This window comes from Lytechinus variegatus, chromosome 2 (assembly GCF_018143015.1).
Source record: "Lytechinus variegatus isolate NC3 chromosome 2, Lvar_3.0, whole genome shotgun sequence".
In the NCBI taxonomy this organism is placed as follows: domain Eukaryota; kingdom Metazoa; phylum Echinodermata; class Echinoidea; order Temnopleuroida; family Toxopneustidae; genus Lytechinus; species Lytechinus variegatus.
In genome coordinates this window covers 20,820,323-20,892,411 of record NC_054741.1, presented here as the reverse complement: position 1 = coordinate 20,892,411, position 72,089 = coordinate 20,820,323, and the positions used below count along the sequence as shown (strand labels likewise).

The 72,089-nt window shown below is 36.4% G+C and overlaps 1 protein-coding gene across 1 annotated transcript; it reads left to right on the top strand.

Moving 5' to 3' along the window:
• Positions 1-25,619: 25,619 nt before the first annotated feature.
• On the top strand, positions 25,620-59,044 carry LOC121407543 (coiled-coil domain-containing protein 102A-like). Its single transcript, XM_041598675.1, has 8 exons — positions 25,620-25,712; positions 43,354-44,862; positions 49,341-49,449; positions 52,467-52,583; positions 53,228-53,437; positions 55,910-56,080; positions 57,021-57,124; positions 58,278-59,044. Exons 2-8 carry the CDS (start codon positions 43,631-43,633, stop codon positions 58,375-58,377), a joined length of 2,043 nt encoding a protein of 680 aa, XP_041454609.1. The 5' UTR covers positions 25,620-25,712; positions 43,354-43,630; the 3' UTR covers positions 58,378-59,044.
• The last annotated feature ends 13,045 nt before the right edge of the window (positions 59,045-72,089 follow it).

Genomic DNA, 72,089 nt, shown 5'->3' with positions numbered 1-72,089 from the left:
CTACCTTGTAGGTAAAAATTAAAGTAAAATGTACATAAACTACCATATCACCCCCCCCCCAAAAAAAAAATTGTACCTCTTCCTCTTTGAGTGGCCGACCATGGATTTCATGAATGGCAATGTGTCCAACCAGCCTGTATCCCCGCCCCTTTAAAATTACTGGACCCGTCCTGTGTACGACGCATTCAATCATGCAGACAGACCTATGCACCACCAACTTTCTTCTCAAATTTGCACCCCCCCCCCCCCCCGCCCCGAAATCTCGGATCTGGGGGGACACATTAAATTCCTTAAAATGAAAAATCACAGAAAAGGAAATAGAATAATTCGTGCCTAAAAACAAATTATAAGAAACACATTAAGACACTTTTTCCGAAATTATTAAATCTTTTAATAAAAACGGGAAATCGGGGGGGGGGGGGGGGGGGCGAGGGTATTAGTCAGTAAATGAATACCGTGTAGGCGAAGAAAAAAATGCAATATTTGGATAGTGAATTATTAATGAAATGACGATCGATCAATTTTTTTTTTATTTGTTGATGCGGAATGCCGTACGTTATTTCAGCAAACAAAAATCCATTATCATTAAAACCATACAATCAAATACAGTTACAATCTTCAAGTGGCTTAATCAGTATTAAAGGGATGGTCCGGGCTGAAAATATTTATATCTCAATACATAGAGTAGTATTCAATGAGCAAAATGCCGAAAATTTAATCAATATCGGATAACAAATAATAAAGTTATTGAATTTTAAAGTTTAGCAATATTTTACGAAAACAGTCGTCATGAATTATTCACTAGGTGGGTTAATGATGTCACATCCCCACTTTCCGTTTTCTTATCTTACAACATAAAATCATGTTTTTTAAATTATTGCATACTTGTGTGAATATGTCTCCCTTATAATGAAATAAATTGCAGCTATGAATATCTAATGCACTAAATCAATGACATTCCAATTTTCTAGTTCTTGGAGGGAAAAATTGAATGAACCTAATTTCACTAATAAAATACAAAAGAACAAGTGGCGATGTGACATCATCAGCCCACCTAATGAATATTCATGGCGACTGTTTTCACACTATTGCTAAACTTTAAAATTCAATAACTCTATTTGTTATCTGATTTTGATGAAATTTTCGGCATTATGCTCAGTTAATTCTACTCTATTTATAAAGCTATAAATACTTTCATATCATACTGGCATACTGGCATATCAACGAACGGTATTGTAAGCTTTTTAAAAGACAAAAGTTTAATAAATGGATATCTTTTAGGTAAAAACAGAAATTGTACTTTGAAAGTAGGACCTACTTTATACGTAAAATAGATAATATGCATAATGATAGGCCTATCCCAATTGTTGGGGCGGGGGGGGGGGATAAGTCTCAGATTAAGTTGATTATATAGTGTAGATAAGCTGTATCCTCAAGCAATAATGAAATTGACCAAAAGAAAATTATTAAATCTTTCCCGAATAAATATGCCCATTCGTTTTCTTTTCTGAATGGATGAAAAGTGGGGAACGGGGGGGGGGGGGGGGGGGGGGGGGGCATTTATGAAAGGAAAAAAAATATAATAAATTGATAATACACAGGAAGCCAGATGAATGCTACAATATTGAATTTTGAATATATACATTTGTATATTAAATATTGACTACTTACATCCAGGTGATTATAAATATATATGATACATGAATGAATAAATGGAATTCTTTCGCAGCATTACGTCAAGTGAAAGATTCGGAGGAAATTATACAAGAACTATATAATTTGATTATTGATGACACCTCCCTCCCCACAAAAAATAATTACAATGAAATGCTGGGGGGGGGGGCTCCAATTTATTTTCCAAACACAAGGGGAATGATAATGAACTTCCACATATAAAAGAATTAAGACGAATGATGCCTCTGACTCTCTATATCACAAAAGAAAAAAATGAAAACAAATAAATCAAATGATTAATAGATAAATATAAATACAATAATTAATCAGTTAAAATGAATGAATGAAATTTCACACATAAAAATAATCAAAAACGAATACCTCTGACTCTCTACATCAAATGATTAAATGAATAATTATAAAATACAATAACTAATTAATTAAAATAGAAGTAAATGAACTTCCACACATAAAAAGAATTAAAAACGAATATAATACCTCTGACTCTCTATATCACAAAAGAAAACAAAACTGAAAATGAATAAATTAAATGATTAACCTGGATTATTTACTAAATTAAAAATACATTAATTATTAAATAGATTGACGAATAAATAAATTAAATTTCACACATAAAAATAATTAAAATAACGAATGATACCTCTGACTCTACATCACAAAGAAAATGAAAACAAATAATGAAATGATTAATGAATAAATATATATATACATTTATTAATCGACATAAATACATTAACTGATCATTTACAATAGATTGAAATAAATGAACTTCCGCACATAAAAACTAATTTAAAACGAGTGATACTTCTGACTCTTTATATCACAAAAGAAAAAACATTAAATACATTTAATTATATAATATATACAATCGATTGGTAAATAAAGTCAATAACTATATTAATACATGAATAAATCGACAAATAAATTTCTGAAGAATTAAGTAAACTAATGTCCTCTCTCCTTGTTTATTTAGAACATAAATTGTTGCCAAGCCCCCCCCCCCCGGCACCCTACAGTGCCGCCCATGATAATTCTCACCGGCGCGGGGGGAAACAAGCCCATGACCACGTTATTTTCCATGATATAACAGTGTAAGGGGCCTCGATAACGAGTATACTAATATAGCCGTCATCCGAGCCCCACACACGTGCGAATGCTGGGACAAGCGCATTGGACGGGGCCTGTTTCGCGACTATCTTAGAATGCAAGCTTAATATATACTCGTGATATAGGCCCCGCTCTTGTGTTGGAGTGACTGAAGTGCCGTAGTGCGGGGCCTATATAACGGTTATAGTACTATACTCGTGAAACAGGCCGCGAACGGGCATTCTAAGCCATTCAACACAGCAGCGGGGCCTATATCACGAGTATATATAGTGAGCTGAAGTTAGCAACCTAGATATTGAGGTATGATCGATTACAATTTTTTTCTCGAGCGGGGCCTATATCACGAGTATGCCCTAAATATATAAAAAAGAACTGGACAAAATAAAGATTATTCCATTTTGGCCTGAAAATGCACCAAAACAGGGAAAAATAAAGATAAGAGGAAAAAAAACTGACTAACATTAGTAACAATGACTTACTAATACTTCAAATTCGCACAACTCCCACTTCCTGTTTTATCCAAACTTTAAACATTATGGCCATTGGGTGATTTCAAGTACGGTGTTCGGTGTTGGTGTTGAGAGCGTGAAAAGGCTGCTGAACTGAGCCCCAATTTCGAGCTGAGTTCAGGGAGCAATACCGATCGCGTTATTGATTCCTATGACGTCACGCCTCTGCGCTGCACTGCTGATCATCTCGAGAAATCCTCGACGATGAAAGTGAAATCTTATCGTACAGAATGCACAGGTTAAAATCACTGCAATAATCAGAAAGCAATATAATTTTCATTAAAATGTGTAAAAGTCTAATGATTTGCGACAGTAAGGATGACACAACGATCACAATAATTACATTTGGGCCTACCATTTATTGAGGAAACATTGTCTTTACAACACGCGCCGAAAAGGGGCGAGCAATAATCTTTTGGCAATGAACTAGCAAGGGAGCATCATAAGGTGGCGCTATAACACATCATATAATGGCGTGACGCTTTCTTTCCTTCCCTTTATCTCTGTTTACGATACGTCCAAAACAAAACACTCAATTAAAAGTAAAAGAAATACAAAGCAACAGAACCATGCTTCATCATCGATTAACAAAGTCCCTGAAATGTGTTATGTTATGTACATTCAATGAAACAAGCAGGGGAACCTAAATCATATTATGAATAATAAAACAAAATCACTCAAATTTCTAACATGTTTGTACATCCAATAATCCATGCCAAAAGCTAGTTATAAAAGAAATAACACACGTACAGCGCTATTTATACATCTGCATACTGTTCTAGCTATTTATACTTGTACTCTGTTTTAGTTATGTATAGCTATCAAGGAATAACACAGGTACAGCGCTATTTATATATCTACAGACCGTTCTAGCTATTTATATTTGTACTCTGTTCTATAGCCATGTATACTTCTACACACTGATCTAGCTATTACAACACTACAACATTTTTCTCTTAGATGAAAAGAATACATAGCAAATACTTAAAACAATTAAAAGTAAACAACATTTTCCTAAAACTAAGGGTGGTCACGTGTACATAATAACACATACTAAAAAGTAAGAAGTGACGCATACAATTTCCAACCCAATCATTGCTTAAAAAAAAACATAAAAATGTCATACTGAAAACCTAGATTTGAGAACATAAGGTACACAAAAAGAAAAAGCTATAAAAAAAATCGTAATAAGCACAGTACGACGAATATTCCCTGGCTGTATGTAGTGACATAGCTAAAATACAAAATGAGGTCAATGAAATAACCAAAGTGAAAAACTACCTAACATAATAAGATGTATGAAACCCTGGACAAGGAAGCTAAATGTAATGACTTCAAACGTTAATATATGCAAGTTCTGGTAAATCTCCAACATAATAGTTCAATTTATTCTAAGCAAAGGTAAAAGTGACAAGTAAATAATAATAAAAATCTTGTCAATCTATAAGCAATAAAATGTGAGCTGAAACACAAGCATCTATAACACATCACTCAAAGCAATGCTATCAACATCTGAATATTAAAGCAATCAAACAGCAAGTATATCATCCAATCATCTTGAGAAAAATATACTTATACCACACTTTAAGACAGGATCGAGTAAGGATGCCCTTTGCATAGTAATAACTTACAAAATAACTGTCCTAATCACAACAACCAACATATGTGTGCCATCTTTTTTTATTGGGAAACAAACTCACTCATGCAAACTGCAAGTAGCTAAATTTACATTCACATCCAAATTGAATAAGAGATTGTGCACGAAAGAAAATTAACAGAGACTAAAAATTAACATTACTCTGTCCCAAACTGGAAGTAACTCATCAGAAAAAAACAAATCGCAAAGCGCAATCTTACACATCTCAAATATGCACTGACAAAAGGACAAGCATCAATACAATTTCAAATCATATAAAAAGGGCGTAATTATGGGAAATCTGTAAAAATCATACTATCATCAATCAACAACAAAGCAAAAGAATAACATTAAAGGGATAAAAAAAAACATATCGACAAAAATTACCAAAAACCTGAAAGCAATCCCTATGGGATTACAGAGTGTATACAAAGTCTATCTTGATATCATCAGAGAAAATAATCGCCGTCATCGAGGTTGGCGGATAAAGTTCTAAATAATACTAAATGCACCGTGGCGGACGACCAGGACGAGGCCACATTCTTGTGAAGCAGGTCTGGCATAACCCAGACACGCATGTGTGCGCAGCGATAGCATAGACGCATGATGAAATGGCATCTGGGGGGCGACCGGGTGGTGGTGTCGCTCGGCTGTTGCCATGGCGATGGGTATGCCTCACATGAACTGTAGAAGAGAGAACACCCGAAACAATCTGGGCACCTATAGGGCAGCTAAGAGGTATGTCCATTCCCTCAGATTTGGGGCGACAGTTCTGCTCATCATCAGCAGTCGGTACATGAAACAAAGTCCTTCCCAGCTGGTCCACAACTGTAGTGGGCATGGGGTCAGCAAGAGTCTGTTTGGAGGGACCCAGATGGCTGATATGGGCACAGTCGACTGAGAGAGAATCCGCATTCTGGGTCTGGTGAACCGAAGACCAGGAGTCAAGAACAGTGAGGCATGGCACCAAGTGATTGGACGATCCAGGTTGGTCATCAGATTCAGAGTAAAGGCAACTGTCATCACTGGAGAAGCTGGTACCCGGGTGAGCCGTGCCTTGTGTAGTTAGCATGTCAGTGTCGGTAGGGTTTGATTGAGCTATGACCTGGCCATCAACTTTGGCGTTGGTAGGGTTCGGTTGAGCTACGACTGGGCCATCAACTTCGGTGTTGGTAGGATTTGGTTGAGCTACGACCGGGCCATCAACTTTAAGGTGAACGTAAAATATAACTGACGAGGATGAGACAGTAGACTGGGTATCCACTTGGGACAATACGCCGTTGAGACAGCTTAACTGCTGTTCGGGTATAGATTGTACAGCAGTTGGCTCTGGAGAGGGAGACACCATGACATCATCTGAGGGTAGAGGGTCGGAATTCTTCTGTCCGGATCCTTCAAGAAGAAAATGGACTCCCAAGTCCACAGAGGCCATAGACTGATCAGGTGTCAGGGCCAACGAGTTTGGCTGAGATGGTTGGAGTCTTGTGTTGGATGCCATGGTTACGGAGCCGATCAAAAACTCGTCGCGCTCGTGTGCCGGCGCAATCTCACCGTCGGTATGAGATTGTAGCATACAATCCGACAGAGATGGACCATATGTTAGGACAGGTCCATTACCGAGGCAAATCAAACGTTTGGCAGGTCTTATCGTAACATCATGCATCTCTAAAAATGGTATGCCTGCTTGTACCTCTACACCAAGTGACTCAACCACAGTTCCAATGAAGAGAAACTGGCTACTACCAAAAGTGAAGACAAGGGAAGTTTCACCAATGATACCTAAAGAAGCACCATTAGTGTAGTCTTCGGTATCTATGATTCTGCCACCAAGCCTGCAGAAGGTGGAGTATCGGATCAGATTCCTTGTGGCACCACTGATAAAGGAAACCAGGATATTCTCATTTCCATAAGAAAATTCAACTTGAGGAGTCATGTTGGCCCGATTGGGCACCCAAGAGGAACTGGCCACGTTCGAAGAAAGTGGCATAGAATTGATCCCGTGGCGCTCACCTGACCCTGGCGAGTTACCACTGTAGCCTTGAGTGTCTCCCAAATAATTAGGTGACTCGTCTATCTCTGACGAGTCAGCAGAACGACCAAGAGTCCTAGGCCTATCAATGTCTGAAGACGACGCGGAGGAGTAGCATCCAGTAGTAGGAATATCGTCATCAATGACAGACAACTTATCATCTGAGAGGTCACGATCAGCATCACAATAACCATCTAGGTCCTGTAAGTCTATGTCAAGGATATCGTCATGCCCAAGGATTTTTGCAACACGACGGGCTTGTATAACACACAGTCTATCTTCTAAGGGCAAGAAGGGGCAAACACTGATATGGTGTTGGTACGAAACATTACCCTTTGCGCTAGAGCACAGGGGACACTTATCTGTGTTATCTATATCTGCATGTTTTGAATGGGCAGAACTAGTACTATTGGCATAAGTCTCTGTTTGGCATGTTGATTGTGTATGTTGTGATATATGCGAGAGAGAATTGGGTTGAACCCTATCCCACATGTACTCATCTCCTTCATCATAACATTCATGTGAGTCTATGTTATCTTTGCAATAACCGACACTCTCATCATATTGATTACTAATATCATAATCACTCATGTCATATCCTTCTTCATTAAATTCCTGCAAGTCTACATTATTACAGTAATCACAACTCTCATCACTATCCTCTTGATTACCGTTATCGAAATAACTAACAGATTCAACAGATTCATAATGATCATAATGTGAGTCTACATTATCATTGTAATAATCAACTGTACCTTCACCATGATTCTTGCAATCAAACTGAATACACAGATCACCTCCTTCATCATCACATTCTTGACTCATGTCATCAAAATGATAATCATCTGCATGATCATCGCTTCCTCTCTCAAACTCATTTTGATTGAAATTAGTGTCAGTTTTGCATTTGTCACTTTGATGATAACTAAATTCTATGTTAGATCCTGGACTAGGAGTCGGATCTATATCAAGTCCATTCTGATAGGGGAAATTATTGGGGGTTGTGCCTCTCTCTCGGGCGTAAAATGGGCGGCCATTCACTCGGGCCTGGGGACGAGGTTGACAATAGCGGTAATAGTACCGCGGGTAAGCCAACATAATGGGCTATGTGTGGGACTGTATTAGCCGTGAGAAAGAACAATTCACCAAAGCAATTACCTATCACGGGAAATGTCATACCCGACCGACCGTTTGCCAGTTTTAGCAGTGGCCATTTTACTGCACATATTATGTATGAATGACAGGGATTCAATCCAGCTGCCACCACGACAGTAAGGATGACACAACGATCACAATAATTACATTTGGGCCTACCATTTATTGAGGAAACATTGTCTTTACAACACGGCGCCGAAAAAGGGCGAGCAATAATCTTTTGGCAATGAACTAGCAAGCGAGCGTCATAAGGTGGCGCTATAACACATCATATAATGGCGTTGCAATCATCTTACTGTAATAGATAATTTTACAGGGGTGTTCCATCGTGTTCGCATCCTGTTCATGAACTACAGTTCATGAACACCAACACCAAACTTGAAATCACGATTTTCCCAATCCCTGGGGGTTGGTGTTGGTGAATAGGGAAATTGCACGTACACTGTACATCGTCAACACCAGCAGTAATGCTCAATTCAGCAGACAACATTCAACACCAGAGCTCAACACAAACTGCCGGAAATACGTCATATTTTCGAGGTCAACCCAGCACCAGCATGATTTCAAGTATGGTGTTGTAGCTGGTGTACTTGAAATCACCATTGAGTCCCTGTAAAGATCGAGTTAGAACTTCAGTCTCTGTAATTGGTGAGTGCATGGAGCCAACGGAGCCCAGCGGAGTCAGAGATCAAAGCTTTAGTTTTGGTCATATCATGGAGCTATATTAGCTCTATCAGTCTATGGTCATATGTTATGCAGTGGGCTGGCACTGCCATTTTGCCCGAAATCATCCCAAATTCTCAGTTTCACTGTTATTGCATCGATCTTCTTGCCGTTGTTTCGCTCATGTGAAAAGATGGTCGCAATGTGAAAACTTTAAAGAGAAATTCCAGTAGTTGCAGTAAACACTGATTTCATGAGAAAGTCCGTAAAACCAGGCTTAAATGTCAGTATATTATCGAGGATGAAGATCTGGTACAGTTACATAAACTGAACTTTGTTAAATCTTGAAATCTACACTGAAAAGCGTTCACACTGAAGATCACCAACACAGATAGGCACACATGGGACAGTGTATTATTATTGCTGGAATAAAGACCCGACGGAAGTGACCGAATCCGCGCTTATTTTGCTTATTTCTCAGCAATTACACAGTTTTTCCCAGAATCCTTTGGCACATATTCTTTATTCATACAAACAGACACTTGGGTGGTCATTATATTGGATTCTGTAAAAAGTCATTTTGAGATCGTTACCAAAACTGGAATTTATCTTTAATATCAATTTGGAAACATTTGATTGCATCTTTGAATTTATTTTCCATCTTTGATTTAGGATACCTTAAAGAGGAGAGAGTCTATTTTTTTGTTTCTGCTAATTTACATCCTTTTAGTAGATTTTTTTGCGCTACAATGGTGACGTGCCTCACTCCATTTCTTAATGGCAATAAAAGATTCAGAGCTGTTCATACGCTTGCGTTGGCATCCGCAGTTTGGGGGAAGTTGAGTTATTAACTCATTAATAAATGAGGTTTTCTGTCCCGCCAGAAAAGAATAAAATGCGATGGATAGTAGAAAGAAGGCACACTAGGTCTAGCCGTTATATCCCACCGTACCTATACAAGAATCAGTAGGTGGTTTCAGGCCGCCTCGAAGTTCGCCAGTTCCAGGTATTCTCTGATCGGGAAATTTACCCGATCAGAAAATACCAGGTATTTTGGTTTGTGAAAGCAAACTACGCGTAATCTCCCCGAAAGAAAATACCCGCTAAATAGTAGGTACTTGGCGAAATTACGAGAACTTTCGTGGGGATTTTTCCAAGGTCGCAGGTATTTTGGCGATGTGAAAGCAAATTACGGGAACTTTTATCCCAGCGTGTCGTTGGGCGCGGCGGCGTGGGTGGCTGCTGGGCTATAGATTTTGAATCTCCGCCTTGCCTGCTTATCAGACCACACTGCGCATGCTCGTAACTTTGGGAACTTATCCCGAAGGATGTGTTTCGGGGCGGTGTGAATGCAGGAATAATTAACGGGTATTTTTTAGCCTTAAAAAGTTCTCGTAATTTAACGGGGATTCTTGTGATCGAGGCGGTTTGAAACCGCCTTATGACACCTACATGTACATGTATAATCCAGTGTTGGGACACTTTTCACTCCTTTTCCATGCTTCAATCAGTCTCAAAATCAGTTATTTAAAGCCCACACCTAATATCTTCGGACATTATAAATTAACTGAGATCATATTTAGAGTGATTTATTCACTTTGATAAATGCAAATGCGCATGTTGGTAATGCACAAGTTTGACATTGTAATGTCATAAAAGGAAACCAAAACCCAAGATTAGAAGCAATCTTATTGGAAAGAGTAAAATGAGAAGAACAAATTAAAATAAGTTTCACCAAAATCAGTTGTAAAATAAGCAAGTTCTTGACCTTTAAAAAGTTTTGTGCTTTCTGTGGAGATCCTCAAATTGGCAAACATGCTTTAAAATGGCTGATTTTGTGGACAACTCTCCATTTGTTTTGTACATAATTTTCCCAATTATCTTGAAAATTGCCTAAATATTGCTTCATTCTGAGCATAACATATGTCATGGGAAAATTAGCCATTTTGAAGCATGTTTGCCAATTTGAGGATCCCCATAGAAAGTACAACAAGACTTTTCAAATTTCCATAACTTGCTTGTACTAGAACCGATTTTGATGAAACTTGTTTTAAATATTTCCTCTCATTTTATTCTATCCAATAAGATTGCTTCTCTTCTTGGGTTTTGGTCTCTTAAAAAGAACAACATGCTAATTTTGGTGATATTAGTGAATGTCTGGATATTATTTTGCTTAAAAAAAAGTCTCTTTGAAGATATTCAATCACTGAATTTTCAAGATAAGTGCCTAAATTGCCATTTTCGAAGAAAATTCAAAACATCTTTGAGTTGGAGAAAAGTCACAGGATGTGAAATATCATATTCATATTTTCACCAAGAATCAACAGTTAAACAGATTAAATGGCCATTACATGTACATGTATATGCGACTACACTTACAAAAGGTCTAGACCGAAATTTGATCATTTCCGATATTAATGTCAAGCAAAGTTCAAACAGACTAATTAGATCTTTACTCTTTACCATGGATTTCAACAGAATTTGGACAGGATAATGAATTCTAACAAATCTGAGTGGGTTTGGTGTACATATTTTCTTGCTATTGTTTCTTATATGTAAAATGTCCTGTTTGAATATTTTCTATTTTAAAGCAAATGCATTGTTTTCACACATTTGTTTGATTTACCAAATTTCAATATTTAAAAAATCTGTTTTAATTCAATAAAATTTTTTTGTACATGTAAGCAAGTTGTATGGCGTTCATTATGTACTTTTTACTTTGTTTCAATCTGAAGTTTTCCTTATAGCGATAATTCACTGAAAGTATGACTGGTGCAAGAAAATCCTCTCAATCCATCAAATCAGAAGGTGACTCTTTCAGATCAATATATTGTCCTCGCTCTGTTTATTTTCGTGTGAAGTGAAATCCATATGATGTCAGAGATGACATCATCCTTCATACTCTCTCAAAATTGGATTGACGAGCACCAATCAAGTGCCCTTGAGAATGGGTCTTCACTCTTTATTTGGCAATGCAACAAGATTTCACATAATTTCTAGTTTAACTATTTTAGTATTCTGCCATGTTTGAGCATGCTTTATTTTATGAGGGACTCTGTTTTTTTTACTTGCATTAGTGTCATGCTTGATGTCATGTGATACATTATTATATTTTTTGCTTTGTTTCCTGGCGGGTGTTTTAGAAACTGTTAATAATAAAAGGTTTGACTTTGAATGATTTTATTTTACATGTGGGTGGACTGAACTGCCAAAGTATGACCCTAATAGTATTCCCCGCTTTTTGTTTTTTTAACATGTGATCTATTAACCTCTTTCAAATTGTAGCAATAGCATTGAACTCACCAAACATGGGTCAGTAAATGCTAGTCGCATCCAGTGTAAGTACAGTTTTTCTATTTCCTATTTACATGTACATATTTTGGCTGATTGAGAACTGCAGTTGGCTTACAATATTCTGAAGACCAGTTAGGTCATTCATAACTTTATACTGTTAATTCCTTGATGTACAATGTAGTAGGAATCTTGCAGGGTTACTGTACCTACCCCCCCCCACCAAAAAAAAATGAAAACATCAGTAAGTAAATATCAATCCAAGTAAGTAAACTGTAAAAAAATAAACTAATAAATTAATTTATCAAATAGGTTGTAAATAAATTATCCAGTCATAAATATATACATGCACACAATATTTTGCACTTCTTCTTTACAGAGATACTAGGGAGCATTTCATGAAAAGACTTGTCGGATATTTTATCCAACAAGTCCCTTTTTATCTGACATTGATAACAGTGCTTCTTAGCCAATCAGAATGAAGGAAAGATGTCAGATCCGACAACTTGTCGGAAGAGAATATTAATGAAACTTCTCCCCAGAATACAGATCGAAATGAACAGTTTTCATGTTCATTCATTCCTACTCCATTGAAATAATCAAGATGGGCATTTATCGTAGATGAATTTCACGAGCATGTGGGTGAAGTTAATTACTCCATGAGTCACGGTCATGAAGTCGATGATAGAGCACCTACCGTTAGCTACCAAGTGTGTAGATGAAGGTGCATGCTGCTGAGTGACAATAATCAGAATGTAGGAGATCTACCTGTACAGTAGATTAGCACAAGACTTTAAAGCTGGGCTCTCTGAACTTAAAGATTACCAGCAGAGTGCAACAGTCTAAAATTTACCATACATGTACATGTATTTTTATTGAATTTGAAATACTAGTGGCAAGAAACAAATTACTAATAGTGCACTGCCAAAAAATTCATGATAATTTCTCATTTTATTAGCATGAAATATCTTTCCATACTTTGTCTATTTCTTACCCAGTTTTCATTAAACTTCTATTTTTGTGGTAATTCTGATTCCAGAGAATTTGAAAATCTTTTAATTAAATATCATTTAATGTAGGCCTATGATCTGCCAAATCTCATAAAGGGTGGTGTTAGCACCATGGACCTACATGTAGAAGGTCCATGGCACCAACCGTGTTCCACAGTGCAGAGGGCCCTGCTTTGAGCACGTCTATTTTCAGTGCATGTTAAAGGTACAGTGTGTCTGCCCCCACCTCTCCAAATTGTTACAAGAGTGTCAAGACCAACGAACGTAGAGGGTAGCAACACACAAGCGTGTTGCTCTAAACACACAAGCGTGTGTTGCTCTAAGGAAGGTCAACTCCGCTCGAATTTTGTGACCACTCTAAAAAATAAGGGGGACTTTTCGGAAATTTGTCGAGTTGATTTTTTTTCATTTGTTAATTTGTAATATTTTTAATGAACAAGGTCGGTTATTCTAGGTAGAAATATTACAAATATTACTTTAATTTTTAAAGAAATTATTTAGCTTAAATAATCATGATTTTGACATTTTTCTCATTTTGGAATATTAAGTCTATGACGAGGATACCTCTTATCTCTTATTTTCCTCTGCTGAATTTCGCTGCACCACTAATAAATGCATAGACAACTACCGTAATAATCGAGGTCAATTTTCTGGCCTGGGTGCGCCGCTTCTGGGCCGGTCGCGTAGCTACTAGTAACGTTGATGATGCGCTGGGGCTTCAGTCGACTCGTCTTAGATCTTCTAGCAACATACACAATGACGTCTAATTTGCCTGGTCTGATTTGATAGTGCGGTACGGTGTGTCATCCCGTAGGACTAGCGTGCCAAAATTGATTTTTTGGTTGTTTCGTCTTCAATAGGGTCCCCTTAGACCAAAAACGATGGGGTTCAAATTTTCAGACCCCTCCTTCCCTTTGTGGAGGGTCCTTTTTGGCGCCATATTGGCCTGTAAAAAGCCCAATAGGATAATCCATTGTTTTCAACCTTATTTCTCACTTTTCTTCGCCAATTTTATTTTTGAGTTGTCTGAGGTGTACAAAAATGAATATTTGATGATGTTGTGATGTCAATATTTTTCATTTTGCCATACGGGGGGCGGATTTTGCGAAAAATGCCCCCAAATTGTAAAATATTACCCCAAAAAATATAATTTCCCCCCTTTTTGGCACTAGAATTAGGAAAAAGATTACAAAATGAAGTGCATATGTCTTGTTGTACAGTCCAATAACAGAGGAATACATCACATGTTATTTATATGATATTCTTGGTAAATTAATGTAAAAGTCACCTCCATTTCGGGATTTTATGCAGTGAAAACCTAACTACAACACTAGAGGGCGCCATAACTTATCACGATGATATTAGTGTGGTACGGTATATCATGACACAGCTCCTCCAGGATTTTTGTGCCAAATTTTTTTTTTTTTTTTTTGATTCACTTGGGTCCAATCTATCAGGAAATGATAGGGTTCTAATTTTCCCCACCCTCACCCACTGCCTGGGGGGGGGGGTCACCTATACCAAGACCCACTAAAATCAGGAGTATTAGTAATTTTGCGCCCGGTTAAATAAAATGAAATTTTTATGGTATTTTATCATCCCTATACAGCTAGAATGCCTATATCTGAAGGCTTCAAGTTAGACGAGAATCCTATCAACCATATCCCCTAATCCCCCCCCCCCCCAACTGACTGGCATACAACTTTCATCATTCGGCCACTCGTTCTAGAGTACAATTTACGATTAAAGGACTTCAATTCGAATTGTCAATTATATACTTCTCGGCTAATTTCCAATTACTGATAGACAGAAAGAAACTCATAAAATATATTTGAGCCCCCCCACACACACACACACGCACACACACACACATGCACATATTCATTATTGAAATAACACGTGATGTTTTGAGAACTTTCGAACTTACATTGTTTTTCAACAGTTTTTAATACTAATTGACCTCAGGAATAATATACTAAAAATCTACCAAAATCTGCATCAGGGAAATTGGTTATTTTCAAGATAGTATATCCAAGATGGCCACCATTCACTTAAAATTAATGAATACGACTCACTCATTATCCACCCTAGAATCCTAATTAGTTTCATACTCCATGGTATAGGATTTAAAATAATTTGTTGACACAGGGTAGAGTGAATATAAGGACCCAAGGATACCTGGAAATTATAAGATGGCATAAAAAAGGATGCCGTGTACTAAAAATCCGCAATCTGATTGAATGATTTTAAGGGTGAAGTAGTAAATTGGAAAAAGTTACAAGGACAGTGAGTGGTCTGGTGGGTCCAAAAATCCATGATGGCTTCAAAAAAATTATTCTGAAATAGCTGCTAAACTTAAAGCAGACATAGCTGATTTCATATCGTCCATGGAAATGTGATTTCGATGTTTAATTTTAAACCACTGGTTTTGGGTCAAGTAATATATAAGGATAAGTTACAAGGACAGTCAGTGGTCTGGTATGTCCAAAAATCAAAGATGAATTCCAAAAAATTATCTTAAAATAGCTGCTGACATAGTTCATTTCATACCGGCCTGGGAGATATCAGGTGGTTGTTTCATAAAGCGGGGGGGGGGGGGGGGGGGGGGGGTAGAATCAAAACAAATTAGATGCCCATACTATGAATCGGCATTGGAAATAATTGCTCTTGAAATGTGTCAGCTTTCAAATTTATTGATAAAATTACAGTGCCTAGAATTTGATTTTTTTTAGGGAAGTGCTTATCATAAGTTATGGCGCCCTCTAGTGTTGTAGTTAGGTTTTCACTGCATAAAATCCTGAAATGGGGATGATTTTTACATCAATTGACCAAAAATAATGATAAACATTACATGTGATATATTCCTCTGTTGTTGGATTGTATAACAAGACATATTCATTTCATTTTGTAATCCTTTTGTCCTAATTTTAGTGCCAAAAAAGGGAAAAATAATATTTTGGGGCATTTTTCGTAAAGTCCGCCCCCATATGGTAAAAGTTAAAAAACATTGACATCACAACATCATCAAATATTCATTCTCATACACCTCAGACAACTTAAAAATATAATTGGCGAAGAAAAGTGAGAAATAAGGATGAAAACAATGGATTATCCTATTAGGCTTTGTACAGGCCAATATGGCGCCAAAAAGGACCCCCCACAAAGGGAAGGAGGGGTCTGAAAATTTGAACCCCATCGTTTTTGGTCTAAGGGGACCCTATTGAAGCCAAAACAACCAAAAAATCAATTTTGGCACGCTAGTCCTACGGGAGCTGTGTCAGTGACATACCGTACCACACTATGAAGTGCAATTGCTTCAGGGCTGATGTTTATCAACGATGATTGTTCAAGGTCAGATTTCAAATTTTAAATTGCATTTTACTTTTAAGTCTATAAATCTTCATACAAGGCGCCGAATCCCCGAAATCCGGGTCTAAATTTCAACTTCGAGTCCGAGACTATGGACGGCGAAAAAAAAACTCATGCATCGGATGCATTGCATTGGCTGCGCGCTGCGCTGCAGCTGAGCTGCACAGCCAGGCGCTGGCGTCGCGTCGAAGGTCGATAATCATTGAGCAACCAAACTTCCAAAGCCAAATTAAAGCTTGAATAAACGGCCACCTATTCACATTTTCCCTGGTTTTCTTCAATAATTTCTAAGAAAAATCAGCCAATTCTGGGAAATTGATTGCAATGTTACATCGTTTGCAGAGTGCCATCATCGTTTTGCGTTAGACCTTAGTTATACTTAGATCTAGGCCTAGACTAGAAGAAATGGGAGCTAGATAGATTTTACACCATCTTAATTTATGATTTTGGGCAGAAAGGAGATTTGATTGACAGCATCCATATCTTAATTTGACCATTGATTCTGTGCAATCAAAGACTTTTACATAATTTGTTTGCCATATTGCAAGAATTGGTAAATTTTCCTGGGCCTGCATGGCCTGGGCTTGGCTGGCAGAACACATACTTTTTTGGAGAAATTTCGAAAGTGAAAGAGCAAAGTGACTGAGCTCGTCGTGATTTTATTTTTATGCATTTTCTAACTGAATTTTAAAGATTTCATGCCTAACGGTAAGGCCTAACGGTAACTTTTCAACCATTAAATCGTCTAGTTCTAGATCTAGACTTTACCATGTAGGCATTTAACGGACTAAAAAAATCATAACTAGCGGCTAGCCCATGCAGGCTGGCCTTAATTGAACCAAACTTAGCTTGCATGGACCAACCCTCAAATGGTCTAGATTTAGGCGTCCTATACTATAAAGACAATGTGGAATTCATCTGTTTTGAGTTTATTATTATTTTAGTATTTTTTATTGTTGCATAGACTATCTCATACCAACAAGTCGTGCTAGATCTATATATATTCTAGATCTACTTAGATATCCAGTGTGGAACAACATCTTCAACAAACAGATCGAGACTGGTCAGAGCATTTGTCTAGTTAGACAAATAAAGTTAGATCTTTAGACTTGGGTCTATCGATCAACTAGACAGGAATAACCGTCGTTTCTGGGGATTTATTCAACAATTTCTGACATTTTACTATAATCTCCATCAGTGAGTGAGCCAGCGCAGTTCAGCAGAGCAACCAAAATACAGAGACTGAAGCTTTTGGTTTATCGATCAACATGATCAAGATCTAGGTTAGATGTAGACTTCACTTATTACTGATTGGAATGTATTTCTAAATTTATAAGTTTTGGGGAAAATGGTGAAAAGAAATAACATACTACTGATAGATACGTGAATTATTTTTTTAATACCCATTGGCATTGCTGCCCGGCTGCTCTAATAAATAAATAAATAAATAAATGAGTCACGGCCTATATGGACTGCAGATAAATGCTGATCGACGCCTAGCAGAACAAGTACCAGTGCTAGACTAGGGGGTTGAAATCTAAGCAGACGACGGAGCATAATGTAGCTTATGCATAGAATGATGATGGGTTCAGCGAAGAGCCCAGAGAAAATAAGGGGGACATATTCAATCCCGAAATGCTTTGCGAGTGGTCACAAAATCGTCTCGGCGCAAATCACCTAATTCAGCCGTCTGGTGAAATCGCTGATAACAACAATCACCGATTTGGTAATGATTTTAGTTTCCTGAAACTTGCATTTGTAAAGTTTTGAATATCAAAGTGTGTTTTCATATTTATGTATATCCTTCAACATATTTTTTAATGTTATCTTTGATATCGTTGTAGTCATATTCTTTCATATTCGTTTCTTGATCACTACTAATTTGTTGTTGTATTTGATCGGCATTTGATTTCGTTGTCATGAACAATAAAATATGCGCACAGCTCAGTTGCATGCGCGTATCGAGTTGACCTTCCTTAGAGCAACACGCTTGTGTGTTGCTGCCCTCTACGTTCGTTGGTCAAGACCTTATAATAATTTGCATTTAGTTTTTGTAGATTGTGTAAATTAATTTGTAGAGCTATGTAGATGTTATGCTACACTAAAGTCACAAATACCTTTACAAACACCACGCAACTGTACCAACGATTTCCAATTATTGCTATATAAATTGTTCATACAGCATTTGTAAAGGTACTTATGACTGTAGCAAATACCAGGCAAAGTTTTACCCCAGTCCTAATTCTCTTTTTGTCTAAAAAATAATAAAGCCACAATGCTAGACCAAATATTTTCATAGGATAAATAACAGAATGAGTTTGTGACATTCACCCCAGGAGCAATGTGTGCTTTCTGATTGTAGGTTTCGATGATATCCTGCATTCACTTTATACAAATTTATAATTTAATGATGAGATGCTGTTTGTTTTGTTTAGCAAGTCAAAAGTATTTCCAACCCATTTAATTTCTATATATTTTGGAGAAATAAAAGGATCTTTATTCAGAATGACAATTACGTGTCCAAGTACCAAGAAATTGTGATTTATCATCATAAGATGAGACTTTACTAAACCATGGATTATCAAGATTTTTTTGTATTATCACTCTTCCCCTTTATCGCCCTATGTCAAAAGCCTGCATTTAATTTTATTTTTCTTTAATAATGTATGCAGTGAACAAAAATATGCATAATACCTGGTTTTGTACCATTGTACAGTTAAAAATTCTTGAGAATATGGGCATCTAAGTCTAAATTTTATGTCCAAAAAATTTAAGAGAATACATTAAATGCAGATCTTGTTGATATTTCAGTTGAAATAAATGCAAGATCTTTTGCCTACATGTACTTTAACAAGTATGTCTGCATGTGGTTTTTATGTTCATTGTCTTGTTTTTCTAGGATGAGTCAAGGATTAATACTGATATTAAGCTGGAGTGTGTGCTTCGGACTGAGTTAATGTAAATTGATATAGATAGGATTACCCTCTAATATACAGAGAGCTTTATGCTTTACTTTTCACTATCATGTACATGTACGTGTGATAAACACCCCTTTCTGCTGTGATGAAGTTAAATGAGGGCTTCCAATCCGAAAAAGGCGGCTCTCTACAGACAATGTTTATTAACCCGCAATTCGTGACGGTAAATCAACCCCAAGTGATTGTCACGTTTACGGTCGGCTGGTCGAGGTCCAGCGATGGTCCTCGCCTAGGCGGCTCACTTTATCCCATTAATGATTTGGAGGCTTTCCCCCGACTTGGCAGCTTATATTTAAAGCTGACTCATCCCGTGGCTATTGGTGGGGAAAAAAAGAGGGAGGAAGGCATCACTTCCAATAATTTACCAGTCGACTGATTATTTCATTAGGTTGAATCCTGTCTTTCTGATACCAATGGGTGTGGGATGATAGGAGGGTCATTCAGACTAGAATCATGAAACCTGGCTTTATTAATTAATTCAAAGTCTTTTGAATGTTGCCCATCAGGTGCATATACAGATGATTTTGAAAACTCAACCAGTTGAAAAAACAATCAATTTTTGTGTATTACTGCTGACTCAAATTTCAGCATTTGGGCAGTTACACATACGATATATGCATGAAAAGTTTTGATAAAGTAAAGAATAATTTCAAAAGAGTTTTCATTTATTTTGGGCCCTAACTAGTATATCTGTAGTGTACTTAGAATTTCCAACAATTATATTAAAAAAATTCCTAGATGCCATTATTATTTGAAACAAAAATATTTATGTGTAGATTGATGGTGATAATGAACCTGTGAATCCCACCCATCTGATATCCGAGTGGGACTGGGATGATCCGGGAGGAGATGGGAAGAGTAAACAGTGAAACTGAATGAATAGAAAAGGTTCTGCAGGAGCAGTAGAGTTCACAGATCTGAGAATGCTGTGTGTCAGGTTCTGTACTTGTGTACTTTATCGTAGTCGTCATGAGTGGGTTTCTGATATAGAGAGTGACATTGGTACTGCAGCAGTATACACGTGATTGTCTGTCTGGATCAAGTCCAAGGTACAGTATTTGCTGGAGTGATAGCATATGAGTTTTATGGGTTAGTCTTGACTTTGCTCTATGCAGATGTACATGTAGATGTACAGCACATATGTAGCTACTGGTATGTATACAAGTGGGCAATCTTAAAGGAGATTGATATTAAGTGAGTTGCAAATTTGTTATTTCTATCTTCATGTCCTACTACCGAGTTACATATCGTATTCTACCATGGCCATCACTACATCGAAACCAGCCATTTCGAGGACATGGATGGGACAGGCATTGCGAATGTACCAAGAATCATTAGGCGGTTTCAAACCGCCTCGATCACAAGAATCCCCGTTAAATTACGAGAACTTTTTAAGGCTAAAAAATACCCGTTAATTATTCCTGCATTCACACCGCCCGAAACACATCCTTCGGGATAAGTTCCCGAAGTTACGAGCATGCGCAGTATGGTCTGATAAGCAGGCAAGGCGCGAAAGTCAAAATCACTAGCCCAGCAGCCACCCACGCCTCCGCGCCCAACGACACGCTGGGCTAAAAGTTCCCGTAATTTGCTTTCACATCGCCAAAATACCTGCGACCTTGGAAAAATCCCCACGAAAGTTCTCGTAATTTCGCCAAGTACCTACTATTTAGCGGGTATTTTCTTTCGGGGATATTACGCGTAGTTTGCTTTCACATTACCAAAATACCTGGTATTTTCTGATCGGGGTAAATTTCCCGATCAGAGAATACCTGGAACTGGCGAACTTCGAGGCGGTCTGAAACCACCTATTGAAGCTTCCTCACTCTTCGGACCATGTGTCAACTCCAATTATTGATCGATCGATGCTCAAAATAAGTGGAAAAGCTAAAGCTGTTTAGGCTGTGTGTTCAGCTTGGGACAGCTGCCAGTGTGCACTTCGCATCAGGTGTGGGGTGAAAATTAATTTGAGCTCCTGTAGTAAGGCTAGCGTTGATCTTGGATGCAGTGTATTTTAATCATTTCCCAATGATTCTTCCATACTGTTCTTATCTTTATTGTGGCTGTTCACTTCAAAATTGTTTGCTGGACGATGGCAATATAGAGAGAGGGGAACTGCAGACTGGGAGAGATGCAAGTGGCAAGGGGGGGTTGGAATGAAGAGAGATGAGGGTGAAAAAGAAGGAGAGTGGATGGAGAGGGGGAGAAGGAATGGAAAGGAGAAAAAAGAGGGAGGGGAGCGTAAAGGGAGTTGACAATCATAAAAATGGGAGAGAGAAGCCTGGAGAGATGTTGTCGAGATTGGAAATGAGGAAGGAAGCTACATGGACGCCTATACCATTTTGGCTTGGGTGCTGTGGGGGTTTCAAAACAAATTATTGTGCACTGGCATATCAATGTACCTGGCTCATTTTATAACATGTTGACTGTGCTTTTCTTATTTGTTGGAACTAGGAAGCCCCTAGTTTTGCTGTAATAAGTTGCAGCGATCTGAAGTTGGATTCATGTAGGGTGGGAAGACACTTCAAGACAGTCTGGGATGGGAGGAGGGGGAAGAGCCAGCTTAGGAAGCGGAGGGGCGAGAGACAATAGTGAAAGCCAGAAAGCTTTAAAGGAAGTAGAATGAAAAAGACAAGTTGAAAAAAAATACTGTCTTATAACAAAAGAATGAATGCTGCAGCCAAGCCACAATGGATGAAAACGTTGAAGACATATTCTAGTCCTGTTCATAATGTTGTTTATTGAAATTGGTCTACTTCATGCGTCACTTCCATGACCCGACCATGGTTTGATCAGGGAACTGTGGTTGGATGTTATGATTGACGCTTGGTTTCCTTGATGGATCATCTAGGATCTGGGGAACCAAGGGTTGAATGGAAAGGCGTTAACCATATCATAGGATTGCGAGGACCTGTTCAGGGTCGTAACCCATTGATTATGAAAATGCCTTTGTTCCAGTTAGATAAATGTTTTGATGGATCCTTTTTATATCGGGGTATTATTGACTTATGTGAATCAAAGGTATCACTGTCTCGGAAAGTTGTGCATACCTGTAGTCAAAACATTTTATAGGAGCTTCTTTTTTATCTGAGGTAAAGATGAAAGGGGGGGGGGGGCGGGAGGGGGACATTTCTTAAAGCAATTACTTGCGATCAATGACTTTCACAGACAATTACTATGTCATATGCAGGGACTGAAATCTTTGAATCATGGTCAGATTTAAACAAAAACTAATTAAACCAATTTCATAGGAAAATCATTTTTCAAGATAGCAAGGGAATGGAGAGACAATATCCAAGTATTTGATTGAATTTTCAGTGTACTCATTTATCTTGCCCCTTGACAAGATTAAACAAAGGATGAGATGACTCATTATTTACTACATGGTCCAGATATATTATATATTAGGTTAAAAAAAAATAAAATATACTTTAAAAAGTTTGATAACTAGCAGTGGTTAGTGCTGGCAAGATAATTTGAATGAATTCACATCTAATTCATTCATTCATTTATTGGTTTTTACAACAATTTTCATAACAAAAATTTCGACAAGAAAGTACATATCTAGAATTTGGCATAAAGATAAACAAATAGTTTTGTTTATTGATCATCCAATGTATCATACATAAACAATTTAAGTTTTATTTTCTGTTACACAATGAATAAGTTGGTTGCAAAGTTCTGTAAATCTACCATTTTCCCTACCTTCTTTTGTGTAATGTAAATAATCTTTAACATTCTTGTGGATACTGCGGTTATTCATTTGCTTGTATTTTTAACACGTAGTAGTACACAATAAAGGTATTGCCTGCAAGGTCATCAACTAAAGAAAAAGGTGGTTGATATTTAGTGGACCTACTATATCTAGGTAGAAGTTTTTAGCTTGCCATAGACAAGACTGTATTTCCACTTGGTGAGATTACTGCAGTGAGTGCAAAAAGCGGAATATTGAAGGAGAAACATTGAGCCAATTATTAGTAATACTCCCCATCTGACATTTATCTCTCCCATATGCTGCTCGGAGGAAAAAATATTGAAGTTCATTTTCTTCGTGCCCAGAAACCAAGAAATGCGTGAGAGAAAGGAACAGGTTAGAAGACCGTAAATCTAGAGGAGGGATGACTCAAAGGCAATTGAAGGGGCTCTGTGGAGATTTATGGGATTATCACTTAGATTAGCTTCTTTGCAAGAATGGTCTTGATGGGGACATGGTTTTACGGAAGAGGATGGACTAATAGGATAGAATGGGGCTTCTTTATTATCATGAGGAAGAGCTTCCATGTATGTATGTTTATGGTAACATGTTTCAGGTTGTACTGTACAGAAGAGGAGAGATGGATAATGGGGGGGGGGGGGGGGGGGTGATACTGTGCCTTGTATAAAATCCTTTGATGGGTAGGCCTACAATTGTTTGTTGTTCTGAATAAGATTAGGATAGAATCAGAGGATGCAATGAGCTTTTTACTATTTTTGATGTTTTTTATACTTGGTATACAGTTAAATTTCCCTTGAGAGTTTGCCATATTGTAGCTGTTGGGACTTGCGATGAGTTTCTGTTGAGAAATAGGTTTGCTGGAGGTGGTTGTACAGATTATTGGACGATAATGCTGTCTTACAGTTACAGATATCTCGAGATGAAGTCTTGATTATAAAAAAAAGAAACTGGGACAGTTCTACAGGGGCATCTTGTAGGCCATACATTACCTGTGCTAGCTTGACATGGAAATGGGTGTTACATGTAGGGGACATGTTTTTTATTCCAGATGGTTGAAAACATTAATGTAACGATAGAAGGCCCTTTTCCCACAGATTGGCCTTCTTGAAGTTGGTTTATAGGGACATTGCTTTACAACATGTGGATAGCAAGAGGGGGGGGGGGGGTGCTAATCTTTATTCTTCCTACATGTACATTGTAGATGGCACGTACAGAGAATATTGAGGGGTGGGGGTTGCCTCTTCATTAATACAGAGCTCCAAGGGTAAAAGGTTGTCTAGGCGACACCAATGTAATGGGATTTGAGATTGCTATGAAGAAGCATGGATCCTACTAGAACATGGAAGAAGCGAAGCGAATCTGAATTGACTCTTTCCATAAGTCATCTTTACTGAAATGAGGCTATTCCCAAAGAGAAAATAATTAGCATTTGTGATGATGTAAATGAGGCCATTACAGTTCCATCACTAAGGACCCCTTTGTAGAAAGGACATGGTCCATGAGATGAGCTACAAAATTTGAGTCTATATATGACATTAGGATGAGAACAAGGTTATAAGGATTAGTATCATTGAATCCATTTTCTGTTTGTTACTCAATTTATCCCTAGAGCTGAAAATAGCATGATGTGAACAAGGCTGGTAGGATGAGTGTGCATTATTATGGGATTAAACATGTAGGCCATGGACAGTAGGCCTTACAAATAATACAATGTGAATTCTACACCATTCTTTATTTTTCTCTTTGATATGATATGGCTTGAAATATATAGCCTATGTTTATACCTTGATTTGAAGTATTTCCACTCACAATCTCATTCATGCATCAGTAATATTGATTTTAGGAAATATGCATATGAATTATGAAAATAAGTAGCCATGCCTTATTCTATGTATTAAAAACTTCATTGAAAAAATTCAACAAAAGTGTGAGGTGGAATCAGAAAATAATGCATAAAATTATTTCATGTACATAAATGAGAATTATTAGTATGTCAGTACAACTTGTACAGCCTTTAGAACTGCTGAATGTAATACGGAATCTTGGGTTACAGATATTAATCCATTTTAGTCTGAATTGACATGAAAACAAGTTCAATTACAATCTCAAGTTTCAGGACTTCCAGGATTACTTTATTTGAAGGCAGATTTAAATTGATTGTATTTTGTATTTTCTTGTCTGATAGTGCTTTGATAGTTTAATGACTACAATCCCATGAAATTTCTTTTGTGTGTGTGTGTGCATTATTTCCATTTGGATATATGTGTTGCTTTTTCATTTTTGCATTCACAATCATTTTTTTTCCTCTAAGGACTCAGACCTACATAGTGCATTAAAACATTGACCAATTTCTATGGACAAATGTATAAAGGTAAACAAATATATATATACACCAAAGAATAAACTTAAAGCAAGCAATTTATTGTTTTGTTTTTTGATTTTCACTCAATCCTGCAGGTTCTTCGTGTAGGCAGACAGCAAACATCAGTCTCGGACAAGTCTAAAACATTTTGTTTCAAAGCTTAGACTGGAGAAACTTCTCTGGAGCCATAATTGTAAGTAGTAAACCTCCAGTGATGGAATACAGTGATAAATACATGTATAATGCAAGTTTTGCACAGTTGGATATGATTTGAATGCAGATACAGCTATGTGGACATGACCCCCATGAAATTTAGTTCATATGTTTATTAAAGTTTTCATATCGTTCAAGTTCACGTTAAGGCAAAGTCAGAGCTCAGTTTAGACCGAAACTGCTAGCAGGTATCCTTTCAAGTTTGTTCGCCGGTTCTTCTTGAAGGATTCCATTGATAATATACCCTTCCTTATAGACCTCAAGCAAAACTCATAGATTATCATCTAAAAAACTCCTTTCCCATTCCCCCTTCAAGTAATCTCCTTTTCCCATTCTACACCAATCGAAGGATAATACACTCTATCACCTTTCTAGCCAGCAGTCATGATTGAATAAGTTGGGAGTTTTTCCTGTAGATTTTTTGTTTGAGTTTGGGATCTAAAATCTTAATAGTACCCTACCTAATTCAAAAGCCTGTTATATATGAATAAAAGGTCTCTGCTGGTGGCTATTTTCTTGTCCGAGAAGTATTATAGAAGTATACGATCCCCAACCATGCAGCACAAGAACTTTTCGCAGTATTGATGGGAACTTGGCAAAGTTTTCAGCTGAAGAGTGTTAAAAACTAACACACAGTATTATTGTATGTACATCAGTTTGGGTTTATTCTTGTTGTGATCTCATATTTTTCTTTTTTCTTGAAAACCCGGGAAGATGTACACCGGTACCTCATAAATTTTCACTTTTTCAATAAAAAATGCATCAAATTTAAAGCTGACTGATCAAGAACTATCACCATTGAGCAATAAAGGATGCCCTTTGAATAAGGAATTGGTGTGTCATTGGAGTGTTGTATTTTCTTTTGAATGCCTTCCCCACATATTACATAAGAATTTGCAGCTGACAAATCACTAAAATTTAAAAATAAATACATGTATATAGTATATATATCTATAAAAGTTGGGATTACATAACAAATTGTTGCTATTAAGAATCTGAGCATAGAGCTATAAAGGGGTTGTTGCCTTTTGATCAATAGATGTATGGTCATTGTAGGATTGTATCCAGACTATTTCTATTGATGGTCTGTCATTGAAGATGGCTCAGAGATGGTCATGGGTTTGAGGCATGTTGTTGAAATGAACAAACCAATTTATGTTATTAATTTAGCGGAACCTGGGCCCATTTTACAAAGATTTACAATTCTGGTAACTTGGGAATTGTAACAACCGTGATTTTGATTTGCTGCTGTGTCCTGTTACCAAGGTAGTTTCATCCACCATAATGGCAAGCTCATCTACCGGTAATTATAATAAGTCTGTTTTTGATGGAACCCAGGACTTTGTTACTGAACAGGAATTGAATGATGCGATTGAGTTAGAATGGATTTAATACCATTGAACATTGTAATAATGACTTGGTTAATAGTTTTGTCCAAGTTTTCGGCCATTGAATGTTAGTGAGATGCTGTCAATGAACACAAAATTTTAGTTTTGCCTGTATTAACAGGAGTTACTCTGTTCCTGGAACTAGACTATGTTGTGAATGTAGTTTGTAATATAGTCCTTGGATGATATCTATTGAACGGGAGAAATATATTGCCATTGAAAAGGAATTGTCTGTTGCCAGTTTGTGCCACGAAACAGGACTAGATGGGAGAGGAGTTTTTTCCTAAGTCCTTGCAAGTCCTTTACACCAATAGGACAGGCGTGTATGTCTAGTTCTGAGGATATTGTGTTTGATGTTTATGCTTCTGAAACATGATCTTCCAATCAATTCATTTGGCGTTTGTCAATTAAGGTCAACAGGGTATCTATATCAACAAACTGATTTCGCTTTTCTAACTTTTTAGAAAACTTCTAACTTTTTAGATTTCCAGAAGCAATTTCGGGAATCTGTCAATGATCCATGAAGTATACTTAGTCCCTGAAAATTAGATTACGGATTCCAGAATTGATTCCAATGTAACATGACCCCATCAGACCTGCATATGCACATGGGAAACATTTCAGGCAGCTTCTTGCGAAGCACTTGCTCTTAGCCTATCAAATTGAAAATTTTCAAAAATTTTATCAGAATATCATTGACAAATCACTCCATGAAACCTCTTCCATGTATGGCTTCTTTTGCTTAGTGTTTCAGTTGAATCATATTAAAAAAAAAAAACTTTTTTTTTCATTTTTGAGCAACAGCATATTTGTACTCATCATCACTGGTATTTAACGAAAGAAACGGACCTCCAAATTTAGTAAATCACATCTCATTTGCAACCACTTTATATGTGGCTTTAAAGCTTTCCATCACAACCGATGCAATCATCCGATTCCTAATCAAGCTAGCTGAGATTGAACCCTTCGTAATAAACTGCTGCTATTCAGGCAAATGCCACATTCCATCAAGCTTTATATTTGTGTCTCGGAGCAAGGAATATTATTTTGGACCTACTTCAGCTTGAGCGCGTTTCCCCTCCAGCCCCTTCAAGCTATATTTGCATTAAGTATCAATCAATTTTCTCTGTCTCTGTTTTTCACTCTTTCTCTCTCTGTCTCTCTCTGTTATGCAATTGTTTGTTTCTATTTGACAAATGATAAATGGTAGTAATAACCAATATGGGCATTGATTAAATAAAGTCATGCATGTAATTTAGTTTTTAATAAATGTTTGAGGGACTTTGGAGTGTATGGCGAGTTGACAGTGTGCGGGTATACAAACGTGGGTTTTACATCTATGATAGGAGAACGACAGTGATGATGCTGCTGATGATATCATTGTTCATTATGGTGGATGAGAAGTTGCAAAATTTACAACAGTAAATGTCAGGAGAGGTGAGAGTATAAAGTTTTTCCCCGAATCAGTTATCTTTAGATTGAATCTTGTGTGATGCAGTTATCTTGGTAATAATTATTATTGGCTTTCTCAGAATAATTCGCATAATAGTAGGCCCTATTTGTTTACTGATTAAGATGTCATAGATGTTGGTTGCAAATACTATAAAGCTGTTAGTGATAATTTATTCTCTGTTTTCATTTGTGTATCCAGGGGGAAAGGGCGGAGGGGAGTTGTGGTTGGGGGAGGGAGGGGTAATCGTAAGGATCGTAATCTGAGGATAAAGGGCGACTATTTCTAATGCAGCAAATCATTTCCTGACACTCATTAACTGTTCTTGGGCATAGGCACTGCCAAGGGTGATCGCAATCTTTGTTTAAAGTCATTTAAACCTCTTGCCCCACCCCGAGGGGACAACTCTTACCCTCCCTATCCCTAGTTTTTTCATTGTTTGGTTGATATGATGAGGGTTTGTCATCTCTCATGAGACTGGCAGGGTGAACGTGACAGAATCAGATTTAATTTGAAGGAGATGAGCGGGATTAATATCGCTGTGGTAGAACCAGGTTTGGGAAACGATTTTGTAGTCAAGATGAGAGGCACATTGCATGCGAGGTAGGAGAACGTGATTTATTTTTATACTATATAGTACATGTACATCTCATCATGGTTTATTTAAATATGGTTTGTCTGCACAGAAGCCTTTGATCTTGATAGGAAAATACATGTATGTATTGTCAATGTCATATCAATCAACCCATTATGATGCATTAAGAGTGAATCATTTAATTTGGTTGGATTGTTTTTAAAAAAAAAAAAAAGCACCGAGCACTTTCATGAAGTACATTGTGTGTATTAGTTCTCAAAGAACAATTTGATTCTTGTTAACAAATTTTGTAGAGGAAGGAAGAGGGGGGTGGGCAAATGAGAAGAGTAATGATATTTTACAGTATATTCACTTATGTTTATGGAATAAAAGGTCAATTGAAACTTTCAAGAGGGAATATCTTACCTTTTTTTTTAAAGTTGGCCCTATGTTTGTACAACTAAATAGTTGACAGAATTAACTACTTGTTGTATGATGATCTTGCAAAACTACAGTCAGTTTTTAATTGACTCAGAACATTTCTCATATACATATGACGGTGACAAATCTAATGAATGGCAATGCAAATATGTGATACTTAATTATCTTTTTAAAAATACTATATCCAGGACATCATAGTCTAAATTCCATGTGAAACTTATACTCTTTTCATAAACCCATCCTCCAATTAGCCACCTAAGAGTAATGCGGATAATTCAATAAAAATTGCGTTCACAAACTCCGAAAATAATCCGCACTATTTTTACGAGCGCCCGTCCTGAAAAAGGCGGATAATCATCATGACAACTTGGACACGCCCCCTCCGATGCGGTGGTGTTGGAAAAGGGTGACCTTGTGACCGCACCATGGCAATTATCCGCATTATTTGGAAATGCGTTCATAAAGTCAAAATCTGGTGCTATTATGCGGATAATAGCAGCATCAAAATAATGCGGATAACTCTGGTGATTTTACGACCAAATTATGCTGTTATTAGCCGCATAATTGGGTTTATGAAAGGGGTTCTAGGTACATTTTACAGTACACTATTTACAGTATGTACCTGTATCCCATCATGGAACCTACTCCCATCGATAAATAAGTCTACACTCTTGGTTTTATTGGAAGTACAGTTTTTGCGATTGAAACTGCTCACAATAGGTGTAATGTACTATGACAATCATCAACACATTCCACTTTGAATGGAATTCCATATTAAATACACTCAAGACCAGTTTATATATTCCCCATGCATTTTCCCATGGAGAGGAATTTCCCCCTTCATTCAGAATTAATTTCCATGGATATATTTTGATATCACAGGATTTGATTTATGAAGGGTTGAATAGCTGCATTCATCACAGGACGTCAGTGGTTTTACGTGGTATGAATAATGTCCGTGATTAAGAATGATACGACTCATAGTATGCCTCTTTCGACAACAGAATAAATATCATGTATCGTTTAATATGAGATTGCAGCTTGTGGTTGTGGGAATATTTCTGAGCTTTTGTGTAATCATACATGTATGGTGGCTGATTAAAAAAAAAGGATCTCAACCTAGAGAATCATTTTGAAAGCTTGCTAAAAGATAAAAATCCCCTTTGAAATTTTTGTGTACATTGTAGGTCTACAATCTTGAATCTGGAGTGGACTCCTTTTGAAATAGTTTGTATATATTCCTTCATGGGTACATGTACACTCCATGGCTAATGAAAAATCCTAAAGAATTCATTCATGATGACTTTTTACATATGATCCTGTGACACTTGCTCCAGTCTTAATATCTCAGAAGGCATAGGGTTAGTGTTAGGATTGTAATAGGGTTTTGTTTCAGAATAATGTTAAGATTAGGATTAGAATTTATTTAGTTTTGGAGGTAAGGTTTTATGTTTGGCATAATGTGCAGAAATTTCCTTGGCAGCGAAATGTGAAATAATGTCATGGAACCCTAGAAAGAGCACGCATTTATCATTAGGATTATGATTTTGGAGGATTCAGTACATCATAATTTGTAGATTTTGTACTACTACATGTGTGTTTTTTATGATCTAAAGCATTTTGTTTACATGACCAATACAGTATGATTGCTCTTTATGTGGGTACAGTGTACCCAATTATGGGTTTATTGGGAGTAATATGCCCTATAAAAGTGGTAATTTGTGAGGTTTTTCTTTTGAAGGCAGGTAAGGCTTGTAGTTTATTGTACGCTGTATATATGAATCCTATAGAAAATATGAAACAACATGCCTATAACACAATAAGTGAAAGTGATAAAAAAATATGGCAATTTTCTCCTTAATAAGTAGATTTATGAATACTTAAGAATATATCTTCACCAACCCTCTATGATTCCTAATGCCATTAATCTAGTCCTTATAAGACAGCTTTCTCACTACCTTCCTAATACTAGTTTACTGGAAACTAATGAGAATGGTCAAAGCAATCTTGGAAGTGATCTTCCAAACCGGTTCATAAACCACCTCGCGATGTAGTTTTCAAGATCGCTTTGCTGCGTTAACTGGTTTTAGTGTAAGTGAGGACACAACCATTCTTTGGGAAGCGATCTTCATACATTTTGAGGCTTGAGCACGCTACTCCACATGACAGGTGTAGAATGCCTACACCATGTTTTCGAATTTCACGCAAAACGTGTCACCCCACTGAGAGCTTTTCCATAGCACCAAGATTACTTTACATGAAGTGACTTTGAAATCCACTTTCTTGTGATCAAATGGGAATGCTATCAAAGCGATCTTCCAAACTGGTTTCCTGAACCGGTTCCAGTAAACTAGTTTAAATTTTAGAAAGGGTAATGGGAATGGTATCTAACACTCCTTCCTACACATAATTGGTTCTCCATCCTATTCTCTCATTATGCAATCATGTATTCTAAATATAAAATTTTTCGCTGATCCTGCCCAAAATTTCAATACAATCTCCAAATCATACCTTACAATCCGCTCACATTTCAGAGGTACCCCACTTGATTAGATAGACAAAGTTTGTTTAGTGAGTCAGGAGTAAACCTCAAATGTTATTCCTGCTCATTTGCCATAATTTCAGGCGGAATATACAAACATAGCTTATGATATCAAGGGGGAACGAGAGTGTTTGCATATCTCCTTAATTTCATTTTAACTGTTTCTCTATCCTTGTTTGGATGCTGGATACTGGATGAGGATGTCTCCAATGATGGCGATGAATCAGTCTGGTTACACTTCAGGGATTTATATATACATTTACCACATTCCTTTTTCATAGCGTGAAGTGCTACATTGTTTCTGTAAGAGCCTGAATGTGCTAACATATTGGATATTTGTACGACACTGCATACATACATATACATTAGAAATTTTTTTTACAACAAATCATGGCTTTTGCCTCAAGTTTTGGATTTCATGATTGCTAGGTTGGAAACAGTTACAATAAAAGTCTCTCTTGTATTGTAATCTCTAATAGCTTGAAACCAAACAATGTCACAAAATTTATAAGACCCTGAAAATTGTGGAATATGCTCCTAAAATTTAGCTTAGTATTTCAAAAGGTAAATGAAAATGACTATATCTATGAATATGACTTCTTTTTGTATGCCGGGCTTACATGAAATAATTTTTGGGACTTTTGGGAACTTGTTTGTAATAAAAATTATCATCTACACTTCAGCTTAAAAAGTCAACACTATGTACATCTGCTATTTGGTAGGTTTATTATCAGCAGTAGTCTAATTGTCCTTGCATTCATCTAAGCTGTTGTAAATGGCCCCTTAGTAATTAAATAAGTCATCATTATATATTCACCTTGCAGCGATTACGATTCATTCAGATATATTAGCTGTTAATAGAAAGAGAATTACATCATGCAGTCCAATGGACAATGCAACTGACTGATCAAATTAACAATGAAGTGTTTGAAATATTTTTGGCAGGATTTTTTCATCCCCTGATATATAATCAAGAAAATTTGTTTGATTTATCCATACATTTGGATATTATTCAAATGAGTTATTAGTTTCAACAAAGCTCTTCGTTTTGCATATCTTAATAGGGACCCATTTCATAGAGACTAACTGCCAATTACTACTCAGTACCATAAAATTGATTGTGATTGGCTGCTGAACCCTGTCACTACATTGCCACAATAATACCAAAGTTGTAATTTTTATGAAACTGGGCCCCAGAAAGAATTACAGGTGAATAGCCCCTTAAAATTGACAACCCATGCCCAATAATATGAAATATATTCACAATAAAGGGCCTATACACTGTATATCAATGTTTTTTTAAATCAAAATTTGATGTCAAGAATTAATTTCAATTATTACAATTGTGAGTCAGTATATTTCGATGAGTAATCCTAGCGCTAATGGGATTGGTATATCAGTTTTTTAATTCACGATATGCCATAGAGCATGACTTGGGATTAATTATTCCAGACAGACATGCATACTGTAGCACACTGACTTCATATCTAATAGAGAAAGCATACAAATGCAATTAATTGCTTGATTGTACTTAAACTGTTGTATTCACAACATATGTGTAATGGCCCCTATAGCTAGTATTTTTATATTTCAAAAGCTACATTGACATTTTACTGACATTAAAAAAAACATACATGTACCTTCACACACAAGCAGTGACTTTCCTTTTATATTGTGTCTTTATATTACAACCAATTTCTGATTTCTTAGAAAATTTTTCTAATTTCCAAATTTGATTAGCAGATTTTGGTGTCTGGGAAAATTATTTTTATATATTTTTTTGTACAGTCCTACATGTACATGTATATGTATGGAAGCGTTTACTATGCAGAAGAGATTCTTAGTAGCAGTCATGTGAAAAATACCTAATAAACCATGAAAATAACCCTAACTACTACTAAAAAATGAAGGTAAAAGGTTAATTTTATTAGTACCTTCAAGTGAATCAATTTCCTTCCAAGGTGTGTGATATTTATATCATAAATATCCTACAAGTAACTTTATTTATATTTCAATTTTTGTAAAATGATGTGTAGATTTGTAAAATGATGTGTACATGTAGATTGTTAGTTTGACGAGCTCCCTATATGACTAATAGTAAGAGAGCAACAGAAAAAATTATACAGGAGAAATAATTTATGGGTCTAAGTGCAATATTTAGATTTTATAAAATCTGATAAGGGGATTGTGATTGTTGGAGAAAGACAATTGAGAAAAAGTTGGGAACTCTTAAGAGAATTTAAACAGGAGGAAGAACAAATGAAAGAAAACTGAAAAAGGATCAAGGAAAGAAAAGAAAACTGCTAAAATGTATTAAAACATAGAAGTATTCCATGTAGAGTGAAGGAAGTACGTTTTGTGAAAGAGTTAATAATACTGCAAGCCAACACGAATGTTGTCTATAATGTTCATCTATCTTATATTACTTGTATCACATTCATTGATCACAAGCACATTTCTCTCCACATTGTTGAAATCTTTCAGCAAAAGCAATCATGTAACATGAACAGTGTCTTTTCTCAAATATCATTAACCTCCCTGCCCTTAATTCCATACCACTTTCTCATGTAGCATCGATCATAATGTTTTCACTGTAAGCAATACCATCCTTGTTATTGGACGAAAGAGCTCAAGGGGAGAATAGTCCAGTTTATCTGGTAAACTATGGTACGTGGCAAAAGTAGGGAGTTCTCAATTCCCTGGTATATCATCCATGAGGCAGTGCTGCACCAGCCCGAGTTTGCTCAATCTCAAGATTTTAGCCCGATCAGCCCTCTTCGTGGTTAATCTCAAGATTCAAGAAACCCATCTCCACCAGCGCTAGAAGAGCAACTCGTGCCCGAGTGAGGCATTAATGTATTACGGTATGATGCCGTGAATAAATAATTCCAAGTCAAATCTCAAGTGCGTCTGCACCCGCGAATTAGCGGGATAATTTGTTAATGGTGTCGATTTTGCAAATAAACCTAAGTTGACTTAAGATTGCAAGCTCAAGATTAATCCAGCGAACTATCTCAATGATTGCATCTCCATTACAAATGATTTCGAGATACATGTAGTTCAGAGTGGGATAATTTTCTTCATCAGAAATAGCGCGATTATTTGAAACTTGGGCTGTCGCTGACCGCCCTCTTGAGGTAAATTCCTGCTATGAGAGATGGGTCTTCTTCCATAGTAAGTGCTGCTTCATGATGAAGATAAACACGCTGGTTGTGTGTGTGGAACTTTTCATGTACTGTTATTTTTTTCATAATAAATTGAAGAGAAATGCCAGTAGTTGCAGGAAACACTAACTTCATGAGAAAGTCTGTAAAACCAGGCTTAATTGTCAGTATATCATCGAGGATCTAGATCTGGTACAGTTACATAAACTGAACTTTGTGAAATCTTGAAATCTATGCTGAAAAATGTTCACTCTGAAGATCACCAACACAGATAAGCGCACGTGGCACAGTCTATAATCATTGGTTTGAAAAACGGGCCCGACGCTTGACCCGAATCCTGTGCTTATTTGCTGATTTCTCAGCAATTACACATATTCTTCCAGAATTCTTTGGCACGTATGTTTTATTTATACAAACAGACACTTTGGTGGTCATTTCATTGGATTCTGTACGAACTCATTGTCTCACCTGCGAAGCAGAGTGAGACTATAGGCGCCGCTTTTCCGACGGCGGCGGCGGCGTCAACATCAAATCTTAACCTGAGGTTAAGTTTTTGAAATGACATAATAACTTAGAAAGTATATGGACCTAGTTCATGAAACTTGGCAATAAGGTTAATCAAGTATTACTGAACATCCTATTAGAGTTTCATGTCACATGACCAAGGTCAAAGGTCATTTAGGGTCAATGAACTTAGACCATGTTGGAGGAATCAACATCGAAATCTTAACCTGAGGTTAAGTTTTTGAAATGTCATCATAACTTAGAAAATATATAGACCTAGTTCATGAAACTTGGACATAAGGTTAATCAAGTATCACTGAACATCCTGCATGAGTTTCACGTCACATGACCAAGGCCAAAGGTCATTTAGGGTCAATGAACTTTGGCCGAATTGGGGATATCTGTTGAATTCCCATCATAACTTTGAAAGTTTATGGATCTGATTCATGAAACTTGGACATAATAGTGATCAAGCATCACTGAATATTTTGTGCAAGTTTCAGGTCTCATGATTAAGGTCAAAGGTCATTTAGGGTCAATGAACTTTGGCCGAATCGGGGGTATCTGTTGAATTACCATAACTTTGAAAGTTTATTAGTCTAGTTCATTAAACTTGGACATATGAGTAATCAAATATCACTGAACATCCTGTGCGCGTTTCAGGTCACATGACCAAGGTCAAAGGTCAATGAACTTTGGCCGAATTGGGTGTATCTGTTGAATTACCATCATAACTTTGAAAGTTTATGGATCTGATTCATGAAACTTGTACATAAGAGTAATCAAGTATCACTGAACATCCTGTGCGAGTTTCAGGTCACATGATCAAGGTCGAAGGTCATGTAAGGTCAATGAACTTTGGCTATGTTGGGGTTTTTTGTTGAATAACCATCATATCTCTGTAAGTTTATTGGTCTCGTTCATAAAAAGTGGACATAAGAGTAACCATGTATCACTGAACATCTTGTGTGAGTTAGAGTAGTATTCAAAGTCAGCACTGCTGCTATATTGAACCGCGTGATGCAGGTGAGACGGCCAGAGGCATTCCACTTGTTTTGATATTGTTACCACAACTGGCATTTACCTTTAAGCTCTTGTTCTTGTAGTGCAGGTGCGAATATATACATGTGTAAGTAAAAACATTCTTGTTTTTAGCGTTTACTTCTGCATCCTACTCATGAAGGCATTGAAGGCATCAACAGAGGGATAATGGGCTGGGTCATTAGATACCTTTAAAAAAATGAAGACAGATTGAGTGCATGTATATACTGGTATTTCTTTTCTTGATCTTTATAGAAAATTGTATAAAAATGTATAGGATAAAAAGATGGAAATAAAGGGAGAGAGGGGTGGGGTGGGAGAAAGAATGGAAGAGGTCTATAGGGGATGAGCAACCATTTAAACCACTCATTATTTGTATTTGGCACTGGTCTCCCGTGCATTCATATAAATCTGGATTCTATCACAATCAAACATAACGAGCGAGAAGTGATGAGTAAGAGAGCACATTAGAAATGGATGAGTGGCAAACCACAAGGCATTTACCTCAGAAATGTGGTACTTCATCCCTGGTTCTAACATTTCCCTAAAATAACCATGGAAGTCTTAAATATGGATTCTTCCGACCCATGAGACCATTAACCTTCCGTCCCCCATTTCCATTATTCATACGCTGTAATTGATTGTGCGGACGTTGACGCCAGCATCACAAATCGTCATAGCGATGAGCCAGTCTGAGCCTATATTCTGGTGGTGGTACTTCTGGTGATGGTGATGATGATGGAGTAAGCTTTTCACATGTGCTATCAATTACACAACCATCTTCGTCATCGCCTTCTAATCATTTCCCCACATCCCACGCTTTGTCACTTCCAAAGAAATCTAAGGTCTTGGGTAGGGGTGGGTCCAGGATTGTTCCAAAAGTGGGGGGGGCACATTTTCCTTAGGAAAAATCTGACAAGCAAAAAAAAATATGGTCAATTGATCTGAGAACTTAAAAAAAATCTGATACTGATTTGATTATAACTTTGATAATCTGCAAGTTATAATGGTGGCATACATTTATAAATGATGAGTTATGAAAACATTTGAGCTGTTAACAATGAAATGTACTAAATCAAAGAATAAGTTCTTCTAAAACTAATCTTTCACACTCAGTACATTAAAGATCTCCTGTATAAGCATAATCATAATTTTTTTTCAATTAAATTATTTTTTCAATATGGATACATGACAAAAGTCTAGGAGACTTCCATGTATGTGTAAGACTTTATGTCTGTCCATGATAATGATATGGATATAGGATATTGTATTCCTATACATGCTGTACATGTTTTACACAAGGGACATCTCAAAGATGTAGGCAATGAAGACTTCTTTGGCTCTTACCCTTGAGATGCCCATGGGTTAACAGCGTGCATACATATGCATAAATGTATATTACTCTGAATTGAAAGCTATTCTTCAAAGAGTTCCTTATACGTTGTAACAGGTGTATTGCAACATAAATATGCAAGATTTTATCTTCATATTATTCTTACCGAATTCATGAATTGCCAATTTGAGAATGTTTATTTCCAATTCATCTAATGCCAGTTCGTCCAATTGCCAATTCGTCTACTATCATTTGGTCTACCATCAGTTCGTCCACTATCCACATGGTCTAATTGCCAGTTCGCCCACTAACCATTTCGTCTTATAAACAGTTGGTCCGATAGCAATTCAGTTTATACACCATTTGGTCTAATTGGACCAAGTGTTAATTGTGCAGAATGAATGAAAATGAAATGGATATTAGACCAGCTGGTTATGAGATGAATTGGTGATTAGATGAAGTAATGATTGGACCAAATGGTTATTGGACCAAATGGTTGTTAGTTGTTAGACGAAATGTTGATAGACGGAATGGCATTAGACTAAATGAAAGTAGACAATGTGGTGAGTGGACGAGTTGGCATTAGATGAATTGGCAATTTACCTTTGAGAATGCCATGAAAATCTCATCAAGTTTTCGATAGTGCAGCATTTTCTGATGTAGTCCTAAATGTATGTAATTCACTCGTTAACTCTTCTAAGTGGCAACAGCTTATACATAGCTATACTGTTCATTCAAAATCTCTCAAACATTCTATTATATTTCAAAAATATATGTTGATATGTATAGATTTATGGTAGTATGGGATCACGGAAGACAGTATCTCCTTTATTCAAACACAGGATTTGAAAAATAAGTACAACTGCCTGTGATTGTGCACTTTAGGATATTTCCAAAGCTTGACAGTACTCACTGAGTCAAGCTATAATATCTTGATTGGCTTGTTTATTCACTGAAAGATGAATCCATTTTAGGAGATGAGATAGATTCCATCCTCCTTCTCAGAAAGATGCCGTCGTCACGATCAATGGAGAATGACCCATTCTGGCAGTGAGTCATAATCTGATTTCTCTGCATCAAATCATTTCATACATAACCATGTCAAGGGTACGGACAGTTTGGGATGTCCGCCTTTTGCAAGATATGATGTACATGTAAAGGCCTGGTCACACCGCCCGAGCGTTGTTGGAGCGGTGGTGGAGCGGAGAGAAAAAATAATCACCGCTCGCTACCATTCACCATTTTCGATTTCGATTGTTGTTGTTTTTTTTATTTTTTTTCCCCAATTTTGTGAGCGAAATTCGACCCTCCCTACTGCTCCACGACCACTCCAATAACGCTTGGGCGGTGTGACCAGGCCTTAAGGGGCAAGATTGTAAATGGGTTAATTTAGTCAAATCTGTTTGAGTGTGTTATTTCACTGATTCCTAGTATTTGTGAAAGACTATTCTATTAACACATTGACATCCATAGCTTTCATAAGGTTTAAAAAAAATTATTTTGCTCTTCATATTCATTGGCAAAAATTTTAATTGTATTTATACTTGAGTCAAAATGTCTGATAGATGGTACAGCATTACATGTATTTTATGATCAATTGCTAGTTTATGATTTCAGCAGTTCATATGATCGCATTGGCAATTAAGAGTGCTTAATGATTTTATTTTGGAATGGTACCACATACTTGCAATTATGTATTTAAAAAAATCAGTGTATCCTTCCCTTTTAATCATATTTCATATGTAATTGAGATAGCATTCGGTATAGAGCACCTTGCAAATGTGTCCCATTATTAAGGAGATCCACCAATTGGAAACCATATTTAAGGGATACAACCAATGTCATCTTTATTTAAAGTAGTTTTATTTATCATTTCTAACTGATTACTAATACAGTATCGCTCAAAATAAAGTAGATACCCATTCAGGTTCTGGTTTATGAATATTCAATAAAACATTCTGTGAGGATATCATGATAATTTTATTTTGAAGTTCAGGGTGTCAGAATATTTTTGGACCACAATTTACAGAACTTTGGATTTTGACCTGACAGCGATAATCTGCTTAACCCAAATGAACCTCATAGATCTGTTTTTAGAAACATGACTTGTTTAATCTTTGCACGATCAGATTCCACCCATTCTAAATGAAATTCCCTCGGAATATTATTACATAATGAAATTAAATTTTAGCCAAGTTCATTTCCTTTCTGTCATTGGGTAAAAACCACATTGAAGGGATGTATCCTATTCTGATCAGACGATCTTGAGAATCTTCCCCGAGGACTGATGAAATTACCCCTAAGATTATAAATAACTGTATCTTTGACTCTGTTCTTGAGAACGTCAACCACAAGTGGGTAACAGTTAATTAATTGATGTAATAGTGCCGTTGGATATTGCCTATTCATGACAGGTTGAGACTGAAGCTGAGTGAACTCTGCCTTATTACACTGAACATTAATATTTAATCAGGTTCTTGTGGATTAATGGCTTCTAATATTTTTATGACTTTTTTTACTGCCAGATTCTTTTTTTTACTTAGTTGTTTAATGATTCATTTATTCTGAGATCATAGGCTGTATCTGACCTCTAACCTTATTATCTGAATGATGTGCTGAAATCTTAAGTTGAGGGTTTTTTTTGTATGGTGTACTCCATAATTTTTAGAGGAGATGATCCAATATCATATTTGTTATTTTGACAACAAAAGATCTTTATTTTTTTACATAAATTACATTTAGTTGCTTTTAGATTGTATGCATTAATGTGATCTTCCAAGGGACTCTTTGGACAAATTATTGATAATGCCTAGGGTCTTTTCTTTTCAGCATGGGGGGGGGGGCATAAATGTTGAATGCCAGCCCTTATGCTTTCATATTTTTAGGCTTCTTCATATGTACTGCTATTTTTCCCTGTTAATTTATTTTCAACCCTTGTCAATCATGATGATATTCTGATTGGTTGTGTGTTGTCCATCATATATAATCAACTTTGTCCCATGCTTCACCACCTGTTACTGTACACTAGTCTTTCTTCAAAGGCCATCACCTGTATTCTTTCCCTGTCAAAGGATGATCATTCTTCGTATTTCATACGCTGAAGGCACTTCTCGCACTTGTTGAATTGCAAGATTTGCAATGAGGTTACAAATATTGTAGTAAAGTCCATTTCTTTCTTAATCTTCATATCCTTCTATAGTAATAATGAATATTTTTTTATTTAACTTCAAAAAAATCAGTTCATAATCTCCACACAATATCTTGGTGTACTGGCCTGATATTGCAAAGTTTATCTTGAAGAATATGCTGCAAAATTGACCTATTAAAATCAACATTAAATTAGAATATGACCTTTTGGGAGACAAGTAATTAACTAATACATGCCTTTTACAGTAAAGACATTAGGCAATATGGTTTGAGTATCGTGCACCTGCCTTTCTATAAAAAAACACACAGAGGTCAGTTGAGATCACTGACAGATTCATTTTTTTTTTATATAATTGATAGACATTAAATCATCACAAGAATTAATAGATGACAAGGCCATCGTGAGGCCCTGAGGTTTTCTGCAAGTATAAGCCTGATGTCCAAAACCTCTGTTTTAACATGTCAGTGTATCCCTGTCCATATTATATGAAGAGGGGGGAAAACCGCAATTTACCATTCGTAACAGGCATGATCGTTTATTGTCAAGATGCGGTTTTCTTTTGATCCATCCACCTTTTGAGGGCTGATGTCAGATATATCTCTAAGTGGAGCGTCGTGGCCCAGTGGATTAGTCTTCGGACTTTGAAACAGAGGGTCGTGGGTTCAAATCCCAGCCATGGCGTAATTTCCTTCAGCAAGGAATGCATCCACAGTGTGCTGCACTCGACCCAGGTGAGGTAAATGGGTACCGGCAGGAAGTTATTCCTCAAAAAGCTGTGTGCACCTGAATAGGTAGCCTAGCTTAGCCGGGTAATAATAACAGCAGGGCCCGCTGGGAGAACAGTTTTCGGAACTGAAGTGGCTACCCTGGGTAAATATACCTCTATTATTATTATTGCAACCAGTTCCCTTTAATTGACTTGATTGGGGTTAAAACATGTTTGAATGTTGTAGTTCATGTGTCATCTGAATATTTCCCCCCTCTCTTTCTGCTGAAGCAAATCAAAGCAATACATACATGTATGAACATATGTAGTGACATCCTATTGTCATCTTCATTTGATTCAGGGAAAAAATAACATGGGGGCTCGGGGCGAAGTCACCCCCGAAATGCTCAAAAAGGCCCTAGAAAATAAAAAAGAGCCCCCGAAAATCTACATTTACTGCAATGTTAAAGCTTATCCAAAATTGCAGATTAAAGCAGTAGGTTGTGAAAAGTAGTCTCTGAAAAAAAAATATTTTTTGCCTGATTGGATTCACACACACATTGACACACATTAAAAATATGACTTGGTTTGGAAATTCATATGTATATATATAGTTCAAAACAGTGCTGACAGTGTGATGTATATCACATAAACGGAAATTAGCGATTGGGCATTTGTTTCAGAGAAGCTTGAATAATACGAGCTAGAATCATAGGCTGTAAAGTGGTTTTAAAAGGGGAAAAGAGGGAGGGGCTGACCATTCAAAGAATCACAGTCAGATGGGACATTTATAAATTTTGTGGAAAAAAAAATGATAAAAGCATGGACCTACTAGCATGATAAAAGTACCCCCTTCCTGTTCCATTGCACTTGTGTAAAGCCAACATTGCCAAAGCCACAGTTTTACTGAATTTCTTTTTATTTCATCATTAGAAAGTAATTCTAGAGACTTTGGTTTACTGCTGTTTTCTTCTTTAATTTATAATATAAAGATACAGTATTAGGTCTTGGCCCAGTGTGCGATGTACATAGATTTTGACAGTGTTTTTTATCTATAATTTGTGCTAAAAGAGTGATTGAAGGATGGCTCTTGTGATATAATATAAATTTAGGGGGTCTTTTAAGCTAATGATGAACTTTAGATCTATAATCCTTGTTGAAAGCTTTGGGGCTGAGCTGTAGTGGAGAGTGGGGAGCAGAAAAGGTGATATTTTACCCGTCACCTTCACCTTGTTGTATTAACGATCCGTAGAGATGTTTTTAGTCATTTGCAAGAGAGGTTTATTCATAGTTTCCTGTCTTCTTTTCTCTCGCTCTCTTCTTTATCCAGGGTCAGGTTACAACCCCAAACCACAAAGCAGCTGCCATCAGGTGCTCGTTGGCCTGTCAATGGTTTAAGAGTTCAGCAAGCCTCTGTGACCACCAGTGACAAAAATCTCATTTCGTAACCGTGTCTCGCGAGGATTTCGTCGGTGGATCAGTGCTGGATGCAAGTCATGCCAAATTAGTCCGGGAGGAAGGGGAATTTATGTGGATCAAAGCAATGAGTGTTTGATTTTCTTTTTGAATCATCAGGAGTGTATTGTTCGTAGAATTGGTAGGCGACCATGCACAGAATGAATGGATCCCCCAAAATGGGGACAAGGGTACAATGTCCAGGGAGCCCAAAGATGGGCAGGGAGAGGAGCAGGACTCCACCAAATCCAATGAAAGGGCAACCAATGAGTAGCCCAAAACTGGGGCGATCAACAAAGGCACATAGTTTAGGAAATATCCACGCCAACCATGAACTGAGCATTGCAGAGCCTCCGCCCCCTTTGCAGCATGCTTCATCAGGACCCATTCATGTTAGCTCACACATTCATGCACCGCGACCGCATAAAGCACCGATGGTGATGGACCCTAGTGAAACAATGCCACATCCATTAGATATCAAGTTAATGTCAGGAGGCCCACCGAAGGCAGGCGATGTGACACATGTCGGTGCTACAAGGATTCACAGTTTGGGGTATGGGACAGGAAGCGATAGCAGCAGAAGTGGCACTCCACCTCATTGCTTTGACAATCCTATGGAAGACAAGGAAGAGATGAGGCTTAGAGAGCTGGAGGAAGCAAGGGCCAGAGCAGCACAGATGGAGAAGACAATGCGATGGTGGTCAGACTGTACAGCAAACTGGAGGGAGAAGTGGGGTAAGGTTCGTGCTGAGCGTAACAAAGCCAGAGAAGAGGTCAGGCAGCTACGACTCAAGCTAGAAGCAACCATGAAAGAAGCGATATCACTAAAGCGAGAGAAACATGGACTTCTTGTAGACAATGAGCAGTTGCGCCTTAAAATCAAACAAAGCAGTGGAGGAGACGTTGAAGCCTCCCCTCTAGACAATGTGAACCATGCCAGTGATCTACCCGAGAGGGATGTTGGTGTGATACAGCTTCCGCAAGACCTAGCTCCGCCACAGGGAGTGGACTTTGTCTCACAGCTCATGGAGTCACAAGATTTGCCATCGCAGGAAGTGACCCTCTGTGACACCATGAGCCAGACTGATCTTCCAATCTGCAGACCCATGGAGATCCAGACCTCTCCTGGATGGGGTCCTGATGAGACTTCAAGCACCATAATGGGTAATGGCTCCTTCATCATGGGCGGTGGGCTCCATGATTTAAACCTGGACAGCAGGAGAGGAAGCCAGGGCTCCTCATCCCACGGCTCCAGGGATAGCCCAAGCAGGAGAGGTAAGACCAAAGAGATGCCATCACCATCGGAAGAGAAGGCTGAACAGAGGGCTTTCATGCTGCAGATGAAACTAGATGAGGCTTCCAAGACCATCCAGGTGGAGAGGCAGTAAGTTGAATGATGTTTTTTTTATGGGTTTTTTTTTATCAAATCAACCTTAACATGCATACTGTACACAAAAACAGTTTAGTACTAGTCACAATTTAATTCAGATTAATTGATTTGAGCATAATATGAAAGAACTAGAAATGGGAAATTCAAACTTTGTTTCTGAAAGCGGATGTAAATACTTCCTTTTTTTAACTGTAGCCCTAAAGAATAAGGAAATTACTCTGATAACTTTTGATGTGAATTCATATTAAACCAAAGCAATGGTGCTATTAAAGTGGAGAGGAGCTGTTATTCAAAATGAATACAAATAATTTGGAACTTTAATGCTTTTTTTTTTATAATTATATGGAACTTTCATGCTTCAAAGAATCATGATCTTTTACTTGATTGTGTGTCAGTTTATCATCATCAACATAGTCAAATAAGTCAATATCATCATCACCATCATTGTCATCATCACCCAACGTTCTCGCCAGGTTCACTCTGACGGTTGTCGGCGCGAAGCGATGAAAGCCGCGCAGCGGCCTCGGTGCGTGCGAAGCACGCACGGCCGGGGGGAGGGTTCGGGAGGGGGGTGTCCCCCCTCCCTCGCGAAGCGCGGTAGCTATCGAAAATATCAATATCGACGAGCTTAGATTGCTGCTAAATGCACCACATTTTATGTCTGTTTAATGCTTCTCCGGCCACACAGCCGTAACAGTTGCGCGAATTGCGATTGAAGCAGAAAGGCAATTACCGGTACTGATAACTTAAAAAGGTGAAAGGAAATGTCAATCTCATTTTATACTTACAGTTCATTGATTTATTCACATTGATGACATCGTTGAATTAAGTCCATTATTTCAATGTTTAGATCGCTACATCCTTGTAAAAGTGCGATTAATTTTGTGAATGCGTGTTGCTTATTATGTCAATGTCAATGACCGACTAAATCTACGGACCGCATGCGTAGCCCTTTGAGCTTGCGCCGCGTCACGTACGCCCTTACGAAATCCAAAGATTGTTCCAACTTTATTTGGAAGCCTCGGAAGATTTCTTACGAGGCTTCCAAATAATGGACATCGGTATTCATGAGACGGGGTCCCCAATTAACTAATATAATTTGCACGAATTTTTGTTTTGTAAATTCAGATACTCACTGAAACTAACTCTCATAAGATTTCTGTTGATGATGTTTACTCTTACAGTGTATAATCTTTTATCAAGATTCTTTTATCACTGTCAATTATTGCTGTGTTTGTTCGTTACCTATAAAATAATGAATGTGCTCATCACGAGCGTGAGGAATATTTTTAGTCATTCATAAAACTTTAATATTACGATTTTGTTATTAATTGCGATTTATGTTTTGAAAGTATAGGTTAATTGATAGGAAAAATATTTTTAGGTAATACAATATGTAGGCCTACAAATACAGCGTATGTGAAAGAGAGAGGAAGAGGGGGGGGGGTTGTAGATGTTCGACGGGAGATATAGCGATAGGGGAGGGGTCGTGGCCTGGACAATGACAAGGGGATGTTGAGATCGTGTGTGTGGGATTGGTGAAGAAGTCAATATTCAAAGCGAATATATTTTTTAGAATTCTACTGATGATGATGGCTGAATAATCTTTCTTTACATGTATATTTTGGTGATTTTAAATTCTAAAAATATTTTCTTGCATCATGAAGATCGAGGTACGTGATTCAATAAATTGCATCACAATATCACTTTAGGCGTAGTTTTAAATTTACAGAAATTCACGTTTTAACAGTATTAAAATAAGATTTTCTTAATTGTATAGCACTCATCCAGCGTAAACAACATGAATAATATTTGAGGTCACGAAATCAGCTGATTCGCACTCAAACAACAGGTTAAAAGGTCACACACGTGGCACACATTCCAGGGTGGGAAATCGGGAAACCCGTTCAAGCACAATGATTGGCTCAAGCCCAAGATAATGAATACTAATTAGATCACGTGCCATCGGCTTTTGGGCGTCTCGTTCACATTCCAACTCATTTCATGAATATCATCCACAGTAATTAGGCTAATGACGTTGTAAAGCTAACTGTATAAAAGCACAATGCCGATAGAAAACATAACATCAGTGAAATTCATCCAACGATATTCAAATTATACTAGCAACTCATTGTGGGCGTAAACAACGAAATACATATCCTCGGGAGGGGTACATGTACGTGATTCAATAGATTTCGATAGAAGTACACACATTCAACAAAGTGTATTGACAATTCATTCACAGATATTCATTTTAGTACGAATTGTGAAACGGTCACACAATTCGTACTAAAAATGAATATCTGTGAATGAATTGTCAATACACTTTGTTGAATGTGTGTACTATCGAAATCTATTGAATCACGTACATGTACCCCTCCCGACCCAAGGTGGATTTTTCAATCGCCATAAAGATTATGCAGCCACAATGATCAATCACAGTAGACACATCCGTAAATGAATATTAATTTCATTCGCTCCGAACATTGACTTCTTTTCGCCAATCCCCTCCGACCCCCATAAAGTCACAAACATCCCATAATTTTCATCTACATTGCCCACCACCACCCCCCCCCCCCTTTATTCTTTCTTTCTCCTTCACACAAATCAATTTTTTCAAATAATATTTTATTTTAAATCGTAGTTGTTAAGCAATTGTACAACAAATTCATAAAGCATTCACCGTGATGATTAAAAAAACATTTCTCAGGACCGTGACAGGTGCGCTCATTATTCAATTGGCAGGCCATGAGCAATAAAGAACAATACAAATGAAAATACACTGTATATACGTATAAGTCACATTAAAAAGATGAGTTGTAATGATAACAAATGTGAATGATATTAATAATAAAGATAATTACTTATGAAAATTGTAACAGATTCAATGAATATCTGAAAAAAAACATTCGAACTGAATTAGTTTTGGATCCCATAGGAATTAAGACTCTGATCCCCAGATCAAGGATTTTGATGCCATGTGCGATTTGTTTCCTGAATCGTTGCGAGCGCTAGTGCGGTGATACAGAACTAGGTAGACACACCGTCGCGAAATTGATCAACACTTTCAAAAGATCGATGTAGAGATCAAGACTTTGGAAATTATGGAGTAAAATCGGAATATAAATGTGAATAAATCATTATGCTGTAAGTAAATGAGTTGGATATTATGTCAATCCATTCCTTTGGCTTTGTCATTATCAACGTGATCTTTGAATAATTTTCTTAATTCGCTGATCTACGGGAGTGTCATACGAAAAGCATTCAAAGAATTCAAGTAGTCGATGTAGCCCCGATGTAGCAAAGGCTGGGACGAGATGAAATTAAAATCCGATCGAATTTTGATATTATTTTTGACACTTTATTTTTGAAAGATAAGTGATAATATCAACTGAAAACCGAAATTCGTAATAATCTAATAATTACATTGCCTAACCCAGTAACTTACGGTACCCCTCTCAACTCACTTTATTTTTTTTCCGTATTTACGACCATTTTAAAGACGTAAATAATGTGAGCAATGCGATACGCAAGCGAGGCAAGCATCTTCGCGCTTCCCAAAAAAGAGATTGGGCCTCGGGTCGTATCGTATACAGCGTAGTGAGTGAGTCAAAGAAATCCCGGGAAGAAATCTTGGACGAAATAATCGTCAAGTTTATTTTAGGATCTGAAAAGCAGATTGTGTTATTAAATATATTCATTTTTTGTAGATCTAGGCCTGTTTTACAGTTGTCGGCCACGGTTGTCGGGGAAGTTCACGGTTGTCGGATTTCCCCTGAAAATTTTCAGGGTTGTCGGCGCCCGACAACCGTGACGCGTGGTAGCGAGAACGTTGTCATCACCATCATCTCATCATCACCATCATCGTCATCATCATCACCATCATCATCACAGTCACCACCATCATCATCACAGTCACATTACAATCATCATTGTCATCACCATCATCATCACCATCACATCACTATCACCTCACATCATCATCATCTTCTTCTCATCACCATCATCATCAAAACATCATCGTCATCATCATCATCATCTTCTCATCATCATCATCATCATCATCAATCATCATCATCGTCATCATCACCACCATCATCATCGTCATCATCTCATCGTCATCATCATCATCACCATCACCATCATCATCACAGTCACATTACAATCATTGTCATCACCATCATCATAGTCATCACCATCACATCACTATCACCATCACATCACTATCATCATCATCATCATCTTCTTCTCATCACCATCTTCTCATCATCATCATCATCATCAATCATCATCAATCATCATCGTCATCAGCATCATCTTCATCATCAGCATCATCACAATCACATTACCATTATCATCGTTATCTCACCACCATCATCTATCTCACCATCATTACTGTCACAATTGTCATCTTTGGTCAATCAGTTTTAATGTTATAATAAGTATTCATGGTGATATTTTTCCACCATCAGAGAGAAGGACACCCTTCATCAAGCCATTAACAAGTTAGAACAAGAGGTATCATCTCTGAAGATCAGAACATCGGATCTTCAAGAGGCAAAGGACACTGCAATCAGGGAGGTAAATAATGATTATATTCCATTTTCTTTTGCATGTGAGCCCCGGCAGCTTATCTTTATTCATATCTCCAATGGTACTTACTAAAAGGACATGAATCATTGTTGAAGATTTGCTGCTCATTTTGAATGTTAACTTTCAAAAAGTCAACTCATCAACTTTCTATTCTATGGCATGTTAGGATATTGGAGGTCATAAAGGATTTCTGTAGCTTATTTTTTCATCATTTTTTTGAAATTACATTTATAAAATGTTCTCAAGGTTTAAATTTTTAATGTTGCCGATTTCAATGTGGATGGCTAATTCATTCATCCTCTGTTGAAAGTGCTTTCCCGGAGTAAGTTAATTATAGTAAAATGCATCTCCTGAGGGGGAAAAAACAAAGTAAGGAATTCCATTTGTATAGGACAGCAACCTGGAGGAAACCAATACTGGTTATGTATGAAACTAAAAATAGTTCTCATGACTTCTATGTAATCCCAGGTATATAATTCCCCTTCTAAGAGCATACATGTACTCTGGTATTCTGGTGATAACGAGACGCCGAGATGCTATTCCTGTCTGTGCGTCTGTCTAAGGTTTCACGGCGAATCTCCAAGGACTTTGACGAGACTGTCAGTTGCTTTTGTTTACATTGACAAGGCCGGTAAAGATGCGCAATGTGATACATTCAGCGCTTCTCATGGCTTTCCTAAATTTCCAATCCTCGGTTTTCATGAGCCACTTGGGTTTTTTTATGAAGGACTAGAAGGGTTTGTAATGGACGTACGGCAGGTGTGGGACGAAGATGAGACATGGTGTTCTCAGGTTACCGGGATTACTCATCTGAACCTGACATACATGAATGTGATGCTGACTATCATATGACTCAAGGGTGTACTGTCACTGTCTTCCGTGCTTCCAGACATACATAAGATTCTGACTGGCTTTTAAGAGATACATAGATTCCTTATTCACCAAGAATATTTTACCAACTTTCCTAATATGAAAGAAAATGAAAGTATACGGATTCAAATTAAGTTATTTTATGTTGACGTATGTGTAAATGTATGCACCTGATATGTAAATGTGGAGTAAATATTATGTTTGCTATGCTGTCAAATCTGTGAAACGACATTCGCTCCTGCAACAATTGTTCTGTGCTTAATTTCATCTAAGATGTAGGGTTAGGGTTGCAATAATCATTGCAATAGGGGGTTATTTAAGGGCAGGGTAAAGTGTGTTAACCCAGGGCAAAAATTAGTTCAGTTGATTAGTGTGTGGAATTTAGAGCAGATTGATTATCGCCAGATCAAATGTCATGGAACCCTCAAATCCTTTCCTAGAAGCCCTGTGGCTGCATGATTTGTAATCTATATTAAGAGTAATAAATCAATGTAGAATCATATAATATTGTGCACATAGAATGTATCAGTGGATGTAATCAAAATGCAATGATTCAACAAAATATCAAGGTGAAATGTTGAATGCACATGATATAAGGAAGAGAAAGTAGATTGGTATCATTATAGAATTTAGTGCATAACAAATTTAATTATAATCAAAGGAATATTTACTGCTAAAACTTGTAACTGGATTTCTTGAATCAAATGTTACATCAACATATTTGTAAAGTACTATTATTTCAATAAAATATTATTTTCAAACATACAGTACCAGTCACAATTCTTTGACTACCTGTTTACCTGTTTCATCAGAGAACAATAGATTCAGTGGACCGAATCTATTGTTCTCTGGTGAAACAGGTAGTCAAAGAATTGTTATGGGACATGATACAACATGAAATTCTTGGGGTTTCGTTGCTAAATTGGATGAAGGAAAATTATTTTCTATTGTACCGTATATAAAATCATCGTGATTGAAGAGAGCACCATTGATCTTACATGAGTCTGCTTCTCTACTTGAAGCTGTGAATTTGTTCCTCTTTATTATGGAATCTTCCCAATGGACTCTTTAGTTTGTAGTATGCTGTCAAACAGCACGGCTCTGTTTACTCATGTAGAATACAGGGTCTTTATGTAAACAGACATGACGTCATATCCTCCAGCCCATACCCTCGGGTGTCGTTTTATGATAGAAAAACAGATTCATCATCTCAGAGATGCCTTCCCACTGGTAAAATTAAAACCATGCTAAGCTGATTTCTAGAGGTACAAGTCCACCCCAACAAAATGTTGATTTGGATAAAATGAGAAAAATTCAACAAGCATGATAATGAAAGAAAATGTCATTAAAATTGTATGTAAAATAAGAAAGTTATGGCATTTTAATTTTTCTCTTGATTTCAAAAGCAGTTATATGAACATCCTGGTCGGTATGCAAATGAGGCGACTGATGACATTCACTCACTATTTATTGTGTATTTCATTATATGAAATATTTACATTTACATTTTCTCCTCATTGTCATGTGAAACAAGGTTTTAAACAAAGTCATATTCATCCCAATGCTTATGCATTGGCACATGTATACCAGATATTAATGGTTATGGGTAGGGATGCAGACTGAAATGAAACAAAGAATGTACTTGCTGTATGTAAAGTCATGAAATAAGTTAGACACAATTTTAAATAAGAATAGGTGATAATTTACTGAAAATGTTCATCTGTTTGGTGTGTAAACATAAGAAAACATTCTTTATTCCACAGTCACATAAAAAATCTGTTTTTCTTTTTTTGGTAAGCTGGTAAATTGTCATGATTGTGGATTAAAGATTAAAGGGTGATAATTTATCAAATATGTTCATTTCTTGTGTATGACTAATGATATTGAAAAAGAATGAAAAATTGATAATTGCCATCATAGGACTGAATTGTATTCATGAATATGCCTATTATTAGCTAGATAGGAATCGTTTTATGAAGTGATAATGAGCATAACATTGTTATGTAGAAGCTATCACCCAAGTATGAATCAGGGTTTCTGCTGCTTTTCATCTCTTAGGTATTTGGGTTTTAATACATTGCAGGGAAATACATATGAATACCTTCAATCATATTTTCCCTTTTCTGTAAACCCAGGTGCAACTATTGAAGACATCTCATCAACAGGAGATAGGTAGAATCATTAATGACCTTGAAGATGAAGCCAGCTCTAGGAATCACATGGATAAGAGACTAGGTGCACTACGGAAAGAGGTACAGTACTCTACAGCCTGGCACACACTGCACAAACTGTTCGAAATCCGACTTTAAAAAATGATTATAATAGCATTTTATATGAACATTTCAACCTGTAAAATCTTACTTTAAAAATTGAAATAGTGGTATATGAAAAACTAAAATTCTAGTCTAATGTAAGCCTCACTGTAGCCCATTAGAATGATAAAAAAAGAAAAGAGAAGTGGAAAAAGTAAGCATGATTGGAAGCATGTGTGAAGTACCAAGTCTACCAGAAGAAAGAAAAACTAGTCGGTTTAGTGGGTTAATGATTTTTTAAGGTCAAGATCTACCAATGTGAAATCGCGTAGCTGCAGTTTGCAATTATAGCCTTAGGATGAGAGAAATTTGAAGGGCACTTCTTTCATACCATTTCTCATCACAGTTGAACCTACAAAATAATGTCTTACACCGGTTGCAAATTGTTAATGAATACTTTTTTCTGAAGTCGGTGATGATTGATTTGAGATGTTTTACTTTGCTGGCCATCTGGTCAGTTTTCACTGGAATTTCCCGCCACTGTGTACTTGAAATATTCAATGACCATCTTTCCATTTTGGTAAAACATTCTCTCTGTTATACCAACTTCAACTTGTCATCAAACGTATTTCTTTTCTCCTTAGCTTGAGAGGCTCCAGGCGGAGAATGCAGCAGAATGGGGCAAGAGGGAGCGCCTGGAGACTGAGAAGCTGAACCTGGAGCGGGAGAACAAGAAGCAGAGATCCGAGATTGAGGATCTTAGGGAGACCATCTCCATCAGGAGCAAACAGACCACCATGGAGATGGAGAATACTATTAAGAACACACAGGAGGATCTCAAAGCTAAGTCTGCGGTAAGACTTAGTGGTATATGTAAAGAAGGGCGACACAACATTTGCTTCCGGGATATTTATCCAGACTTGATTTCGTCTAAGCGTTAGGGATAGGGTTGCAATAGGGTCTATGTTAGGTTTAGGGTAAGGGATAGTACTACATCCAGGGTTTAAGTTAGTCATTCAATTAGTGTTTAGAATTCATAACGGGGCAATTGTCACCGGAGCAGCTTCATGGAACGATAAGAAAAGCGATATTGGCATTTATTTTATTGATTTCACAACAAAGTTGTGAGGAGGTGCTATTTACTCTCGTTAAAGGGGGGAAACAAACTATTCCTATCAATGAGCCCTTTCAGATAAATGGCTGGGGATGTAAATTATGTGTAAATTTTACGCATTTTGCTAAAGTTGGAATTCACTCCAAAGTCCAAACCTACATGCTGTGAGTTAAGTTGTGATATTTCTGATTTGAGTATTGAATTTGAATACTAGCCCAAGGGAAACTTGAAGTTCACTGTCATGCTTATAAAAGGAACAAAGAATCTGTGCCAAGATCATTACTATTAAATATCCTTCCTTGATAACCATGGGGAGCGTTTCATGAAGCATTTAATCAGTGATTTTCAGTGATAGATTTGGTCTCAGCCAATCAGATTCAAGGATTTTAGTAGATTATAACAATTCTCAGTGAAAGTCATTGGAAAGTAGATTCATGAAAACCTTACTAGGACTTTTTTTAACTTGGGGAAAGGAAATTCAATCAATCCAAACACAAATGTGTGTTAATTTGATTGTCTTCAACCTTGAGCAGAAGATGACAGCTGCATTGCCAACTTAATAACTAGGAAATAATAGAGATTACATCTTAATAACCACCCACATGGTTATGGCACACAATCGGCTGTTAGTTTGAAGGGGTGGGATATTTCCTTATTGTAAATCCTTTTCAGACATTTTGATTTATTTTTTAATAAAAATTTAAAATTCTTTTAGCTGTAAAAAATAATTGGAAGAAGTTGCAGATTTCATTTACAAATTTTGACTGCGTACTGTCAACGATCTGCCTAGTCATTTCTGTTGTTGTTTTATTCGGGGGGGGGGGGGTGGTAGGGGTGGGATAGTTGTGAGAGATAAGTAGAGAGAGAATTGATAAATTGAGAGAAATCATAATTTAATTGAGGAGTAAAATATGACCAGTAATTTCAAGACCTTCATCTTACCCTTTTTTCACCTTTCCATTTCCTGGGGGTCTCAGTAGAGTTTTGCTCTGGGTTTAATAATGCTCCCCAAAGCTGTTGATGTGCATGCCCTAATTAAACCAGACTTTGATTATAATCAAGGAGTGCGCCTGTTTTTAACCACATCAGCAGTGTCTAGGGTATGTACAAAGTCATGTAGGGGTGTGGTGTTGTCATAACATGAATGTTCCCAAGTGAGGAAGCTCGGGAAACAGACAGCAGACTGAATTAATTAGTCACAGGTGTAGAACTTTGGTATCGGTCCTGTGAAGTGTTTCACAAAGATTTACATGTGAACAATCGTCAACCCTTAAAATGTCCAGTCACATGCGCCATGAGGTATAGAATGCATCGCCACATTGGTCAAATCAGGCTCAAAGAAAGCGCATTACTGCATATTAATCGATGATTGCTTAAATCTTTGTGAAACACCCACCTGGATAGCAAAACTATGGTTGGGTGTTTCCCCTCTGTATGGCTGTTAGTATTTACTGGAGATGCCAACACCATTTGGATATACTACATTACTTTTAGTAGACAGACTCTCTAAACCTTGGTTTTCTTTGGCAACATATCTAATATAGCCACCTCGGGATAACTGTTGACAGTTTGCATTTTGGGGAAAAGGGCTCATAAAACACTTCATTTCATTTGGAGAATACATGTATGTAATTCTAATTAATGAAAAAAAAAATGATGCTGTATTTTATTTATTGCCTGAATAATTTGCATAGAATTGTTAATTGTCAGAATCGGTCCAAACTGTTACTGATACCTATAGTGGTCTTCCCCTTTTTAAAACAAACTTATACCCTCCTCTTATTGAATTTGTGACACTTGAAACATGTAGCAACTGCTATTCAGTTTTCATTCTGTGAATTAGAACACATGTTGGTCTTAATCCTGTGTGTTGTACCAATTACGCATCTTGTAATGATAAACTGCTTACACATAGGCAAAATTAATAACATTCTCTACTCTGTAATTATTCATTTAAAAAAGCATAAAGGAAGTCTGTTATTCATCAGTCCTTCATTATACTTGGCTAGGTGGGTGGTCTAAACTGTATAACAGTTGGAAAGTAAGACACATCCTGTCAAATGTTATTACTTGTTTGAAATATAATTGGATTGATTTTTTTTGGGGGGGGTATAATTCTACCTTGTTTTTTAAATTTCCTGATGATATGTTTCCTTAAAACCCTTTTGTTTGAGTAAGAACTAAGAAGTTTTCCATGCCTTGTTCTTTGTAGGAGCTGACAGAACTGAAGCACAGTCATAACAAGATGAAGAAGCTGCTAGCTGACAAACTGGCTGAGCTAGACCACACCACCACCAGATGTCAACAACATGAAGAAGATGTCAAGAAACTTAGAATAAGAGTGGATGAACTGAAGAGAGATCTTGCAAGGAGAGAGGATGAGGTAAGCTGATAAATGGTACAGAATTTTATGAGGGTCATAAAGGAAGTTGCCAATGTGAATATATAGCATATTTTAATCAATATTTAAGATAGAATTGGTAGTAGTCCTTGAGAAAAAAGGGATTGGAATGGATGAACTGAAGAGGGATTAGCAAACAATCTAGTGAACAACCTACCATTTTGTAGCCATTTTCTCTTTCTTTGTGTAACTGATCTGCAGCCATTTTGAAAGACCTGAAGAAATATAGCAATTTTTTTCCATAGGCATTTGCACATGAAAACAGCCAATTTTGTCCATATTGCTCACTTGAGGATAGGGTAATCCAGTGAATTGCAATGGTAATTGGCACCATAATTTGGTTTATAATCTTGGATATAATTGGTATTTGACCTTGAGAAAATGGGGACCAGAGTGGATGAACAAAAAAAAAAAAAACATATACAAGGAGAGAGGATGGGGTACAACAATGAATGATGCAGGTGGTTCAGTGTCTGATGGCAGTTGCAATGGTGAACAGAGACCATTTTTATAGATCTTTCCTAATTTTAAACATGCCTGTATCAACATGTGAACCATGCCCATCCCCTCTCTCCTATCCCCCTGCTCTCTATGGAGTAGCAGTGCACACTTCTTACACTATTACACTCTCCTATGCAATGGAACCGACACCCTCCACCCCAACCACACTCGCACTCTAGATTAGGAGAATCATATATGGAATCAACACTGTGCTGTAGTGATTAAAGATTTCACTGTAATCCTTTAATCCTTTTTCATTTTCTCTTTATTTCCCTTCTTCCTCTCCCTCTATACTATTTCTCCATATTTTGTCTGTTTTTTTTTCTGTTTCCATGTGAACAGCGTATAAATATTGTAATAAACATCGATTTATTGGATTCCTTTTACATTAAAATTTCTCTCATTTTCTCTGGGCTTCCAGGTCGATGAAAGAATAAACTTTGTGAAGAAAATTCAGAGGAACCTGGACGAGACGCTACAACAGAATGAAAACCTCACCCTTCAAATAGATCATCTACAAAACAGGTAAGAAAAATGCCAATCATATAAAGGAAGGGTGTTGAGTGAGTTGGAAAGAAATTGAGGCAAATGTCTGCCTGCCCAGTTAGCTTACTGACTTTGAAGAAAAGAATCTCAAATTTTTACCAATCCTAGCTCTTTTTTTATTGATCCTTCTTCCTTTGTAATACAACTACCGTGGAAATTGCTTTAGCAAAATCACCCCAGTTTTTCAGTCAGAAAGGTTGGGAGGCCTTTGCCACTTGAGGGCGCTAGACTTGTATTAAGTGTTTTGCTGCTTGAATGTGTCTTCCTCCTTTCTGGAGTACTTTTAATGTGATCATCATTCTCTATTGCTTTACTTTTTATGATGGTTAATTTTCACTTAACATAGATTAATCAGAGATAAGTAGATGCATTTCAAAGATAATGAAAGCAATGGATTGAGCACATATTTTCACATTAATAACTTGAGGGCAAGTCATGGAGTATATCAATATTTGCATGTTTCAATCAGTAGTCAGTCATACTTCAGAAGACCAAGGGCCTGTCTTACAAAGACTTGCGATTGATCCAATCAAAAGTATGGAGAGCCAGCAAAGTCAACATGATATAATGCATGTTTGTTCAATTTATTTTCTATATGTGATGTATATTCATAAAATTCATTGACTTCTTGACAATTTGGTGTGTTCTCCTTTGTTTACAAAGGATATTTTGCAAATTTCCTTTTGACAAAATCTTGACACTGACGGATTTCCATAGAGTTATGATTGATTGGATCGATCATAACTCTGTAAGATGGGGACCAGGGGTACGTAACACATTGCTTGCAATTAATCACATTTTTTATAATTTGTCACATTTTATAATTGATTGCATTAATCACAATGTAAAATCAATTGTGAAAATTAATTTTAGATCAGTCGCCAATCTTTGTGTTACAGGACCCTGGGACTAGTAACGCAAACCTTAGAAATCATTGTAGAACATTTTTTAAATCATTAATTGCATTGACCACAATGTAGAATTGAATCTAGAAATCAAATATTCGATTAATCTCTAACCTTTGTGTTACTTGACCCTGATTGGGTCAGAAATCATCCAAGTTTCTCTTTGCACGAATTCACTCAATGACTTTTTTTGTGTGTGTATTTGTCATTTTCTTTCTTTCTCGTAGACTACGTACTCAGACTTCAAATCTTACTATTGCCAAGAAGAGAATGTCAACTCTGAAGAGGAATGATAATAAAAGCGATACCGAGTCCTGTTCTGACTGATCAAGAAGTGGATTGTACTCAGAGGATCATGTTTGGATCTGTACGATAATCACTGCATTTGAAAGTGACTCTTCTCACTAAGGATTTGGTATCCACCCTATCAAACCAAATATCTCTAGGCAATTTTTTTTTATCCCCAGGACAACTGGTACGTTAAGTAGCAAATCTTAGTAAAGCCAGCCCTGAAACAGGAACCTGTGCATTATTTGATATATTATTTGAATGGTGATAGTTATTTCTAAGAAGCAAATCCTCAGGGGTGGATACATGCAGCAGTCATGTTTAAGCACCCTGAATAATGAAAGTCTGGACAAGTTTTCAGCAGTTATCACTCACTTAGCGTCATTTGCTTACTATTCTCATTTCAGTATTGTAAAAATCAATTAGGAATGAAGGACAGCCACTGTGAAATATGCTAAGCCAGATTTCTGCCTGGAATCAATTCCAGAGATAGTATTGCTTTCATTTTAATTAGCATTCAATTCTGACAAGTGTCATGTTTGTATCAATGAAGTTCTCTGTTTTACTAGTCAGTTTAAAAGAAACTAGACTGCAGATTAGAAACTCAATGGTTTTTAGTCTGCTAAATGTGTTTTTTTATCCTTTTGATTTCTGTTGAAGGAAGGTAATTATCTAGTATAAACAATGACTTTCAGTATCAAACATTCTTTTATTGAATGTTAAAGCAGATGTGGGCATTCATGAATTGTATTTGATTGAATCTTGTGCCGGGGCCATGGAACCAATAGGAGGGGGGCTTCAGCCCCCCTCCACTTTTTTCTAAAAACATAAAAATTACCATCTGATTTTGATTTTTTGCATGGTCAGTATCCCCCCCCTCCTACTTTCATAACTGTTTTGCGGCCCCTTTTGTGTTTGTAAGGGTTCTTGTTTCTTCAGTCTAAAAATTGTGTAAGTGAAATGTCAGTTTCAAGTTTCCACTCACAGCGTCCATCCCTTCGGACCAAACAGATTCCAGTTTCACATTCCATTCTTTTCTGGGATACATTTCCATGTTACAGTTTATATAACTTTTTTTCTGTTGGAAGAAATACGAGTAGAACTATCTATTGAGATAAGGTAACATCAACATTCTGATGTAAGGTTATCAGTCTGGATACGTTCATTAATTTTTAGATGTTTATGTTATTTTTGTTTTGCCTTTTATTAAAATGGTGACAATTCATAACAGGGGCCCGTGGCATAAAACTTTTTATCTGAGAAAACTCAGGTTGTTTTTACCGGAGATTTTGCCCTGTGCTAAAGTCACTGGCAGAAATCACACTAACCTTAGTTTTCAGTTTTTACCAGAGTTTTCTCAGGTAAGTTTTATGCAACAGGCTTCAGGAGACATTGTAGAATAGTGTTTGTCTTCTGAATCCGTATAATCTACATGTATAATACTATAGCAAATTGGCAATGTGATATAATTGAGTGCCAATTCCCTCGAAGAATTCAAATAATTTTCTTTGATATTCTGCATACTAAGAATCTTGCTATAGGATTGGTCAGAAGTCGGCACGTGATAAAGGGTATTTTTTCCATCACTCATCACTGGCAGTGATGGAACTTTCGCTGATCACTTCAGCCCATGGGCTCATAATGTGTTATGAATTAGTCCGAGTACTCGCAAACTGAAGAGGGCGTTCCCCTCATTTTTTTGTGTCCATCATTCTCCATCACATGCAGTGACGATCGCACAAGATCTAGATACGCGTGCGCAGTGTACATACAATAGCAATTGTTTCTGTGCTAAATATGTGAACTGTGCACATTTTGTTTTTCTCTCAGTGTATGCATTCTTGAAACTGTCAGATGATGTGAAGTGTTGAATGAATAATGTCACTCTTTAGGGCAGTTTGATGCAAGTGAATATACCTTGAAGCTAGTTAATAAATCTTTAATGTAATGACCATTAGTGCAGTAGAAGTGGTGTGGTCAACCATTAACCATTTTTTTACTCATTAACTCAGTAATTGGTGTGCACTGCTCATATTGGCATCAATTTATCTTCTTTTTTCTGTACCCATTCAGTTCGAAACAAGCCAATATTGAAAATCAATTTGAAAGTGGGTTACTTAGCTTTTCTTAGAACAATTTATGAATGCATATACGGATTTTGTTCTTCACACTATGTGGCAATATTAGAAATTGCAATTCTGAATTAAGATTTAATATCTATAAAACTGGAGAACAGAAACATTACCCACAAATGATGTTGTGTTGCTGTTAACTAAGGAACAATAGTTAGAATGTCAACCATTAATAAGATGTATTAATTAAGCATCTCCTAACAACATTTTAAAATCCAAATCATTCTTGGAAGAAACAAACATGGTTATGGCTTGGTAAGTGCACTTGAATATTAAAAATTTTTATTTACAATTTCTTGGAATCACCAAATTGGGGTATCGTAATTGCTTCTGCTCTTATCTAAGCCTGGTATGTCTGAGGACAGTTACAACTGATGGTAATTATACCGTCATGAATGACCTCATAGATGGTTTAATTTGATTGGTTGTTTTGCTAGTGATATACCATGATAGATGATTTATTGTATTGTTGTTCATGGTTTTTATCAATCCCTTTTTCAAAGAAATATATACAAAATGAGTCAATTCTTAAAATCGCTAATAAGGTTGACAATTGGCTTTGCCTTAAAATTGTAAAAATCTAAACCATTAGATTTTTAATCTGTAAATATCTTATTTTTACCTTAAACCATGCCAAAATCTGCCAAAGCATTTTGATATGTGCCATGATCCTGATCAAAGTCTGAATGAAAATACCAGGGCTGTAGGCTAGCGTTGTGTGCACAGAGGAAAATGCCCTTTTAAATACATGGAATAAAAAGTAGAAATTATTTGATGGGCTCTATAGGAAATCTCTACATACATGTCCAAAAGGGAATTGTTTTTATCTGAGCTGACTTTGTTGAAATATATATGTATGATCGCTGAACGATATTGTATTCATCAATCCTCGGTCTTGAAGGATTTAGATTTCTTGTATATTATACCTGTGAAACAAGAAGTCATATTTTGTAATTTTATCGTGGATGTGTGTATTTATAGCTTTGGATGAACTGAATGCAAGGCTAATAGGGCTAGTTTTCATTATTGATAGATTCATATCACACATGACATATTGTATAATAGAAAATATCATATTACCATGTGCATAGGCTATTTGTATGATTAGCTGTATATCAAAAGGAGAAAGTTGTCTAGTTTTGTGATACATTGTAGATATATTGTACATTTCATGAATTGGTCTGCCTGTCTCCTTGTCTGTGTCTCTGTCCTTTATCTCTGTTTTTGATTCCAATTGTTCAATTTCCTTATATTTCATTATAAAATATTATATATACAATTTTACAGCTCATGTCTCGTTTAGATATTCATCTTTCTCTTGTCTTTCGAAGTATGTCAACATTTATTGATATGCCCTGTATTTAGATTTGAGTCTTCTTACTTTTTGTGAGTATAATGTGTATCTATTTATTTATTTAACTTCACAGCATTTGTGTATTGATTTTGTATTATGCATATACCACCAATGATGATTAATTCATGACTATTTATTTTACCATATATATTATGTTTATATTATTTTACTACTTAGTAACAAAATGATCATGCTTTAAAATATGATTATTCCACAACATGAGAATAATGTTGAGATGAAAGATGATGCAAGGACATTTGCTAGATGATAATTGCTTGGAACAATATATTCTTTTTAAATGGCTCCTACGGCCAAATCTCTCTAGGTATAGGCATTTGTCATATCATGAGGAGCAGTCGTCCTAAAACATGATATGGTGTTCAACTCTATAATAGAAGGTTCTCTTTCTTACTGGTAGACTACATTGTGATGTAATATGGTAAGTTTAGTCCTTTGAGTACTCTAGGTTCAGTTCCAGGTTAATTCTTAGTAAAATGAAACGCTAGACTTCCTTAAGAAATGGTATATTTGTGGTGTAATGTCAATTACTTTGTTCTAAAAACAGGTTTATTTCTTATTTTCTTTCTTTTTTGTAGTTGCTGACTATCATTTCACTACACAATTGAATTTTATATACCATACATATAAATATTCTAAAAAGTATGTACATGTATTAATTTGTTGAATTTGCTGAAGGGAGGATGTTCATTGGAGCCCCGATGGCTTTTCAAGGACATCATTTAGTCAGAATATGCTCCTGGAGTTTCTTGAAATATTGGCATTGTTTTTGACCTCCCCCCCCCCCCTTCGACCTCTTCTGAATACATTTTTAGTTGTTTCCAACCCTAATCCTTGCATTTTTTTTGCATTCTTTGCAAATAATTGCTTTGTCATATGCCCGTTTCATTATTTGAAATATGTTGGATTATTGGATATGTACCTTGAAAACAATGTATTCTCTCTTCTCACCCACCTTGAAAAGTATGTGTGATAGAATTCTCTAGTCAGTAATAGTGAGATAATGTAAAACATGGGACCTTTCAGAAAGAACCAGTGGTCCATATATGACTAGTTACCTTTAACCACTAGATATTTTTCAAGGAGTTTTACACTGACCATGTACTACTTTTAAATACATTCTTTAGTAGAAAATCATATATTTATAAAACAAGATGTTAAAAAAAGGCGTAAATAAACTTTGTACTGAGTGTTGTATCGAGAGACGATTCTCTATTTTTTTCATTCAAATTTACAATTTATTTTAAGGTATTCACTTTATATCGTAGATCACAGCACGAGCAGTATTCTTTATTCCTTATTACTCAACAGATGTATTCTCTTTTCCCTTTGTGTCGGTGTAGTTCTTCAAGCAAGAATGATCAAGAATAATGTGCCATGAAATATAGCACGAGACAAGGATTGGAATAGACATAATTCATATGGGAGATTGGATGGCTGATTTATGTGTCTGGTATGACAATGTTGTACAGTCTTGATATGATAAATAATGGTATCATGTTCAATCATAATAAATGAGATTGTATAAAAAGAAATGTGAGCATCCATATTCATTTTGTCTGGCATTTCAGAATTCTGTCCGTCTATTCTCTTATGTAAGGGTGGGTTCCATGGTGAGGGGGGGTAGTGGCCCTCCCTGATTGTTCAAGTGATGAAAAGATGGAGAAGTAAAGGAAAGGATGAAATGAAGTCAACTTCAGGATACCCTGCCCCCCCCCAGGAAAAAAAATACACTGGCACTAACCCTCCTCGCACTTTCTTTCTCTCCCTCTCTTACTCAGCCTTTTTCATATTCACACATAAACGCTTCTTGATTCCCGGGACACATGAAAGGGATGCTTTCTGAAAGAATCTTCATTATCAAGGAATGAGTAGCTGTAATCCATTTTTTCCTTGAAATAATTGAATACATTTGTTTTTCAATCTCTTGTAAAATAACTTTTGTTAATCAAAATAAGTAGCAACTAATATGTCAAATATTAATTTCTTTATAAAGAAAAAAAAAATCTTTAAAAAGAGAATTTATCATTAAAGGACAAGTCCACCCAACTACAAGCTGATCTGAATAGAAAGAGAAAATTCCAACAAGCATAACACTGAAAATTTCATCAAAATCGGATGTAAAATAAGAAAGGTATGATATTTAGTTATGCTTAATTTCACAAAACAGCTATATGCACATCCTGTTGGTATGCAAATGTGGGAACTGATGACATCACTATTTCTTTTGTATGTTATATGAAATATTTTGATTTTCTCGTCATGTGAAACAAAGTTTCTTTCCTCCCTGAACACATAGAATTCCATTATATTAAAGCCTGTGTATAGCTTTGGTAAAGGGTCAATAATGTGATTGATAATCGAATATCATCTAATATGACAGTCTTACTGAAGCGTAGAGACCGTTAGATATTTTTCCAACTGCACTTCTCTGAGAAAATTTCAAATATTCAAATCTTGGATATATAGCGCCCTCTCTCGGCGATGCTTGTTTTAAATTAAAAAATGGGCATTCAAGCACTTATCTTATAAATTTAGTGATTAGATATCCAAAAGTTACAGACAAAGAACGTATCTTGAAAGTTTCAGCCCATTCCATCATTTGGAATAGGATTTAATTGAAAGACAAAAACACAGATATTTTAATTTGATCGTGGGTGACCCGATCAAGTTAAATTTCCATGTAAAATCGCAAAATTTATCCTGTAAAACACATTTTCATTTCATATCCTCCACATCATAACTGTTATAAGGCATATCCATTCATATTAGCTAGCAATGAATTGGAATAGTGATAGGTGCATTTTGGTGGATTTACCAAAACTATACACAAGCTTTAACATTTTGTGGTTCAAGCAAGGGGTCCTGAAATTGTCAAATTCGTAAAAACATTGAAATATTGTATAATTCAAACAATAAAAAACAAAAGAGATAGTGACTGATTGACATCATCAAATCTCTCGTTTGCATATCACTGAGTTGAGCATAGAACTGTTTTGTGAAAAATAAGCGAAACTTTAAAATGTCATAACTTTCATATTTTATATGTGAAGTTTTCAGCGTTAAACATGTTTAATTTTTCTCAATTTATTTGAATCAACTATTTTCTTGGGTGGACTTGACCTTTATCTTTGGGTATGCAAATGCATTTATGAGATCTTCAGTCATGATGTGAACTTCATAACTTAAAATGATCACAGATTTCAGTGCACAACCTGTAACCAAGTAGATGAAATGGCAACTAGAGTAGTTATACCCTTTAGCAAATCCATATAGAGAAGACAAATCAAAAGACACTGTTTGTATATCATGATTTATTTTCATATCTTTCTGTAATACATACATCACTTTTTCTCTAGCCAATGTTTAAAGGACTGCATAAACAGGTATAGAGCAACATCACACAAAATTGAAAAAACTCACAGAATTATAAGTGAAGTCTTAACAGACAAACTGTATCAAATGTGACAATCAAAAAATAATAAATAACATCATTACTGTACAAGAGATTAATTCAAGCAATAAAAAGGAAATAATGATATATCCACTTTGTAAGGCTCATTGCATGCTAAAAGATTTCACAAGCACCGGTGAATTACGGTAAACAAGATAACAAACAACATACAGTAGCAGAAGAACAAAATAGTTTGGAATTAAAGTAAACAGATCATATTCTTACACTGATGAAATCTTTAAATATAATACCAGAGAGATAGAAAATCTAATTGCGCATACACATATTCTTGGAGGAGTGAGTGAAGACTATGAATCATATATAAAGCAAATGCAGTCAGAGTAGAAATTACCAAAGTACTTGAAAACCTATATTTTTATATATCAAACTACATGATGTGTTCATCTTTATAATAAAAGTTTACAAAGGTCAGGAAACACTCTAAAATCTGACATGATATTCAAGATGGAACCACCTCAGGTCAATTGTGTGGACATGATTATTACAATAGAGCAAAAAACAAAACATTTGCATTTTTCCTTCTTTTTTTTTGGGGGGGGTGGATTCTATGCAATATGACACCATTCATAAATACGAAGGGCGACTGGAAAGTTTTGAGCCTTACAGAAAAATGATTATGATATGAAGGCCGCATTTGGTCCACATAATCTCTCATCCTACCCATCAAATTTTTACTCAAAGCAATATATATATAGTCTGATTTTACAGGTTCTTGTATCATAGGCCTGTATTCCCCAACTTCAGAATACAGGCCATAGTTACCGTGTTTACACTTAATCGGCTTTTGGTTTAGAACCACAAGACGATGCAGAATCGGCTGTTGGTTTATCTTGCACTGCGTTTACACACTGTTACAGCTCGTGGTTTCAGAACTGCGAGCCGATGCAAAAACCTGAAATGATACGCACACCAACAATATACGTCATAATAAAGACAACGCTGGATCCGTGCGCTTACAATTACGTCACAATGGTAAAGTAAATGAAATGCGCACAAATTGCCGATGCAGAATCCGCTTTCTGTTTACACGTAGTAAAAAAGCCGATTCTGCATCGGCTCGCGGTTCTAAACCTACTACTTTCGTGGTGCAAAATTGCGGGTTCTGAACCACGAGCCGATGCAAGTTAATCGCGTTTACACGCTGTGAAAAAGCCGATGCTGCATCAGCTCGTGGTTCAGAACCACGAGCCGATTCAAAAGCCGATTAAGTGTAAACACGGTAAGTGTCTAATGAAAACTGAACAAACTTGGGGTTAGTGACATGGGATGCTTCCACTGTTCTGACTGCCCTTTAGCAGTCTCGGGCTGATAGAGAGGTTTCATCCAGTCACAGATCATTATAAGAAATTGGATGGGTTACCCTCAAAGAGTGCTAAATCTCTGCTGGGGTCATGCCTTTCCGCAGCAGAAACATGGACACCGTTCTCATTACAATCCCCAAAAACTAGTTTACTGGAAACCAGTTCAGGAGTGAGGACACCAGTTTAGAAGATCGCTTTGCTTAGTGCTCCCATTTGATCACCAGAAAGTGGTCTTAAAAACCACTTCACGGAAAGGAATCTTGTTGCTATGGGTATGCTCTCAGTTTTGTGCGAAATTAGAAACCGCAGCGTAGGCATTCTACACACAACATCAGCGAAGATTGCTTCCCGAAGAACAGTTGTATCCTCACTTACGCTAAAACCACTTAAACAAGGCAAAGCGATTTTGAAAACTACATCGTGAGGTGGTTTTCCGAACCGATTTGGAAGATCGCTTCCAGGACCGGTTCTCATTACACGTAAGTTCCTACTGAACAAGTTTTTACTGAACTAGTTTAATTGAAACTAGTTTTAGGACAGTAGTGAGAGCAGGGTCATGATGACAGCTTGATAGGGGGTTGTCAATTTTTCATGCAACAACTGAGTACAGATATTTCAGAGCCCTGTAAAATAAGACTTGATACATGTTTGCTATGATCAAAATATTTGATGGGTAGGAATAAGAAATGTGAAAGAATTCATGGCCCAAATGCAGTCTCCATATCTTATTCCTTTCCTTGTTTAATAGGCTCAAAACTCTTTAGTCGGTCCCTCATATAAACAAAATTATACAATTTTGCTTTCCATGAGATTCATTAATATACACCATCCAGTTGTGCATTGAACAAATTAATACATGGACTAGTTATTATTTCAATGTTACTGAATAAAAGAAAATATATTTCTTAGTTATATACAGGATCCTTTGCACATAATATTCTACATCACTGATGATATGCCAACTCATTTTGAGAAGAGACTTTTATAAATTTGTAATAAGTGATCATGTACATGAAATGTCTTGTAATTCATTTATATAGGCCTACCCTTTAAAACTCCTTGGATATCTTCATTCAATTATTTGACATGACAAGACATACTGTAGTTAATGACTAAATGAAATACCTAAAATGTGGCATGTGCTTCCCTCGCTCGCATGCACACAATTTTCATATTGCATCGCTATTCAAATCTTGGCAACATGCATCCGTTAAGAATTCACATTGAAATCAACCCACATTGCACATACCAATGAAAACATGTGTATGAAGCATAAGTTCAATGTAAGAACTTAAAAAAAAGAAGCAGGCCATTTTAGAATGCATCTTAAAGACCAAGCAGCAATGCCATTACTAATACCTGCCTAGCATAACATCAACAATTATATGAAGGTTACATATTGATTACTGAATTAAAAAAGGCAATGTTATTCATATCCAGGGGCGGTTTCGTAAAGCTCTTTGTAAGTTAAGAGCAACTTTAAGAACGACTGGTTATCCTTTCTTTTGGTAAATGGTATAAATGAAATACATAGCCGATGGTTTAGCAATATGCACTGAATTTGAATATTCATTATGAAAATGGTCAACATGGTTCAGTGTTATAAAAAGAAACAAAATGGCTCTGCTATAGCTGATAATCTTCTTATTCATTATTTCCCCTTTCAAATACTGTCATAATAACTATTTTGTTTTCTCCAAACAGACATGTACATAAGATACCATTAGAATAAAAACCACACAAACCATGCAAAAGAAGTGAAATCTTCAACAAAATCACATCCAGTACTGTAATAAACATTCAATTTATTTTAAAGAAGGTGTTTCTTTCTCTTTCTTATAAAAACATTTTCTTTTTTCAAGAAATCAATACCACGGTATAGTTTTTACGCCAATCTTGTACGTATCCCGGGTCTGACTCCAAACAATGACCTATGCGCAAAAAACAGGGAACTCATATGTATAGTATTATAATGACTTGTGTAATAATGATTACAATAATGATATTAATAATCATTATTAGAAAAATAATAGAATAAAAGAAATAGATCTCAAAATCAGAAATATTGAAGATTGAATAAAACTGTTTTGTCACCTTTTTAAAATTTAGGCAATTATAAGAATTCAAATTTGTAAACATTGGATTTTGCTTGTAAGAAAAGCCTGCCTATATATCTTCAATACGTAAATTCAATTCGCTTTTTAGGATCATAAGAGACTGCAATAAGTCTGTATACAAGTATATTGCAGTAGAATCGAATAACATCATTATAGACCCTTATAGACCCTTGCCGATGGTGTACATTAAACATTCAAATGGTTCTGACAAAATCTTCAAAAATATGTACCTCTCCAATGCAGACATGAAATAACTTCAAGCAAAAATAAGATTTACAACATGTTGAGTGGTAATTATATGTCAAACATACAACTCACACAACCATAAAGTAAACATTTTACAAGCAAATAAATACAAGTCTTTGATCTTTGAAATCGCAGAAGAAGCACTAGCCCTGTCCAAACCTGAGCAAGTTCTCTAACAAAAATATAGGACTATTTTCTACATGAGTTGATAATCAGACCATTTACAGATAATTCATTCATTACGAGACAGAAGAGAGGTAAAAAGTAGTCGGATGTGTGCTTTAACGAGGTGACATGACTGCTAGGTGAGCAAATAATAGGAGCAATGTGTAAAAAGGCAAAATATTCTCTTTTTTTTAGATTTTGATAACATTGTTGCTAATTTGTTGAGTACACTTTGCGGACCAGTTTGCGAAACGCTATGAATTTTTGGACACATACTTGATACTACACTATTATGAAAACATTTTAAACAAAGAATTATTGGTAAGAGGGTTTTGACATCTTGCATGAGGCATGCCAGACATGGCAACTAGAACTTCATGCAAATTGGCTGTAGAGTAATTACTGTTTTCATAAAGTAACATTTCAAAGCTCAGCATGTCCAGAAAGAAAATCCATAAATTGTCTATCATTGCATCTCGTCTATAGAATGCATTAGAACTTATGCGGAACATCAACGTAACATTCATGTTTTCCATTGATCATGTATACGGTAAGAGGAAGCTTTTGAAATCAAGAGTTTCAACAGATTTTATGGTCTGCTATGAAAATATAATTCTCTTCATCTGATACGAAGTACCCAAATCCCACATTGCTCATTCAATACATGTACAGATCAAAATAATATTTCTAAGAACTCAAATAGCATTCAACTACTACAAGCAGACAGATAATTGCAAGAATATATCCACAAATAATTAGTCTTCCTAACAGGAAATAACATATGACAACTTAGGAAAGCAAGGATGCATGGGAAATCACTCACATTATTAGTATATCTATGATGCTGTAAACATATTTAATTTGGACATGGTGACTCATATAAAAAAAATAATGAAATTCTCACAAGTAGAAACTTGCTGTAACTCAAGAGGAAATTATGTAACAGTAAATTATTGATTGCTCATATTTATGGTAGGGATGTGAAAAAAGAGAAATAGGAAAACAAGAAATGTGGAAGAATGCATATAAAATTAACGAAACCATGAATAAGCCTTGTGAAGAAAAGAACATTACGAAAGCAAACAGAAAAGAGGAGATGAGACACCAGTCCTTGAAACTAATAATTTCATATTGGAATTTTAGAATATCACTCATACTCGAAATATGATATTTCTTATTCATTTTGAACACAATGTAGATTATTATCTTTCAGGATCACATGATTGCATAATCTCAATTTTATTTCAGATTTCATACTATTTCCATTACCATCATTAAGGCGAGTAAAAAATTATAAGTTAATTTTTTTTTGCATTGATGATGGTAATGTAACATAGCGTTAAAGATTTTGATGTGATTTTGTTGTTGTTTTGGATGGCCTCTGGTAATAACAATGGGATAATCAAGAGCATTGATGACTACAAGTACCAAATACTTATATTAGCTGCTGGCATAACTGGATTAAGTCCAAATACAGGTACAGATCCAATCTTGATACATAACTCATTAGATCAACACTACAGACTCTTAATTGTGCAAAACTGATCAGCAATTACAAAATGATATTAAAAATCAGTGTTTGCGGTTGATGGCAGCAACAAAACTTTTGATTACATAACAAAAGATGATCTCCAATAAATATGGTCACATATAAATCCAATTGAGTGAAAAATTACAGACTATCTACAGGTAGCAAACATCTGGTCCCTGTTGTACAAAGAGTTACGATTGATCTGATCAATCGCAATTATGGACGGCCAGCAACGTCAACATCTATTATGCACGTTTGTTCAAAATATTTTGTATCTGTGATGTATATTCATGCATTCATTTTTTTCTTGAAAATTCACTGCGCTTCTCTTAGCATAAAAAGGACATTGCCCAAACTTTTCGTAGAAAAAATTATGACACTGATGGATTTCCATAGTTACGATTGATTGGATCAATTGTAACTCTTTGTACAACAGGGCCCTGGATAAGTTGCATTGTTATGGAATCCATACCAGTCCATTTGTCTTTAAGAGGTGCCTGGATATACAATTATTCTGTTCGTCTGTTATGAATAATTGTATCTCATTAGTTAGAAGTCAAAATACAATTTAATCGTCGGGTCAGATTGACGTTGGCTTGTGTGACCTAAAGAAATGTAGGGTGACTCATCAGTCATCACAAACCGATGAATTGATATGAATCATTCATATATCAGAGAAAGATTGGTCACGGTGACCAATTCTTTGGCTAAAATGTCTGACCAACATATGGATAGAGATTGACCAAATTATTGGTTGAAATGTACACGGGATGATAAGGGTTATGGTATATTTTGGATGGTGACATTAATTTGATATATTATGATATTGATGACCATCATTCTTTTGTTATGTATCCAGACTTTGCTCAAATGCAACTTGAATGTTCTCTCTCCTTCCTCCAAAAATAATGTTATAGAAACTGAAGTCAAGACTAGCTGCAAGCTGGGGTAGAGCGTTTGGATTGAAAGTGACTGTATAATGTATGCGACGACGCTAGCTTATACTGCATGGCTAGCATACATCCATGCATATACATACCCATGGTGCATGGAGGCATTCAATCACAACACAATAACGTTTCCCCGTCATAGCTACCTGCATGTTCCGACCATCAAGCGAATGAAATTATCCAACATATTACGGAGGACTGCTAATACACACACACCCTGCTTTTATAATAGATAGCTATTTCCAGTGCACAACACTTAACACACATAAAGAGGCTATCGAAAAAAAAATGCATATGAACATCGAAGAAAGTCATCTCACGTACAGAAAAAACACAATTAGTCATCTTCAAAATATGTACAAATGTTTTCATCTTTATAAAATGTCAATAAAAATATGCCAGGCTCCAATATACATGTACATGTATATACATTTCTTCTCCAAAAAGAGTGTGAAATAATGT

What these genes read in the sequence shown, in the direction of transcription:
- LOC121407543 (XM_041598675.1), top strand. Translation starts at nt 43,631, where the DNA reads ATGCACAGAATGAATGGATCCCCCAAAATGGGGACAAGGGTACAATGT. An exon ending in ACCATCCAGGTGGAGAGGCA is followed by an intron (nt 44,863 to 49,340) that starts GTAAGTTGAATG and finishes TTCCACCATCAG; the next exon opens with AGAGAAGGACACCCTTCATC. An exon ending in TAGGTGCACTACGGAAAGAG is followed by an intron (nt 52,584 to 53,227) that starts GTACAGTACTCT and finishes TTTTCTCCTTAG; the next exon opens with CTTGAGAGGCTCCAGGCGGA.